At 44.4% G+C, this 72089-nt stretch overlaps 3 protein-coding genes across 3 annotated transcripts; 1 reads left to right on the forward strand and 2 right to left on the reverse strand.

The window, feature by feature from the left end:
* Positions 1-7626: 7626 nt before the first annotated feature.
* Positions 7627-10115, forward strand: LOC121296778 (heart- and neural crest derivatives-expressed protein 1-like). The gene is made up of 2 exons (XM_041222554.1): positions 7627-8212; positions 9532-10115. The coding sequence occupies exons 1-2, from the start codon at positions 7730-7732 to the stop codon at positions 9625-9627; spliced, it is 579 nt and encodes a 192-aa protein (XP_041078488.1). The 5' UTR covers positions 7627-7729; the 3' UTR covers positions 9628-10115.
* Positions 10116-16917: 6802 nt separating this feature from the next.
* LOC121296775 (histone deacetylase complex subunit SAP30L-like) lies at positions 16918-23330 on the reverse strand. The gene is made up of 4 exons (XM_041222551.1): positions 22265-23330; positions 21489-21611; positions 20464-20562; positions 16918-18844 (listed from the first exon to the last, which is right to left on the reverse strand). Exons 1-4 carry the CDS (start codon positions 22448-22450, stop codon positions 18716-18718), a joined length of 537 nt encoding a protein of 178 aa, XP_041078485.1. The 5' UTR covers positions 22451-23330; the 3' UTR covers positions 16918-18715.
* Positions 23331-25065: 1735 nt separating this feature from the next.
* LOC121297375 (polypeptide N-acetylgalactosaminyltransferase 10-like) lies at positions 25066-59068 on the reverse strand. The gene is made up of 12 exons (XM_041223662.1): positions 58836-59068; positions 49306-49411; positions 49063-49201; positions 48260-48426; positions 39188-39373; positions 38633-38816; positions 33931-34048; positions 33381-33488; positions 30986-31199; positions 28550-28701; positions 28037-28186; positions 25066-27843 (listed from the first exon to the last, which is right to left on the reverse strand). Exons 1-12 carry the CDS (start codon positions 58983-58985, stop codon positions 27682-27684), a joined length of 1836 nt encoding a protein of 611 aa, XP_041079596.1. The 5' UTR covers positions 58986-59068; the 3' UTR covers positions 25066-27681.
* Between the last annotated feature and the right edge of the window lie 13021 nt (positions 59069-72089).

Here is a 72089-nt window from a genome sequence, read left to right on the forward strand (position 1 = left end):
TAAGTACACGTAAAAACTGCATTTACAGCGGCAAAGCATCTAATGCGTTACAAGCGAGCAACAGCCTGCTATTTGTAGTAGGATCGTTTTAATAGACTATAGACAGTAGCGGTCTAATGAAATTATCTAAAAAGACGACGGGATTCATTTTGACATCATAGAGACATCAGACCTGCTTTGTTTTTTAGTATTCGCACAGTGTTTATGCCAAATAATAATAATAATAATAATAATAATAATAATAATAATAATAATAATAATAATAATAATAATAATAATAATAATAATAAATCGTATTCCTTAATAAGATTCATATAATGGATAGCAATTTGTTCATTGTAAAGTCGATTTTTCTCTATACATCTTAAGCGTGTAAGACCTATATATTAACCGTTATTTTTGGACACGTCCATTAAAAAACAATGAACATGCCTCAGTGTATTCCCAGTGACAAATATCCGATTGCTTTATTTCATGTTAACCGCAGACATTAACAGAACAGACAGTAAAACATTTTGAAACGTGCAGTAATGTAAGCAGTGGCGGGTAGAACCCTTTTTATGGAATCGCTGTGTAACTGGAATCTGACAGCCGCTGATTTACAGCTATATTTAGATAAGACCTGCAGTAAATGGGTTCTAAATAGACTCCGTGTCATGTAATATGACAGGATGATGTTTCAGGCCGGTACAGATAAGCAGAGACTGTGTATCCAGCGGTGAGGAATGCTGCTTCATTGAGGTGCGTGAGAATTAACAATACACACGGCTTTCGTGAGAAGCGAGGTGATCAAACCACAAACGGCCCTCTCTTCAAATAGTAAAGAAGAGTCTCACACTGGTATAGCCGGCTGCACTCTATCTAACTTCAAATAGTAAAGAAGAGTCTCACACTGGTATAGCCGGCTGCACTCCATCTAACTTCAAATAGTAAAGAAGAGTCTCACACTGGTATAGCCGGCTGCACGCTATCTAACTTCAAATAGTAAAGAAGAGTCTCACACTGGTATAGCCGGCTGCACTCTATCTAACTTCAAATAGTAAAGAAGAGTCTCACACTGGTATAGCCGGCTGCACTCTATCTAACTTCAAATAGTAAAGAAGAGTCTCACACTGGTATAGCCGGCTGCACTCTATCTAACTTCAAATAGTAAAGAAGAGTCTCACACTGGTATAGCCGGCTGCACTCTATCTAACTTCAAATAGTAAAGAAGAGTCTCACACTGGTATAGCCGGCTGCACTCTATCTAACTTCAAATAGTAAAGAAGAGTCTCACACTGGTATAGCCGGCTGCACTCTATCTAACTTCAAATAGTAAAGAAGAGTCTCACACTGGTATAGCCGGCTGCACTCTATCTAACTTCAAATAGTAAAGAAGAGTCTCACACTGGTATAGCCGGCTGCACTCTATCTAACTTCAAATAGTAAAGAAGAGTCTCACACTGGTATAGCCGGCTGCACTCTATCTAACTTCAAATAGTAAAGAAGAGTCTCACACTGGTATAGCCGGCTGCACTCTATCTAACTTCAAATAGTAAAGAAGAGTCTCACACTGGTATAGCCGGCTGCACTCTATCTAACTTCAAATAGTAAAGAAGAGTCTCACACTGGTATAGCCGGCTGCACTCTATCTAACTTCAAATAGTAAAGAAGAGTCTCACACTGGTATAGCCGGCTGCAGCCGGCTGCACTCTATCTAACTTCAAATAGTAAAGAAGAGTCTCACACTGGTATAGCCGGCTGCACTCTATCTAACTTCAAATAGTAAAGAAGAGTCTCACACTGGTATAGCCGGCTGCACTCTATCTAACTTCAAATAGTAAAGAAGAGTCTCACACTGGTATAGCCGGCTGCACTCTATCTAACTTCAAATAGTAAAGAAGAGTCTCACACTGGTATAGCCGGCTGCACTCTATCTAACTTCAAATAGTAAAGAAGAGTCTCACACTGGTATAGCCGGCTGCACTCTATCTAACTTCAAATAGTAAAGAAGAGTCTCACACTGGTATAGCCGGCTGCACTCTATCTAACTTCAAATAGTAAAGAAGAGTCTCACACTGGTATAGCCGGCTGCACTCTATCTAACTTCAAATAGTAAAGAAGAGTCTCACACTGGTATAGCCGGCTGCACTCTATCTAACTTCAAATAGTAAAGAAGAGTCTCACACTGGTATAGCCGGCTGCACTCTATCTAACTTCAAATAGTAAAGAAGAGTCTCACACTGGTATAGCCGGCTGCACTCTATCTAACTTCAAATAGTAAAGAAGAGTCTCACACTGGTATAGCCGGCTGCACTCTATCTAACTTCAAATAGTAAAGAAGAGTCTCACACTGGTATAGCCGGCTGCACTCTATCTAACTTCAAATAGTAAAGAAGAGTCTCACACTGGTATAGCCGGCTGCACTCTATCTAACTTCAAATAGTAAAGAAGAGTCTCACACTGGTATAGCCGGCTGCACTCTATCTAACTTCAAATAGTAAAGAAGAGTCTCACACTGGTATAGCCGGCTGCACTCTATCTAACTTCAAATAGTAAAGAAGAGTCTCACACTGGTATAGCCGGCTGCACTCTATCTAACTTCAAATAGTAAAGAAGAGTCTCACACTGGTATAGCCGGCTGCACTCTATCTAACTTCAAATAGTAAAGAAGAGTCTCACACTGGTATAGCCGGCTGCACTCTATCTAACTTCAAATAGTAAAGAAGAGTCTCACACTGGTATAGCCGGCTGCACTCTATCTAACTTCAAATAGTAAAGAAGAGTCTCACACTGGTATAGCCGGCTGCACTCTATCTAACTTCAAATAGTAAAGAAGAGTCTCACACTGGTATAGCCGGCTGCACTCTATCTAACTTCAAATAGTAAAGAAGAGTCTCACACTGGTATAGCCGGCTGCACTCTATCTAACTTCAAATAGTAAAGAAGAGTCTCACACTGGTATAGCCGGCTGCACTCTATCTAACTTCAAATAGTAAAGAAGAGTCTCACACTGGTATAGCCGGCTGCACGCTATCTAACTTCAAATAGTAAAGAAGAGTCTCACACTGGTATAGCCGGCTGCACTCTATCTAACTTCAAATAGTAAAGAAGAGTCTCACACTGGTATAGCCGGCTGCACGCTATCTAACTTCAAATAGTAAAGAAGAGTCTCACACTGGTATAGCCGGCTGCACTCTATCTAACTTCAACTTCAAATAGTAAAGAAGAGTCTCACACTGGTATAGCCGGCTGCACTCTATCTAACTTCAAATAGTAAAGAAGAGTCTCACACTGGTATAGCCGGCTGCACTCTATCTAACTTCAAATAGTAAAGAAGAGTCTCACACTGGTATAGCCGGCTGCACGCTATCTAACTTCAAATAGTAAAGAAGAGTCTCACACTGGTATAGCCGGCTGCACGCTATCTAACTTCAAATAGTAAAGAAGAGTCTCACACTGGTATAGCCGGCTGCACTCTATCTAACTTCAAATAGTAAAGAAGAGTCTCACACTGGTATAGCCGGCTGCACTCTATCTAACTTCAAATAGTAAAGAAGAGTCTCACACTGGTATAGCCGGCTGCACTCTATCTAACTTCAAATAGTAAAGAAGAGTCTCACACTGGTATAGCCGGCTGCACTCTATCTAACTTCAAATAGTAAAGAAGAGTCTCACACTGGTATAGCCGGCTGCACTCTATCTAACTTCAAATAGTAAAGAAGAGTCTCACACTGGTATAGCCGGCTGCACTCTATCTAACTTCAAATAGTAAAGAAGAGTCTCACACTGGTATAGCCGGCTGCACGCTATCTAACTTCAAATAGTAAAGAAGAGTCTCACACTGGTATAGCCGGCTGCACTCTATCTAACTTCAAATAGTAAAGAAGAGTCTCACACTGGTATAGCCGGCTGCACGCTATCTAACTTCAAATAGTAAAGAAGAGTCTCACACTGGTATAGCCGGCTGCACTCTATCTAACTTCAAATAGTAAAGAAGAGTCTCACACTGGTATAGCCGGCTGCACTCTATCTAACTTCAAATAGTAAAGAAGAGCACGCTATCTAACTCACACTGGTATAGCCGGCTGCACTCTATCTAACTTCAAATAGTAAAGAAGAGTCTCACACTGGTATAGCCGGCTGCACTCTATCTAACTTCAAATAGTAAAGAAGAGTCTCACACTGGTATAGCCGGCTGCACTCTATCTAACTTCAAATAGTAAAGAAGAGTCTCACACTGGTATAGCCGGCTGCACGCTATCTAACTTCAAATAGTAAAGAAGAGTCTCACACTGGTATAGCCGGCTGCACGCTATCTAACTTCAAATAGTAAAGAAGAGTCTCACACTGGTATAGCCGGCTGCACGCTATCTAACTTCAAATAGTAAAGAAGAGTCTCACACTGGTATAGCCGGCTGCACGCTATCTAACTTCAAATAGTAAAGAAGAGTCTCACACTGGTATAGCCGGCTGCACTCTATCTAACTTCAAATACTAGGTCTTTATAAATACTGTGCATTGCACACCGGGCAGCACCGTCATAGTCTTGACTGGAAATATACAGCAATGTGGACACATATAGAGCAGTGATTTATATGCCATGAAAAGCTCTGGGGGGAGAATTTCAACTTTCGCTCACTAATCAGTGGTACAGAAATAATAGGCACTCATGCTGTGAGAAAACGTGAGACCACTTTATGCTTTAATTAGGCATCTTAAATAACTTCTGAAAAGACTCCTGCATTTTATTATGTGCGGCTATGCGTTCCTTTTCTCGTTCCATTTTATATTAATTGCACATGTGTCCTAATAAAATCATCAATTAAATTAGACAATGAATGATTTCTCTGGTTTGAGAATGTTCCACGACGTTCATTTCCAGCAGTTAGAATGTATAGGCGCTGCAAATCAAGCCAACATAAACAATGGGGTGTTCTAATAAATACGCACACTGCCTTTTGCAATGGGGTGTTCTAATAAATACGCACACTGCCTTTTGCAATGGGGTGTTCTAATAAATACGCACACTGCCTTTTGCATTGGGGTGTTCTAATAAATACGCACACTGCCTTTTGCAATGGGGTGTTCTAATAAATACGCACACTGCCTTTTGCATTGGGGTGTTCTAATAAATACGCACACTGCCTTTTGCAATGGGGTGTTCTAATAAATACGCACACTGCCTTTTGCATTGGGGTGTTCTAATAAATACGCACATGGCCTTTTTTTATTTATTCAGGCAACTGTATGAGCCTCCAGTGCTATAGCTATCCTACAATGCCTAATTACCTATATCGACTACGTATAGACCTATAGAGAGTGCACTAGCTGGGTTTAATAGGTCAGATATGCAGGTCGGGTACACGTGGTTTCAGATAGGCGTACTGTCTGTGTTGTAAATACCTTACGAGTTCGAACAGCGGGGGTCAGGCCAGTCAAAGAAGAGGAACGTGTATCTGGGGCTCCATTATTCATTATTCAGAGAATATCGTGTAGGGTGCTGTGCGGTATATGGTCATACCCAATGCTCACATCATTTCCACCTAACACCTGCTTAATGCGTAGCTTATAGCATATATATATATATATATATATATATAATATATATATATATATATATATATATATATATATATATATATATATATATATATATATATATGCAAGCTACCAAAATTAGGAAGTGGTAACCTTTGCCATAACAAACGTTTCTTTTGAAAGAACTCTCAGTTTTTTCCTTGACTTTAATTCTATCTGTTATATTGTCGTTCCTTTCTGGTTGTACGAAAGAGAACGGCATTGCATTGGTATATTTTGGTTATATGCATGTCCAAATTGTATATATATGTATATATATATATATGTAGGTCTTCATTTTTAATGGCCAGATGTTGTTTTGTTTTTTTTAATAAACTCCGACAGACGCTTCAATAGCACACTCAATTAGGGTTCTTCCGGACAAATAATAAAAATTTCATACAATAAAAAATCAATTCGGTGCGCGTGCATATCTGCTATTTTACATCACATTCTCCAATGTGTTATAGAAAATATAACCGTGTGTTTGTGTGTGAATCGTAATCATATCCATTTGAATTAGACAATGAAAATGTAGCCAGCATTTCCACATATTTATACTGAATAGCATTTGTTTGGTTAACAGTGTTTATAAACCTATCAAGGGCGTTCTCCTTGTTCTGTCAAAGTTCAGATGGAATTCTAACTTTTTTTTGTTCAAAGTTTGATGCATTTTTACAACAAGAAAAAAAGTAAATTATTATTATTATTATTATTATTATTATTATTATTATTATTATTATTATTATTATTATTAATTTATTAATAATAATAATAATAATAATAATAATAATAATAATAATAATAATAATAATAATAATAATAATAATAGCAGCTTTATCACACACACAAATGCCGGGAGCAAAAGCTTGATATATTTTTAAATGCTTAATTCTGAAACTTTTAAGTTCATAACTAATGTAAAATGTTAGTTTGCATGGATTTGACATCTTGAATATTTTCCGGACTCGCGGTGCTGCTGTGAAACATCGCTTTACGATGGATGAGATTATCTTAGGCAGAGGTATTGCAGGCTGGTATATGTAAGTTTAATTCTAAAATATGAGTAACAAATAGTTATAAATATACACGCTATAAAACAACAATGTTACTGTACGCTCCCCTATCCGCATCTCTACCACACGCTGTGTTTCCTCCCCTGTGTTACAAAGACAGATTGCAAACTTTCAACCGAGAAGCCTCGGCAGCTGAAGGCAAAGTGGGTTTAATAGAATGAAAACATTGATTAAAAACAAACAAAAAAACAGGAAAGCTTTACTGAGAACAAAACTTTAACCCAATAAATACAACCTGGCAATTATGTATCATGAGATGAGATTTACAACATCTCCAATATAGATATATATTTACACTGTATACTGCAAAACACTATTCACGCACTGACTATAGACACTGCCGTTTAAATGAGCTGGTATATCTACACTGCGCACTGTGCGCAATACTCTATATGAACAGAACGGTAAAGCGACAGGTCCAGCACTTAATATTACACTGGCCTCTCGCATCATGTATTATGTTCCAAAATGTAACCCCCGGTATGGAGTCGATCCGCACAAACAAGCAATGCAGTCATCCCCTAATTAATGACAGTTTTCGGGCAGTTTGTATATTGTGGCGTGCTGTTGGTCCAGTTAAACAACCAAACCATTTAGAAACTCGCACTGCTCCTGTCCCCTGTCTCCGCCCCAAAGCACGACTCTGCTCTCTCCATTGGCTCGCTAGAGTTTGCGCCCAGCCTGTCCGACAGCATAACCCTGTGCCACGGGTCCACAGAAGGGTTAATTCTGCAGCTCAGATGAAGATAAGCTGCGATTGTATTGCTCACAGAAAGGCCTATATATAGAAGGACATTGATTCATTTCATTTTTTAAATGGAAATATACATCTAAGCATATCATTTATTTTTGCGTTTAAATATTATACATTGAAATTATTTCAGCTACAGTTTGGTGATTTTCTTTTTTTTAAATATGCAGCTGAAAAGTTCGTGCCGCTCTATCTGAAGTAAGTTTTAATTTGGCATTTACGAGCGGTCAATGGGAACATTTTAAATATCGAATTCAATTTGAAGCAGATCATTGAATTCGCTGTTTTATTTCGTGTGCCTGGGTGTGTGGGGTGGTTTTGCTGTTTCCACGCATCTTTCGATATGAATTTAATTGGGAGCTGCCAGCACCGCCATTTGATGCACGAATCGTTTCCATTCGTTCAGCGCTGTCGCCAGGAGAACCCCTATTTCCAGAGCTGGGTTCTGAATCACGCAGAGGTGTCCCCGGACTTTCCGATCCAGCCTCCCTACAGCGCGGAGTTCGAGGTTCCGGGTCCTGCGCAGGATCTCAGCCAGTTGGAAGCACTTTCGGGACGGCTGGGGAAGAGGAGAGGAGCCGGTCCCAAGAAGGAAAGGCGGAGGACTGAGAGCATTAACAGCGCGTTTGCAGAATTAAGGGAATGCATTCCAAACGTGCCCGCGGACACCAAACTGTCAAAAATCAAAACCCTAAGACTCGCCACCAGTTATATTGCCTACCTAATGGACGTGCTCGCCAAGGACTCTCACTCCGAGGAAACGGAGGGCTTTAAGGCTGAAATCAAGAAATTCGACAACAGGGACACGAAAAGAAAACGAGAACCGGTAAGATAGCGCATAACATGTATTCATTTGTTTTGGTCTATTTTTTAAAGAATAGATTTCATTTGAATTGCTAATAATAATAATAATAATAATAATAATAATAATAATAATAATAATAATAAATAGGCTATATTAAAATTAAAAAATATTTTAGCCTAAAAAGACAAATGACCAGCAGACCTATTGTTGCATATATGGACAATGACCCGTGTAACAATAAATGTATTACTGAAAATCAAAAGAAAAAGACATCAACGTAGAAAATAAATCCAGTAAATACAATTAAATACAATAATAAAACACATGAATCAATACAAGTTTGCATTTTGTAAGTCTGTTTTGAATAATGTTGTTTTGTGTTCTGGTTATATGCTGACTACACTGACACGCTGAACACTGAAATACAGTCCGTTCACATTGGCTGCTAACAAAACAAACTGGATTATTCAAGAAATATCATTTTTGTTCTGTCCATGTGAATTGTATTTAAACATGTTTTAGCTTGTTATAACATGCACTGTATATTTGGGATTATGATGACAACAAACTGGCTGTAATATCTCAGAACGGAGCGATTCGGTTAAACGTGTTCATATACAGAATTTGCAGCTGTTCATAACATTGTAATGTGGAGATAGCTGGACAAAGAGACCCCTGTTTCACAGCCGAGATTCATCCCCGTGTGCGGAGGTGTGCTAAATATATAACTAGATCATATTATCATACATAGTATTTCAGAATATTAACATTGCTGTAAACGCTAGCAAGTTATTTCCTTTTAGATTAAATAGTATTGTATTTTTTTTTTAATTACATAATTCCAAAAAAAAAAAAAAAAAAAATTGTTCGCAATATATTATAACACGACCTTCAAAATTTACGGAAACATGCCTAAGGGAAAATTTATTATTATGATTATTATAACGATTATGCTTATTATTAATGCTACAATTATTCTTAATAATAATGCAAAAATAATAATAATAATAATAATAATAATAATAATAATAATAATAATAATAATAATAATAATAATAATAATAATGTATTTTGCACCTTTCCCATGCTTTCCCGTGGTTTAGAGGCGTTTTAATTTTTTTTAATTATTATTATTATTTTTTTTACCAAAGCTGACCCCGGTTTGCAATTTTTTTTTTTTATTATTTGTATCGACTTGCTTTCCAGTGCCTCTCTGTGCTTTCCGATGCTTGCCTATGTTTCACCATGGCCCCACTGAGCTTGCTTTACACGTTGCTCTGCTTTGCCCGTGACGGGGCTGTTCTAAGGGAGACTGAGTGCGTTTTTAATGTTTTTTGCAGAGCGAACTCCATCAGGGATCGCTGGTGAACGGAAAGAAGTTGAAAGGCAGGACGGGCTGGCCTCAGCAGGTCTGGGCTCTGGAACTCAACCAGTGACGCGGGAGAGAGAGCTCCAGCCCACATTTCACATGGACTCCGATAGAATCCACCAAGAGAAGCAGGCACTGCACCGGCGGGAATACAACCGCTCCTACACGTGTGAGCACTGATACCGGTGCATAGACATGTCACTCCAAACCAAGCAATACATGAACACAGACAAGTGTGAAGTGTGAAGTATTATTAATATAAAGCTGAAGAAACCAACAAGGAGGAGAACACCTGACATTGACTTTCGCATTCAGTTTCAAAGGCTGCAAATGCACGCTGCGCACTCAATTGGTTTGGGTTTCTTTTTGTTTTTCAAATGGGATTATGCTAAAATGTTGCAAGGACTTAATTGACAATATAATTGTAGCTATTTAAAATGACAGGATGCTGGATTTGCAGAACGGTTGTTCTTCGGATGTATATTCTTCTAACTTTATCATAGACGATGATTATTATTAATATTATTAATATTATGATTATTATTATATTTTATAATTGGGGAGCACTGAAGCTGTGCGGCAGCTCAGCGACGTGTTTGTTGTATTGTATGCTGTTCAGTGTCCAGATCTACCTCCAATGTGTTACTCCAGAATTATTAGAAAATAAAGCAAATAAATATGAGATGCTCTCCGAAACATACAAGACAAAAGAGACGCAATCAAGGCAAAAGAGACGCAAAGCGCGTCCGTCTCCAATCACAACGCGCCGCCATCACACACACACACACACACACACACACACACACACACACACACACTTTCATCAGGGATTCTACTGACGTGCACCAACACGGACGGTGTAGGATTGCGATGGTTTATATGTAATGACTGTAGTCTAACCCTAACATCTATCTGCATTTCATTTCTATATTGTATAGGTACGCGTTTATGTGCCCATAACATTATTATTATGTCTTCTTCTTCTTCCTATAGCAGCAGCAGTAGTATTATGTAACTGTTAGAATGTCCAAACCAATAGATTTTCAGTCCGGATTTTCAATGCTTCTCTGATGCTGTTGAATTGTTGTCATGGTATCATATAAAGTCTACCGAGCCGGTCTTTACTGATGACCTTACTTCAGCCTCTGAAGAGGGAAGGATCGGCTGTTCGTGATTCATTCGAGAAGGGAAGCAAACAGCGCGCTTAGCTGCAGTTCAGGCGCTCTTTCAGTGTGCAATGCTTTATAAATAATAATAATAATAATAATAATAATAATAATAATAATAATAATAATAATAATAATAATAATAACAATAATAATAATGCGCGTGTGCACTAAATTAACAATCTTAATAAGTGCCTCTGCCTGTGTAATCCGCGCTGGAGAAAGTACCTCACACGGATCGGTCTATGCACACGATAGCGGAGAAGTTGCCCTCTCGTTTGTTGTTCTGGCCGGCTCTACGCAGGTTTGTGTTTGTTTTTGGTAATTGCCGCGGTGTGTTTGTTTACTCCCTTGGGAGTCACGTCTTATCTCAGCTCTCTGGAGGATGAAACGGCGAAGGGTTCAACTACAGAGCCCGGCAGACATCATGGAACCACATAAAATACCGAATTGACATCAAAATTAATTTAGGATGAAAGGTACACGAGTGAGATTCCACATGTGGGCTGCTGAGGCGGAGGGTGGAGGGTGGAGGGGAGGAGATCCTAAAAGTCCTAATTGCTCTGCTAACATAATTAGACACATGCGCAGTGCATTAGTTTATCACCGAGTCGTATTTGTGCAGTTAAAGCAGTGTCATGGTTGGATATTATCACATGCTCACATATGCAAAACAAAACGCTGGTATGTATAATATACTGCTGGTTTACATCACTTTAACATATACACGTTGGTTTTGATTAAATGCATTGGCACTGGATGGAAAGTGCAGGGGTTTTGTTTCCATAGCCCTGCAGTCGCCCATGACAGGGACCAGCCTCCCGGGATCCAGCGTGTGTGAGCTGCAATCCAGCATGTTCCTCGTGCAGTTACCAGGGTCCCAGCCTCCCGGGATCCAGCGTGTGTGAGCTGCAATCCAGCATGTTCCTCGTGCAGTTACCAGGGTCCCAGCCTCCCGGGATCCAGCGTGTGTGAGCTGCAATCCAGCATGTTCCTCGTGCAGTTACCAGGGTCCCAGCCTCCTGGGATCCAGCGTGTGTGAGCTGCAATCCAGCATGTTCCTCGTGCAGTTACCAGGGTCCCAGCCTCCCGGGATCCAGCGTGTGTGAGCTGCAATCCAGCATGTTCCTCGTGCAGTTACCAGGGTCCCAGCCTCCCGGGATCCAGCGTGTGTGAGCTGCAATCCAGCATGTTCCTCGTGCAGTTACCAGGGTCCCAGCCTCCCGGGATCCAGCGTGTGTGAGCTGCAATCCAGCATGTTCCTCGTGCAGTTACCAGGGTCCCAGCCTCCCGGGATCCAGCGTGTGTGAGCTGCAATCCAGCATGTTCCTCGTGCAGTTACCAGGGTCCCAGCCTCCCGGGATCCAGCGTGTGTGAGCTGCAATCCAGCATGTTCCTCGTGCAGTTACCAGGGTCCCAGCCTCCCGGGATCCAGCGTGTGTGAGCTGCAATCCAGCATGTTCCTCGTGCAGTTACCAGGGTCCCAGCCTCCCGGGATCCAGCGTGTGTGAGCTGCAATCCAGCATGTTCCTCGTGCAGTTACCAGGGTCCCAGCCTCCCGGGATCCAGCGTGTGTGAGCTGCAATCCAGCATGTTCCTCGTGCAGTTACCAGGGTCCCAGCCTCCCGGGATCCAGCGTGTGTGAGCTGCAATCCAGCATGTTCCTCGTGCAGTTACCAGGGTCCCAGCCTCCCGGGATCCAGCGTGTGTGAGCTGCAATCCAGCATGTTCCTCGTGCAGTTACCAGGGTCCCAGCCTCCCGGGATCCAGCGTGTGTGAGCTGCAATCCAGCATGTTCCTCGTGCAGTTACCAGGGTCCCAGCCTCCCGGGATCCAGCGTGTGTGAGCTGCAATCCAGCATGTTCCTCGTGCAGTTACCAGGGTCCCAGCCTCCCGGGATCCAGCGTGTGTGAGCTGCAATCCTGCATGTTCCTCGTGCAGTTACCAGGGTCCCAGCTTCCAGGGATCAAAACACTCATTCCTTTTTTTAAATAATATTTTTTATATCATAAATTGTAATTTCAGTTATTACTTAAATATGTTTTTATACATTAAATTGACAATGCATTTGCGTATCAAGTAAAGATATTGGTTTAAAATGCATTACTATTATTATTAGCAGTATAATTTGCGACGGACCTGTCAGTAGACTTCTTTATAATAATAATCCTCTTTATATAGCACCTTTCATAGTGGAAACCCACATCATAAAGCGCTTTACAAGATATAAGACAAGGGTGTGTGAAATACATATCAGCTCGAGAGTCACTTAACAACGTCTCACCCGAAAGACGCAGCACAAGGAGATTAGGATGGTAAGGTGGGATTTGAACTAGATTCCTGCTAGTTACAAGACTGAACAACACAGTCTCCTCCTTATGCATTGGCAGTTCGGTTGGCAATTCAGCTGTTGCTGTTGCATTATTCTTATTCCCTGTCTTGACCTTAACCTATGGCAGATTGTGCAGCTGCGGATTTTTCACGTGGTTGCATATTCACTAGCATTACGAATGTGGTCGCGGTATGCTTATTTATAGAAACACTTCACAAGCCCTGTCGCCCCTCTCTGTCGCCCCCAGTGGATATCATATTCACTGCATCGATTTCACGGTCATTTAAATGCGTGTGTATGAGGTGCAATATTAATGTCCAATCCATATGAAAAACGGCTCCTTTTGATAAAGGACCTCACTGGCCCTTCTCAGAAGTGTGTTTGTTGTGTGAAGATGATTTATACGTAACGCTCAGTGCGATACACTTCTGCTAAAATCATTTTCATTTGTCACTACATTGTGGTTTGCTTTCCCATCACAAATATTTTATATTATATATATATATATATATATATATATATATATATATATATATATATATATATATAATATATATATATATATATATATATTTATCATACAACACCGCCCTCAAGTGGAAGAACTGGGACCACCATGCGTTTAAAAATAGAGAAGATACAGTATACAGGGCATAGAACTGCTATGCAACAAAATCAAACGAACATATTGTTACATGTTCAATTGTTCAAATGCAAAAATCTGTCTTTTGATATTTTTTTTTCTTCTCTAAATTCTATATCAACCCAATATTGATGTAACTGAACACACACCCCATGCAACAGATTTCACCAGCATGTGTCAAGACTCTGTTCATTGTGCATTATGCGTCTTGTAAAACGCTTTGTGATAGTGGTCCACTATAAAGGCACTATATAAAATAAAGATTTATTGACCCAGTACTGCTTTTATTCAATAAACAGGTGGCTGTTACACTGGTAATTACCTCATGCTGTGCAGCTCACACACGCTGAATCCCGGGAGGCTGGGACCCTGCTAACTGCACGAGGAACATGCTGGATTGCAGCTCACACACGCTGATCCCAGGCTGGGACCCTGGTAACTGCACGAGGAACACGCTGGATTGCAGCTCACACACGCTGAATCCCGGGAGGCTGGGACCCTGGTAACTGCACGAGGAACATGCTGGATTGCAGCTCACACACGCTGGATCCCAGGAGGCTGGGACCCTGGTAACTGCACGAGGAACATGCTGGATTGCAGCTCACACACGCTGGATCCCGGGAGGCTGGGACCCTGGTAACTGCACGAGGAACATGCTGGATTGCAGCTCACACACGCTGGATCCCGGGAGGCTGGGACCCTGGTAACTGCACGAGGAACATGCTGGATTGCAGCTCACACACGCTGGATCCCGGGAGGCTGGGACCCTGGTAACTGCACGAGGAACATGCTGGATTGCAGCAGGTCACACACGCTGGATCCCAGGAGGCTGGGACCCTGGTAACTGCACGAGGAACATGCTGGATTGCAGCTCACACACGCTGGATCCCGGGAGGCTGGGACCCTGGTAACTGCACGAGGAACATGCTGGATTGCAGCTCACACACGCTGGATCCCGGGAGGCTGGGACCCTGGTAACTGCACGAGGAACATGCTGGATTGCAGCTCACACACGCTGGATCCCGGGAGGCTGGGACCCTGGTAACTGCACGAGGAACATGCTGGATTGCAGCTCACACACGCTGGATCCCAGGAGGCTGGGACCCTGGTAACTGCACGAGGAACATGCTGGATTGCAGCTCACACACGCTGGATCCCGGGAGGCTGGGACCCTGGTAACTGCACGAGGAACATGCTGGATTGCAGCTCACACACGCTGGATCCCGGGAGGCTGGGACCCTGGTAACTGCACGAGGAACATGCTGGATTGCAGCTCACACACGCTGGATCCCAGGAGGCTGGGACCCTGGTAACTGCACGAGGAACATGCTGGATTGCAGCTCACACACGCTGGATCCCAGGAGGCTGGGACCCTGGTAACTGCACGAGGAACATGCTGGATTGCAGCTCACACACGCTGGATCCCGGGAGGCTGGGACCCTGGTAACTGCACGAGGAACATGCTGGATTGCAGCTCACACACGCTGGATCCCGGGAGGCTGGGACCCTGGTAACTGCACGAGGAACATGCTGGATTGCAGCTCACACACGCTGGATCCCGGGAGGCTGGGACCCTGGTAACTGCACGAGGAACATGCTGGATTGCAGCTCACACACGCTGGATCCCGGGAGGCTGGGACCCTGGTAACTGCACGAGGAACATGCTGGATTGCAGCTCACACACGCTGGATCCCGGGAGGCTGGGACCCTGGTAACTGCACGAGGAACATGCTGGATTGCAGCTCACACACGCTGGATCCCGGGAGGCTGGGACCCTGGTAACTGCACGAGGAACATGCTGGATTGCAGCTCACACACGCTGGATCCCGGGAGGCTGGGACCCTGGTAACTGCACGAGGAACATGCTGGATTGCAGCTCACACACGCTGGATCCCGGGAGGCTGGGACCCTGGTAACTGCACGAGGAACATGCTGGATTGCAGCTCACACACGCTGGATCCCGGGAGGCTGGGACCCTGGTAACTGCACGAGGAACATGCTGGATTGCAGCTCACACACGCTGGATCCCGGGAGGCTGGGACCCTGGTAACTGCACGAGGAACATGCTGGATTGCAGCTCACACACGCTGGATCCCGGGAGGCTGGGACCCTGGTAACTGCACGAGGAACATGCTGGATTGCAGCTCACACACGCTGGATCCCGGGAGGCTGGGACCCTGGTAACTGCACGAGGAACATGCTGGATTGCAGCTCACACACGCTGGATCCCGGGAGGCTGGGACCCTGGTAACTGCACGAGGAACATGCTGGATTGCAGCTCACACACGCTGGATCCCGGGAGGCTGGGACCCTGGTAACTGCACGAGGAACATGCTGGATTGCAGCTCACACACGCTGGATCCCGGGAGGCTGGGACCCTGGTAACTGCACGAGGAACATGCTGGATTGCAGCTCACACACGCTGGATCCCGGGAGGCTGGGACCCTGGTAACTGCACGAGGAACATGCTGGATTGCAGCTCACACACGCTGGATCCCGGGAGGCTGGGACCCTGGTAACTGCACGAGGAACATGCTGGATTGCAGATCACACATACACAGAGCTTACACACACACACCCAGCCCTCAGTAAACCTTGCAGTCAGCCTTTAAATACTTTCTAAAATAAAGAGCACAAATTTGTTTCTACTGTACAAAGAATTTTTATTAGAAACAGGAAGCAACCATTTGTATATATTTCTATGGAAGAACATACAGCATAGCAATCATATCTCAAGACAGTACATACAGGGGGTGTTGTAACATCTTACAAAAACCCTGAAAGAAAAACACATTTTCTGGGATTGCTGTAAAATAATACAGGATCCTATCAAAATAAAGCTAATCTGGCATGTACTGGACGGCATAGGAAATTCCTGATTCCACTCCTGCAGAGTTAGAGATTGAATCATCTTTAACAGCAGTATTTACATACAGGTTTGTGCCAAGTGTTACTGCTGCAGTTCTTTCTTAATACTTGAATGCAAAATGTTCTCTACATGATTTTGGTTGAATGGATTTCTGTATAAAGATAAAATCAAGAGGACATAATGAAACATCAGGGTGGCAATGCAGTAACAATGTATATACATGGATTCTGCATGGGTACAGGTGCAATGCAGGTAGCAACACAAGCTTGAGGGGGGGGGGGGGGGGGGGGGGCTTACTTGGGTGGGAACTCGCCCCGCCCCCCCCGCCGAACCTTCATTTCAAAAAAAAACAAAACGTGAAGTCTCTACTTTCAAAGTGAAAAGTCCCTATACAGAATATGTGCAAGTGTACATGAAGCACAGTTCACTTGAAGCAGTTGTTTTTTTTTTTTTTTTTTTTTTAACACAAGTGTGTATTTGAGGTGAATGTGCTTCAGTAAACAGTGGAGGGGGATCCAGCACAGGAAACAGTGTGCCACTTCATTCTCTTCCTAGCACAGGCTCAGAGATGCTTAGCAGCTTCCCACTGCAGGTTTTAGTGCTACGAGCTCAATTAGCCCCAGTGGACAGGGAACACGTGCAGATCTGTCTTATTAGTTGTAGTGAAACCAGGAACGGATCACACTGCTACACAATGGGAGTATTTACTTGCATCCCTGCCTGTTGCTGTGTTGGTCTCAGTGCCCTTGTCATTCACATCTTGATACAGCGCTTCCCTGTTCAATGTAGCTCCCCCAGTGCTTTACTTCAGACAAAACGTAGCACACGCAGATTATTAACCAAGAGCCCAGCCCCCCCTCCACTGCCTGGTAACAAGCACAGCCCCCCCCCTCCACTGCCTGGTAGCAAGCACCAGCCCCCCTCCACTGCCTGGTAACATGCTTTACCATGGAAACAAGCGAGACCCAAGCGCACCCTCCTCACAAACCTGAAGCTTAAAGTCCTTTTTTAGTTGGAAGGCGTAGTATTTTCAAAACAGGCAGGGTTAAGATTTTCACACTGTAATAAATCAGAACAGGCTGGCATCCGTTCCCCTGCTTTCATATTGATGTTCTGAAACTTTTAGAAAGATGCACAAAATACAGTATTAAAAAAAAACACAATACCAACGTCACTAAAATAAAAATTATATAAAGACACAAATAGTAGCGCAAACAGCTTAGCTTTAAGGGACACAAGAACGACGCATTCACGAATCTGAAAATGTACACACGTGTCAATACATCAAATCAAACACCTGCATGGGCTTCCATGCCAGCCCGCTGTGTAGAAAACAAGCAGAAGTATCGAGATATTCAATATGTCAAACAACCCCCCACTTCCACAAAGCACTGCGTCTGCAGCGAGTCTCAGGAACATGCCATCCTACACTGGGACAGTAACAGATCTATCTACAGCGTGCAAAGCACACGCTTCCCTAATTCTGTAACACACTTCTAACGGCTGCACGTCCCCGAATCAATCTCAGTCTGGTTTTCACGCCAGTCTTGTATCGTTTGGCTTTGTTCTCATACTTTACAAGAACAGATTTCATTTTCTTTGTGTTTTGGCACACAATCTTATCACTCGCGTGAAATATTTTCAAAATAACAGTTAGCTCCAAAAAAATGTTTTCTTTCCCCACTGTGTAGGGATACGACATTTTCCTAACTAAATGCTTTTGCACCATTCAGAATTTGATATATAGTATCTACAACCATGTCCAAAAGTTTTGCATCACCCTACAGAATTAACTCATTTTGCTTCATAAAGCTGAATTAAACCTTCTGAATAACGTTAGTCTATACATACAGCTTCGTCTTCAGTATACTTAACGAAAAACTGACAAATTTAAATACTGTACTATTATGGCTTCCGGTAGACTTCTATAGTTTCTGTCTCAATCCTAAAGCTCAACGTAATGCAACACTTTTGTCCCAAGCTGTAAGTATGGCTGTGTGATATACATCGTAGCTACGGTTTTGAATGGATACGCAGTCTTGAGGAGGGAGGTGTGGCTGCCTGCAATGCAATCTTTCTCTCCATCATGCTTGGTTTGTATCCCAGCAGTTATTCAAAGCTGTAAAGAAAGAGAAAGGCGCACACTTATTCCAGTGCTTTGCTGCTTTCTGATTTGTGCTCCAGCCGGCTCTTGTTGCTTTTCACCATGTAGATGAAGTAGGTCAGGGTCTCCTTCTCGTTCACGGGGATATTCCTGAAGTGGCGACTGACAGTCTAAAGAAACACACAGTGAATAATGAGCCTTCAACATCATGCCCTCCAGAGCAGACTGCAAACACACTCATTTAAAGACAACAAAAAACTCCCATCACCACACAACCCTTTCTGACTCCCCTCCACCAATCACACACACACACAAACGCACAGAGTACTACTTGAAAATGTGGGCTTCATAATAATAATAATGATAATAAACAATAACAACACCTGCGAAGCTGCGTATTTTACTTTGCCACTGACAAAGAACTACAGCACAATCATATCTGAACGCGCCACTAATTGAATAAACTGTTGACTTCCACTCTTAAATGGTGTGCAGATCAAATTACAACATGTCTGGCACTCTGAAATCCTTGGGAGCGCTCCGCGACTGCAGAATCGGTCCGATTGTTCAGCAAACCCCCTAACGACTCAAACAGGCTGGAAACACTGAAACATCAGAAATAACTGGAACCACATGGCTGACCGCGAGTGCTCCACCTGCTAGCTGACAACTGAAAACTACTAGGATTAGGGTTACGGTTATCACTATTTAACATTTCACTCAAAATAGCAAGCAGCAGCTGAAGCGCAAGGTTTTTTTTTTTTTTTTTTTTTATCTAATTTGATATATTACTGTGCAACAGAGACAGAGTTCTGTGTTGGTGTTCAGACACATAAGAGAAGTCCACTGCCTATTCCACATCTTGCCTTTTCTTTTCTAGTGCAGCAGGGTCTGGACTGGAAACTGAGAGCGAGGCTGGAACCTTTCTAGTGCCAGCACAGTTCAGAGCAGCAGGACACAATGCACAGGAACAGGGTGAACAAGACGAGACAAGTGCTCAGTGGCTTTGAGAGTCAGCTAAAAACACATGAAGCTGTACTTGGACACTTCAGAACAATTGCAATGCAAACAGTAAAAAAAACAAAGATGATCAATAAAACAGCATGCAGGCATGATGTCACAAGGTCTCTGCTGGCTACAGTGTGTTAATGTGTCGACTCACAGCTGAATCCTGCAATCCTCAACCAACTGCACCTCCAGTCTCAGTAACTTAGTCCAGCAACTGCTTGGTAGGAGTCAGTTACGAAATGAAGGAAACAAGCATGCAGTCAGAAAGGGGATTTGAAAAGCCTTCGATTGTATATTTACGCAGAGTCTGTATTTCATGATTCCGCCCCGCTGCTTCTTTCTCTTTCCTTTATTGGAAACGTCACGACTTGACTGTGTTTGGACGCAGTGCCACTGAACAATGCACACTGAGCTTATCGATTTTCAGAAGAAACAAGCCTGCACCAATAGGAACTCTGAGCGCTGAGCTGGCTTGGGGTTCATTTAGCTCACAGCAGCCTGTTACCTTTGGGGAGTGGGGAAACTCATGTTTTCAGAGGCAGTTTCAAATACATTCATATAGTCCTGACGTCCCAAAGTGACTTTCTGCAGAACACACTGGAAATCAAAAGGAAGCCTGAGAGCTCAGAGAAGTGCTCTTCACCACAGCACTGCACGCTGCTATCTAGCTATCATTACTAGAACGCGCTTACAAGAAATATATTAGCTAGTCCCTAGGACAATGAAAACGTGCTCCTTTCTTTAAATCAAACTGCGCATGATTTAAATCACTGAATCGTACCTCTGCCAGCTGAGCTTTGTTGAGGCCAGGTCTGGTCTGTAGCTTGTAATGCCTTTTGTAACGGCGCAGCGTGTTCACCTGCAGCTGAAACAAATCAACCTGGAAAACAGACAATAAAACCCATTGGATTATCCAGTGCAATGCTGCATTCATACAGAGCAACACAGGGCTGCCAAAAAGACTGCTTCAGATCCATTCATGTGCATCCTGCTGTGAAGCTTTGAGAAGAAAATACCCAGAAAACTGACTCAAAATTATTTAAAAATACATACAATTCAGGAGCCCGTTTCACAAAGCACTGCCAGCACTTAGCAGGCTGCTAGCTAGCAAGCTGTCTTATTTTTAGCGGTTTGGAAAAACAGTATTTGAAGCTAGAATGAGAAAGTCGAGTAGAAATCAGCTCAGCGAGTCTGTATGATTAAAGGAGAAACGTGTTATTTATGGAAGTGAACTGAGCAGACTGCTTTGTGAAACATGACCTGGGTGTTGCTGCTGAAAACAGCTACTCGCTGAATGAAGAGGCAGTGGTGCTGGACCTGCTGCTCACTGACTGGTTCAGTGGCTGCTGTGTTACCTCTGGCTGCTCAATGATTGGTTCAGTGGCTGCTGCGTTACCTCTGACTGCTCATTGATTGGTTCAGTGGCTACTGCGTTACCTCTGACTGCTCATTGATTGGTTCAGTGGCTGCTGCGTTACCTCTGACTGCTCATTGATTGGTTCAGTGGCTGCTGTGTTACCTCTGACTCCTCATTGATTGGTTCAGTGGCTGCTGCGTTACCTCTGACTGCTCATTGACTGGTTCAGTGGCTGCTGCGTTACCTCTGACTGCTCATTGACTGGTTCAGTGGCTACTGCGTTACCTCTGGCTGCTCACTGATTGGTTCAGTGGCTACTGCGTTACCTCTGACTGCTCATTGACTGGTTCAGTGGCTGCTGCGTTACCTCTGGCTGCTCACTGATTGGTTCAGTGGCTACTGCGTTACCTCTGACTGCTCACTGATTGGTTTAATGGCTGCTGTGTTACCTCTGGCACTTCTGCATCGTGGTCTGGAGAGTCCCCCCCGTCATCGCTGGTCTTTCTCTTCCTCTTGTTGCGAATACTCTGGATGAAGTTCTTGTGGAAATCACAGATATACAGATGCCTGACCTGGAACACACACAAACCAACAATTACACTCCGACTCGGAATCTCATCCCAGTGAAACCAGGAACGGCTCAAACCACCATGCAACGGGAGTCTTAATGCCATTGCTGATAGCTCATCTATCACAGGAAAGCTATGAAGACATTGGTTATATTTGAACAGCTTTAAGATCATCACGAAAAAGAAATACAATCAATAATCAATATTAGCACACGAGGCTATGGGGAAAATACTTATTTTTTAAACAAACGATTTGCTATAAAATACCAAGGATGTTGCGTTATCTAATGACAGCGTGTGGACCACCACGTAGAGAAAGCATCAAGTTTTACATTCTAAACAAGGTCATTTTTTATTTATCTTTTAAAAGGGATGTGAATTTGCATGCAGAAGGCGATTGCCGCGGTGTAACGGGTCCAGCGAGGTCAGCAGCAGGACGCTCCAGTCTATTTCAATGCAGGCTATTATTCTTTTCAACGCTCAGATCAGCATTCCTGCACCTTACACCAAATGGAGCTTCCTTAGCAACCGCCCTTAAGAGGCGTGGCGACCGGGATGACTTCCCAGCGCATTCTGATACACAAGACAGTCAGCATCCTGCAGTCGTACCGGTACTTCGCTTGGATTTGATTTTCACACACATTAAAGATACTCACGCTTTTGTCGATATCCAGTTTAAGTTTCTTTTGGGAGATGCTCTTCTGGATCCGCTTGCTAAAGGAGGCGTTCCCAGCTGATCGGCCGCAGCGCTCCCCGTCCTCGATCAGGCAGCAGCTCTGGCCGTAAAACGGGGCAACAGGAGGGCCGTCGTGGCTGTCCTCCTCGGTACTGAACCCATTCATCGCTTCTTCTCAATCTTAAACGCCACGAATCGGTTTTAAAATGCGCGCTCTAAGAATCTTTAAAGGCGACTTTATATTGTTTTTAAAAAGCAAATACACTCGGTGTATGTTGTATTACGGTCTGTAGTGGCATTAAGCAAACAGAAAATATATATTCAAGATCTGTAGTCGAGAAACCAAACAACACTGCACACAACGTTAACCAAACAGCGAGTTTATAGATAAAAAAAAAAAAAAAAAAAAAAAGTATATCCTCGCCCCCAACTAAAAATAACACTATACAACGTGCGACACAAAGTTACAAAAAATACAGCAGGCGAGCTGAGAACAAGATACGCTATGAGAGGAAACCCGAGGCCTGTCGCTCAGCACGTCATTATAACGATGTGCCGGCAGTCACCCAGCACGATGCCAAACCACTCAGCTGTTAGCAGCTTTCGCGAAATAACCTGCTCCAGCACTAACCACGATGCACAGTCCTAATTAACACGTTTCTGCAAATGAACCACCGCAAGCAGCGTGCAACTGAAATGCAATGGTGTACACAAAATAAGACCCTAATCTGAAATGCACTTTTTCTTTGCCACTCCGCCACCGGTTAGAGAACGAGAAAGCGACAGTGTGCAATTCAGTGCCCAGGAGGACTTGACATACAAATGATACCACGATCGCCCGGGTCCTTCGGAGATTAAACAGCGAGGATAAACCGCCGGTGTGCTCAAAATCCTCCGGTGAAAGAATAAATAACCAAACCTTTAATTTAGTTTTAAAAAACCCAGTACAGTTATTGCAGTTAACTACATGCAACTGCGATACACTTCACAGAAAACGAGCTTCCACAATGTACAGGTCCTGGTTGCGGAAGTGCCTCCCCGCCAGCTCCGATTGGGTAGTTTGTTAAATGGCAGGGCGGTAACGTCCGAAGTGGTTTTTGCTATTGGAGGAATGCGCCTGTCACTCTCACGGGCTGCTTTACTTCCTCGATTAGCGCTAGTGTTTGTGTTTTAGGTAAGGATGTGCAGGCGGGCTGCACGATTCCAGTTTCATTGCGCACAGTCCCATAGCCGTTCCCCCCTCTCGGTTTTTAAAAAGAACACCCCTTTACCTCCACTAATTGCTTAGTCTTCAAAAGGAAACATACACACACGCGTTTTAAACGAAATCAGACAATGTACACGCTGCATGCTACACGTCTCAGTAAAGACAACACGTGTGTCGTATGTTGTGTCGTTGGCGTGCAGTTATGACTCGTACGGTACAGTGCTGGGATTCAAATAGGGCTCATAGTAAGGTAATCATGCTTTAGTTAGCAGGGCTATGTGTAGGAGATACTACCCATACTGAAACTATACAGTGCTATACAGCAAGCACCCTTTACCCATACTGGAACTATACAGTGCTATACAGGAAGCACCCTTTACCCATACTGGAACTATACAGTGCTATACAGCAAGCACCCTTTACCCATACTGGAACTATACAGTGCTATACAGGAAGCACCCTTTACCCATACTGGAACTATACAGTGCTATACAGCAAGCACCCTTTACCCATACTGGAACTATACAGTGCTATACCAAGCACCCTTTACCCATACTGGAACTATACAGTGCTATACAGGAAGCACCCTTTACCCATACTGGAACTATACAGTGCTATACAGCAAGCACCCTTTACCCATACTGGAACTATACAGTGCTATACAGCAAGCACCCTTTACCCATACTGGAACTATACAGTGCTATACAGCAAGCACCCTTTACCCATACTGGAACTATACAGTGCTATACAGCAAGCACCCTTTACCCATACTGGAACTATACAGTGCTATACAGGAAGCACCCTTTACCCATTCTGGAACTATACAGTGCTATACAGGAAGCACCCTTTACCCATACTGGAACTATACAGTGCTATACAGGAAGCACCCTTTACCCATACTGGAACTATACAGTGCTATACAGGAAGCACCCTTTACCCATACTGGAACTATACAGTGCTATACAGTGCTATACAGGAAGAACCCTGTGTGCCTTGTTTTTTAACACTGGGAAAAAAAGTTACATAGAGTGAGATGGACCCGTCCCATCACAGCACGCAGAATAGTGAGTATTCTCAGAAGTGGATTCCACTGACCAATAAGAACCCTTCACAGCACCTGCCATCACCCCAGCGCTGCAGCAGAGGGCTGAGCTGTCCCTGTGCTCCCTGGATCATGCTGGTCGTGAGGAAGGCGTCCCAGGGCACTAAATATCCTGTTTATAATCTTATGCTTCAACATGCATGTAAATTACTAGAGCAACACCAGTCCAGTGAAAATGTAGATACATCCGGACCAAATAAGACTGCGATAGACGCGCTATATGAATGGGCTGTCAGTACGACAATAGCAGTACTATCAATGCTACCTATACCATACAGCATCTCACTGCCTATACAGCACTGACTATACAGCACCTGACCGGATCTCCAAGTGAACCCTATTCCTCATTGCACGAGTGTCACCGGACCCTTCCTCTTCACGGTCACACTTGCTTTGTCAAAACTATTTTAATGCAGTTGTAAGGTACAATCATTTCAGAATTCAAATCCATTCAAAACAAAAGACACGTCAATATATAAAAGACACTTTATTTTACAAGCTCAGAAAAAATATTATACAATTCTCATTTAGTTTTACAGTTTGTTAAATATCGAAGTACGATTTTACAGTTATCTAAAAGTCAGTTAAAAAAAAAAAAAGAAAAAAGGAAACTCTGGAGTTACAAAATGTCCATTTGGGTTTGACCAGCCTTGTACCTCACAACTTTAGGGTTACAATGAGCTCTTCCCTCACATGGACAATAATGTTTTAAATTGTAAAAAATATTGTCAATTCTTCCCCAGCAGCAACATTTATTTTTGTATTGGTCCAGAAACAAAATGATCCAATATGAAGGTTATTTACCAAGTCTCACTCTTCCACGCCAAGCCCCTTTAATCCCATAATAATTCATTCAAAGCGTTTCTTTTCCAATCCCTCTGTCAAGTGAAATGCGTTTGCAAGGCAGCTGTGAGGCGGTGCAGAATGAAATAATGAGATCTTCCCCCAGAGCGTTAATGCTGAAAACACTGTGTGGTGCTGATTAATGATACGGCTGCATTTTAAACAGGAATACCCAGGTGCCTGAGAGGAATCAACACAGTTCACAATTCCACAGCTGCATGTTAGAATCACCATAGCAACGCCACAGTTTACAATTACACCCAGTTACAGCCTTCATTTAGTAAACACCCAAAGCCTTTTAATAAGAATAATAAAACCACATATCTATCAACAAAGAAATGCATGTGTGTAGCGGTTATACTATTGATAACAAGGGGCAGAATCAACCCAGAATACACAACAAAATCCATGCACTGTCAATAACAACATGTTACAACTGTCCCTTCCAGCATGGAAAAAAATTACAGACAGGGTGCAAGAACACTGAGACACATTTCATTATTCCATGAAAAAAAAACTGGGGCAATGAAAGATTAAAATTAGAAAGTAAAATAATGCAAAATACGATGAAACATTTCAGATATATAACAATAACGCGGGGATTCTCAGCAGAGAGGCAGACAGACAGGCAGGCAGACAGGAGAAGACACAGACAGTGTATTTGTGTAAATTAGAAACTGAACACAAGCATCTTTGGTATTTCAATTTCTTTCAACCTGGCTCATATGAAATTATCATGCATGTGTGTCTTCCACATGTCCCCATACACACACTAGAAGAGTTTGCTATATATCTGCCCCCACTATATGAGGTGGCCAGGCTGGACATGGTTAAATAACCCCTAGCTTTGCGATAGCCCTGGTCAATGTGAAGCAGCTGCAGCAGATGAGAGAGGTGGAGAGAATGCTATGACTGTACAGTAAAGCTGGGGAGCTGACGCCACTAGCAAGAGTCATTCGGTGACTTCTACAAAGCATTATTTGTTCGTGATCCTTTTGGTTTAGTGGAGCTTTCTCTTCGCTGTGTGATATTTCACACGGCACAGCCTGACTTATTGCAACAATTCTCAAATGCTAAAGAAGCCAACTCTTTTCAATAAATCCCTTTATTAATTAAACTGTAGTTCTAAAGCTACAATATATTACTCTAAACCTAACAAACAGGCCTTTTGAAAACAGTTGTCCCTTTTGCCCCGCTGCAATTTAGAAACAATATGTTATTTATTTCCTCAATGAAAACACACACAATACAGGTTTGCACTTTCAAACACACGGCTAACTATCTCAGGACTGCAGCTTTACCACCAGAGCAGGACAATCTGCACCAAAATCACAAACAAGAATGTTTTCAGCAGCAAACCCACGAGCAGAGCCTCAAAGAGCTTGTGCAGGAAGGGAACATCGATGATGGGAACAATCCCTCCAGGAACGCGTGTCTGAAAGAAATTCCATTCAAGTTTAACATTGCAAGAGCTCCTGCATTAAAAACATCTCCCTTTAACATTTACACCAGTGCGTTTCAATCAAAAAAATAAAGTAAGAACTGGACAAGCCACAGAAGAAGAATTGCACAAGACATCCTTTTGTTTTTGTGCAGAACGTTCCCTCCAAGTTCACTGTAATGCATTCAATACAAGAACATCATAAAATGATGTGAAATTAAATTTCAATTCTTTAGTGAAGTGTGCCATTTCATAAATCTGTCTGCTCTTTGATTGCTCGAGTGCCTTCATGGTTTCTTTGCAAAGAGATCCCTGGTATTAAGTGTTTAACGGGCTGTAGAAAATTGACTTGCCTGATGTCTTAATGGCATTTAAGCTTTTAGATCGAATTTCAATTTTGCTTTCAGTAATTACAGTGCTTGTGCAATCTGGCAAAGTATCGAATGCGTCTGTCTTTGTTTGGTACCAGTTTGTCTCTGTCATTGTCCTGCATGAAGGAGTATCTATTCTGCATGAAGGAGACACAATTCCATCTCACCAAGTTTACAACATTATCCCAACCATTCAGATTTCAATACTGGACAGCAGTGAGGTGTTTCACACAACTTTTCAGTTTTCTTTGTACATTCAAGACAATGTATATCTAGCCTGGCTTGCCCATTGCACCAATAAAATCACTCCTGAGAAATATCCCTTCTAACGATTTTTCTTCTTATAAAACCTTAAAAAAAAATACCCAAGTAAACCTGCGGCACCCCACGCGACCCCTGTGATAAACTCTCTATTGGTAAGAAGTGCGAGCGTTTAAGTGTCTCTGTTGAACTCTTCCAGGACTGTGGAGTTTGTTTTCTGAAAGAGCCAGTGCTGTGTCTGTGATGTAGAGTCACAGCCACTCATGAAGACTTGTCTCTCTGGCACACGGCAGTCCAGGCAGCTGTTTGTGATCGGGTGATAAATACTTCTGTCCTGGAGAGAAAGTTCAACATTGATTAGGTTCAGGTAGACGGTATATCCCCTTCAGTCCTGTATGAAGTACCACATCTATAAAGGACTGTGCTAACGCTAGATATGCCTGTGTAGAAATGGACCTTTACTGTACTAAGCTGTTCTCAACATGCTGCTGTGAAGGTGCAGCTCTGAAGTTCTTTCAGAGTCCTACCTTCCTGTATCTCCACTGCTGGTTGCCCTTCATCCCGTGGCAGTCGTACAGCGTGACGGGGCTGTTGTGCGAAACCGCGTCGAGGCAAACCTTCTTCACATGCAACGGGTCCCCCAGCCGAATATCTTCATGCCAGCCAAACGTGAACACCTTCAAAACAGAGGAGGAGGCTTGTTACCTCTCTTCATCTGTCACTGTGCATGGCACTAATCACTGTGTGACATGTGGAGACACTGTGGTGATATTTAGAAAACTTCCAACATGTGCTGAAAAGCCATCACAAGACTGCATGTGTGCAGCACTTCACTGTTAATGAAACAGACTGAAGAAAGATTGAATATGAAATACAAGGGCCTGCACTATACACTTACTATGTAAACACCAAGGCCAGCGCCTAGATTTGTCCTGAATTATTTTCTTCAACAGTTCTAAACGGTCAGGCACAATTGGAAACGTTTCCCACTAGGCGAAGACTCCTATTGCATAGCCGTATTTCAATAGAAGCCTGATTACCTGTGCGTGATTCCATCCACCCTCCCCTCTTCCTTTGAGGCAGGTCGCCAGTCTGATGGGGGAGCCCGAGGCGCTGTGCTTGCTCTCCACACACAGGCCTGTGCCTATGTTGCGGATCTGGACAGGAGCAGCAAATACATTAAATTCAGCTACTTAAATACATGACTTTGCCCCGCTGAGCCATTTCCATGTGGTCAAGGACCAGCGGCTGGGCTCCGAAACCAGTTCAAATGAGAACAGAAATATCATAGTAAAACTGGAACGAAACTGTCGAGCTGCTGGAAGGAGTAGCAGAAAAATTGTTCTAAGCATTTAAAAAAGACAAAATATCCCTCAGAGAATTAGTCTTTGCATTTGCACTTTCTACAGTATATCATGTGTGTATTTCAGCATCTCTCACTTTAATATTGTGCTTTTAAAAGGTGGCAACAATCTTCTGATTTTTCTCACTTGATTATTTTAACAGTACACACACACACACGCATGCGTGCACGCGCACACACACACACGCACACGCACACACCATTTTGCAAACCAGTCGAACTACCTCACTATGCTGCTCCAGAACACAGCGTGGGTTCTGACATATAAAAAGTGCACGTAACTGAAGTGTGAAACTGTTTCCCATGCTCCTCTGTTCTGTACCGTGTGTGAATGCGTTTCCCATGCTCCTCTGTTCTGCACTGTGTGTGAATGCGTTTCCCATGCTCCTCTGTTCTGCACTGTGTGTGAATGCGTTTCCCATGCTCCTCTGTTCTGCACTGTGTGTGAATGCGTTTCCCATGCTCCTCTGTTCTGCACTGTGTGTGAATGCGTTTCCCATGCTCCTCTGTTCTGCACTGTGTGTGAATGCGTTTCCCATGCTCCTCTGTTCTGCACTGTGTGTGAATGCGTTTCCCATGCTCCTCTGTTCTGCACTGTGTGTGAATGCGTTTCCCATGCTCCTCTGTTCTGCACTGTGTGTGAATGCGTTTCCCATGCTCCTCTGTTCTGCACTGTGTGTGAATGCGTTTCCCTTGCTCCTCTGTTCTGCACTGTGTGTGAATGCGTTTCCCATGCTCCTCTGTTCTGCACTGTGTGTGAATGCGTTTCCCATGCTCCTCTGTTCTGCACTGTGTGTGAATGCGTTTCCCACGCTCCTCTGTTCTGCACTGTGTGTGAATGCGTTTCCATTGCTCCTCTGTTCTGCACTGTGTGTGAATGCGTTTCCCATGCTCCTCTGTTCTGCACTGTGTGTGAATGCGTTTCCCATGCTCCTCTGTTCTGCACTGTGTGTGAATGCGTTTCCCATGCTCCTCTGTTCTGCACTGTGTGTGAATGCGTTTCCCATGCTCCTCTGTTCTGCACTGTGTGTGAATGCGTTTCCCATGCTCCTCTGTTCTGCACTGTGTGTGAATGCGTTTCTGCTGCTCCTCTGTTCTGCACTGTGTGTGAATGCGTTTCCCACGCTCCTCTGTTCTGCACTGTGTGTGAATGCGTTTCCCACGCTCCTCTGTTCTGCACTGTGTGTGAATGCGTTTCCCACGCTCCTCTGTTCTGCACTGTGTGTGAATGCGTTTCCCATGCTCCTCTGTTCTGCACTGTGTGTGAATGCGTTTCCCATGCTCCTCTGTTCTGCACTGTGTGTGAATGCGTTTCCCATGCTCCTCTGTTCTGCACTGTGTGTATTGCGTGTGCTCCTCTGTTCTGCATTGGTGTGTGAATGCGTTTCCCACTGCTCCTCTGTTCTGCACTGTGTGCTCAGGCGTTTGAATGCTCCTCTGTTCTGCACTGTGTGTGAATGCGTTTCCCATGCTCCTCTGTTCTGAGCTGTGTGTGAACAGCGTTTCCCACAGCTCCTCTGTTCTGCACTGTGTGTGACATGCGTTTCCCATGCTCCTCTGTTCTGCATTGTGTGTGAATGCGTTTCCCATCAGCACCTCTGCATTCATAAGAACGGTCTGCTTTGAAATGCGTTTCCCATGCTCCTCTGTTCTGTCCTGTGTGTGAATGCGTTTCCCTGCTCCTCTGTTCTGCACTGTGTGTGAATGCGTTTCCCATTTTCCTTGTTCTGCAGCTGTGTGCAATGCGTTTCCCAGGCTGCTCTGTTCTGCATTGTGTGTGAATGGCACTATTCCCAGAGCTCCTCTGTTTAATAGAACTGCTGTGAGCGTTCTCAACATGCTCCTCTGCTTCATTATTCTGTGTGTAGAAGTTTCCCAGCTCCTCTGTCAAGCTAAGGTGTGTGGGTGCGTTTCTTTGCTCCTCTGTTCTGCTCCTTGTGTGAACACAAGTTTCCCAAGCTCCTCTTGCTGCTGATGCTGCGACAGTGCCAGGCATGAATGCAAAGAAAAAGAACTGCTTCAAGAGAAATGCTTGCATAATACAGGAGAAACAAGGAGCGGATTTACTTGCAACTGACCTCCTGACAATCCCTGCCCATCTCTGACTGCAAACATGCCGCTGCTGGAGGCTCCACGGGTGGGTAGTGCTTGGGCAGATCCCAAGCCACCTCCGTCATGAACCACTTGAAGCTTTTACATTTCAGGGCGCTCCTGAGCTGCTTCTGCATGCTCGTGTCCCCAGCAGAGAGGTGTCTGTACTCGGGCCTGCGCTGGTAAATGTACTCTGCATACTCGTCCATCCACACCTCGGCCACGCGCTTCAGGTTCTGTGAAACGCATGAAAACATTGCGTGTGATTAACAGCCGAGCCTCCCCGGCTCTCACAGCATCCTGGACTCGCCTGGCCTATCTCCAGACAGCACAAGCTGCTTCTGCTGCTTCAGAAATGCAACCAGGACTGAAGCGTGTCTGTAGGGTTCCTAGCACAGGCTATTTTTCATAGAGCTTTTATCTGCAGGGGTTTATCAACAGGATGCACCACTAACAGAAGCAGTCCAGCAGAGGGCACCATTGTCTGGGGACATGACCTTATTTTGCATGCAAACTGAAGGAACTTCAGCCACTTAGTTTTAACAGCGGTGTTTAATTCCTTTCTATGCACGGTCTCATATCCCTCTCTATTGCTGTGTGTGTTCCTGGATTGGATATCTGCATAACAGTGCAACACTAAACAGGAGTTTCAGCTAACCTGTGCTCAGGGGAGTGAAAGCAGCAGCACACAACAGGGAGTGCAGACGCACTGACATTACCTGCAGAGCAAGCCTGCAAACAGCACCAGACACAGCCTGTCAGTGTGGTAACAGGTGCAACATGGGAAGCCAGCATCACTGGTCCCATTCACACTGCATCCCTGACACATCAGCACCCTGCATTCATAAGAACGGTCTGCTTTGAAATGAATTAAACACACTGCAATACAGTCCTGTCTGTTTCAATCTGAACTTGTCTAGTTCAATCTCAACTCTGCCCAGCTTCGTCTAGGAGTTCAACCTCCACTCTGCCCAGTTCGTCTAGGAGTTCAATCTCAACTCTGCCCAGCTTCGTCTAGGAGTTCAATCTCAACTCTGCCCAGCTTCGTCTAGGAGTTCAATCTCAACTCTGCCCAGCTTCGTCTAGGAGTTCAACCTCAACTCTGCCCAGCTTCGTCTAGGAGTTCAACCTCAACTCTGCCCAGCTTCGTCTAGGAGTTCAATCTCAACTCTGCACAGCTTCGTCTAGGAGTTCAATCTCAACTCTGCACAGCTTCGTCTAGGAGTTCAATCTCAACTCTGCACAGCTTCGTCTAGGAGTTCAATCTCAACTCTGCACAGCTTCGTCTAGGAGTTCAATCTCAACTCTGCACAGCTTCGTCTAGGAGTTCAATCTCAACTCTGCCCAGCTTCGTCTAGGAGTTCAATCTCAACTCTGCACAGCTTCGTCTAGGAGTTCAATCTCAACTCTGCACAGCTTCATCTAGGAGTTCAATCTCAACTCTGCACAGCTTCGTCTAGGAGTTCAATCTCAACTCTGCACAGCTTCGTCTAGGAGTTCAATCTCAACTCTGCACAGCTTCGTCTAGGAGTTCAATCTCAACTCTGCACAGCTTCGTCTAGGAGTTCAATCTCAACTCTGCACAGCTTCGTCTAGGAGTTCAATCTCAACTCTGCACAGCTTCGTCTAGGAGTTCAATCTCAACTCTGCACAGCTTCGTCTAGGAGTTCAATCTCAACTCTGCACAGCTTCGTCTAGGAGTTCAATCTCAACTCTGCACAGCTTCGTCTAGGAGTTCAATCTCAACTCTGCACAGCTTCGTCTAGGAGTTCAATCTCAACTCTGCACAGCTTCGTCTAGGAGTTCAATCTCAACTCTGCACAGCTTCGTCTAGGAGTTCAATCTCAACTCTGCACAGCTTCGTCTAGGAGTTCAATCTCAACTCTGCACAGCTTCGTCTAGGAGTTCAATCTCAACTCTGCACAGCTTCATCTAGGAGTTCAATCTCAACTCTGCACAGCTTCGTCTAGGAGTTCAATCTCAACTCTGCACAGCTTCGTCTAGGAGTTCAATCTCAACTCTGCCCAGCTTCGTCTAGGAGTTCAACCTCAACTCTGCCCAGCTTCGTCTAGGAGTTCAATCTCAACTCTGCACAGCTTCGTCTAGGAGTTCAATCTCAACTCTGCACAGCTTCATCTAGGAGCTCAATCTCAACTCTGCACAGCTTTGTCTAGGAGTTCAATCTCAACTCTGCACGGTTTCTTTACAATGTGTGTCTAATGAAACAGGAACTTTTCATCTCGACATGAAATCTGTGCAGCTCCTAATCAGGCGGCGCTTATTTAGCAGAGAAGCGCACGTACAAACTTCACCATCGTGGTTTTGTGTTTGTCCGACTCTTTGTACTTAAAACGATCAGGAGGTCACGCTAAAGAACAGACTGATTGAAAACATTCGACTGATAAATGCTGGCTTACCCTGGCCAGGCTGACACCCCCAGGAACCTTGTAGGGGACATACTTCCTGTAGATGTGCCCCACCCTGGAGCAGGGGATATCCTCCATGCGGCCACCACACATCCACACCTGCAGAGAGCACAGCAACAGGACAAGTGTAATTAGTGCAGCCCTGTCCCTTCGTCTATGTGTTAGGAATGGAAAAGCAGCAACTCTATCGAACCCCAGGAAACACCTTCTAAATAAAGACAGGGAGTCAATCTCTGCATGTCTGGAAGAGGATTAAAGAGCTCTTATTAGACTCTTGTCTTCCACTCCCATTACTATCCCTACAGGAGAAAGGACTTTGTTAAGAGACAAATTCCTGGGACAACTCTGCACAGCATGACTCAACGTCATGCTGCCGATCACAGCCATTTATCGTGCTGTACAAAAACGAGGAAAACACTCCATTTGAATTAAGAGAATAAAACAGAGCCAAATAAGTGCAAGTCCACAAAACTGCCCGTTTCAGCTGGGCACGTCTGAGCCCGATGAACACGACGCCTTCACTTTGAGGATGCAGACCTACCTTGAATGAGATCTCATACTGCTCTCCTCCCCAGATCTCGAGACCAGTGTCATATCCCCCGAGTTCCCAGAACCACTTTCTATCAACAGCAAACAATCCCCCGGCCATGACAGGGGACCTGTGAAAACAGAGAGGAGAGCTCTTTACTGAGAGACCCAGTGAAAACACACAGAGAGGAGAGCTCTTTACCGAGAAACCCAGTGAAAACACACAGAGAGGAGAGCTCTTTACCGAGAGACCCAGTGAAAACACACAGAGAGGAGAGCTCTTTACCGAGAGACCCAGTGAAAACACACAGAGAGGAGAGCTCTTTACAGAGAAACCCAGTGAAAACACACAGAGAGGAGAGCTCTTTACCGAGAGACCCAGTGAAAACACACAGAGAGGAGAGCTCTTTACCGAGAGACCCAGTGAAAACACAGAGAGGAGAGCTCTTTACCGAGAGACCCAGTGAAAACACACAGAGAGGAGAGCTCTTTACAGAGAGACCCAGTGAAAACACACAGAGAGGAGAGCTCTTTACCGAGAGACCCAGTGAAAACACACAGAGAGGAGAGCTCTTTACCGAGAGACCCAGTGAAAACACACAGAGAGGAGAGCTCTTTACCGAGAGACCCAGTGAAAACACACAGAGAGGAGAGCTCTTTACCGAGAGACCCAGTGAAAACACACAGAGAGGAGAGCTCTTTACCGAGAGACCCAGTGAAAACACACAGAGAGGAGAGCTCTTTACCGAGAGACCCAGTGAAAACACACAGAGAGGAGAGCTCTTTACTGAGAGACCCAGTGAAAACACACAGAGAGGAGAGCTCTTTACCGAGAGACCCAGTGAAAACACACAGAGAGGAGAGCTCTTTACCGAGAGACCCAGTGAAAACACACAGAGAGGAGAGCTCTTTACCGAGAGACCCAGTGAAAACACACAGAGAGGAGAGCTCTTTACCGAGAGACCCAGTGAAAACACACAGAGAGGAGAGCTCTTTACTGAGAGACCCAGTGAAAACACACAGAGAGGAGAGCTCTTTACCGAGAGACCCAGTGAAAACACACAGAGAGGAGAGCTCTTTACCGAGAGACCCAGTGAAAACACACAGAGAGGAGAGCTCTTTACCGAGAGACCCAGTGAAAACACACAGAGAGGAGAGCTCTTTACCGAGAGACCCAGTGAAAACACACAGAGAGGAGAGCTCTTTACCGAGAGACCCAGTGAAAACACACAGAGAGGAGAGCTCTTTACCGAGAGACCCAGTGAAAACACACAGAGAGGAGAGCTCTTTACTGAGAGACCCAGTGAAAACACACAGAGAGGAGAGCTCTTTACCGAGAGACCCAGTGAAAACACACAGAGAGGAGAGCTCTTTACCGAGAGACCCAGTGAAAACACACAGAGAGGAGAGCTCTTTACCGAGAGACCCAGTGAAAACACACAGAGAGGAGAGCTCTTTACTGAGAGACCCAGTGAAAACACACAGAGAGGAGAGCTCTTTACCGAGAGACCCAGTGAAAACACACAGAGAGGAGAGCTCTTTACTGAGAGACCCAGTGAAAACACACAGAGAGGAGAGCTCTTTACTGAGAGACCCAGTGAAAACACACAGAGAGGAGAGCTCTTTACCGAGAGACCCAGTGAAAACACACAGAGAGGAGAGCTCTTTACCGAGAGACCCAGTGAAAACACACAGAGAGGAGAGCTCTTTACTGAGAGACCCAGTGAAAACACACAGAGAGGAGAGCTCTTTACCGAGAGACCCAGTGAAAACACACAGAGAGGAGAGCTCTTTACCGAGAGACCCAGTGAAAACACACAGAGAGGAGAGCTCTTTACCGAGAGACCCAGTGAAAACACACAGAGAGGAGAGCTCTTTACCGAGAGACCCAGTGAAAACACACAGAGAGGAGAGCTCTTTACCGAGAGACCCAGTGAAAACACACAGAGAGGAGAGCTCTTTAACCCAGTGAAAACACACAGAGAGGAGAGCTCTTTACCGAGAGACCCAGTGAAAACACACAGAGAGGAGAGCTCTTTACTGAGAGACCCAGTGAAAACACACAGAGAAAGCGAGAGGATGACACAGAGAGCATAGCTCTTTACTGAGAGACCCATTGAAAACACACAAGAGGAGAGCTCTTTACTGAGAGACCCAGTGAAAACACACAGAGAGGAGAGCTCTTTATGAGAGACCCAGTGAAAACACACAGAGAGGAGAGCTCTTTCAAAATAGATTCTTCATGACCCAGTGAAAACACACAGAGAGGAGAGCTCTTTACCGAGAGACCCAGTGAAAACACACAGAGAGGAGAGCTCTTTACTGATGAGACCCAGTGAAAACACACAAAGAGGAGAGCTCTTTACCGAGAGACCCAGAGAAAACCCAGTTTAGAAATTAATGAGAGGAGAGCTCTTTACCTGACCCAGTGAAAACACACAGAGAGGAGAGCTCTTTACTGAGAGACCCAGTGAAAACACACAGAGAGGAGAGCTCTTTACCGAGAGACCCAGTGAAAACACAGAGAGGAGAGCTCTTTACTGAGAGACCCAGGAGGAGAGCTCTTTACAGAGAAACCCAGTGAAAACACACAGAGAGGAGAGCTCTTTACCGAGAGACCCAGTAAACACACAGAGAGGAGAGCTCTTTACAGAGACTGACCCAGTGAAAACACATTAAGAGGAGCTGTCTTTACCCAGAGACCCAGTGAAAACACACAGAGAGGAGAGCTCTTTAAGAGAGACCCAGTAGAAAACACACAGAGAGGAGAGCTCTTTACCGAGAGACCCAGTGAAAACCACACAGAGAGGAGAGCTCTTTACAGAGACCCAGTGAAAACACACAAAGAGGAGAGCTCTTTACCGAGAGACCCAATGAAAACACACAGAGAGGAGAGCTCTTTTTGACCCAGTGAAAACACATTAGAGGAGAGCTCTTTACTGAGAGACCCAGTGAAAACCACACACAGAGGAGAGCTCTTTACCGAGAGACCCAGTAAACACACAGAGAGGAGAGCTCATTACACACAATGCTGTCTCTCCCAGGTCTGTTTGCACTGTGCTATTAGAGCAGTCATTAACACAATGCTGTCTCTCCCAGGTCTGTTTGACTGTGTATTAGAGCAGTCATTAACACAATGCTGTCTCTCCGAGTCTGTTTGCACTGTGCCATTAGAGCAGTCATTAACACAATGCTGTCTCTCCCAGGATGTTTGCACTGTGCCATAGCCAGTCATTAACACAATGCTGTCTCTCCCAGGTCTGTTTAACTGTGCCATTAGAGCAGTCATTAACAAATGCTGTCTCTCCCAGGTCTGTTTGTGCAAATATGCCTTCCTAGTTAGAGATGCTGAGCTTTGAACTGATCAAAATAATTCTTCATGATCATCAACAACAACAACTAGCAGCCCAAGCATAATGTTGCAATTAGAAGCAATTACATGAATCAAAGTGTAAAAAAGACTGCGTTTTACAATTTTCAAGAGCCCTGTAAAAAATGTTTAGAAATTAATGAGAATGAGCTCCTGGTAAAACAATGCTGTCTCTCCCAGGTCTGTTTGCACTGTGCTATTAGAGCAGTCATTAACACAATGCTGTCTCTCCCAGGTCTGTTTGCACTGTGCCATTAGAGCAGTCATTAACACAATGCTGTCTCTCCCAGGTCTGTTTGCACTGTGCCATTAGAGCAGTCATTAACACAATGCTGTCTCTCCCAGGTCTGTTTGCACTGTGCCATTAGAGCAGTCATTAACACAATGCTGTCTCTCCCAGGTCTGTTTGCACTGTGCCATTAGAGCAGTCATTAACACAATGCTGTCTCTCCCAGGTCTGTTTGCACTGTGCTATTAGAGCAGTCATTAACACAATGCTGTCTCTCCCAGGTCTGTTTGCACTGTGCTATTAGAGCAGTCATTAACACAATGCTGTCTCTCCCAGGTCTGTTTGCACTGTGCCATTAGAGCAGTCATTAACACAATGCTGTCTCTCCCAGGTCTGTTTGCACTGTGCTATTAGAGCAGTCATTAACACAATGCTGTCTCTCCCAGGTCTGTTTGCACTGTGCCATTAGAGCACTCATTAACACAATGCTGTCTCTCCCAGGTCTGTTTGCACTGTGCCATTAGAGCAGTCATTAACACAATGCTGTCTCTCCCAGGTCTGTTTGCACTGTGCCATTAGAGCACTCATTAACACAATGCTGTCTCTCCCAGGTCTGTTTGCACTGTGCCATTAGAGCAGTCATTAACACAATGCTGTCTCTCCCAGGTCTGTTTGCACTGTGCTATTAGAGCACTCATTAACACACTAAAAGTGGCACTAAAACCACTTCCAATACGAATGGAAAAATGCTTTGAACTCATATGAGGTCATCATGCATTTGCGTCTTCTGAATGTCCTGATATAAAAGTCAAGAAGAGTTTAATAGCCCAGTGATGAAGAAGAATGGAAGAGCATCACACAATAACCAAGGAGGAATAATGGACACATATTCTGACTGTGTAAATTTCCATTTACAATTAATGCAGTTCTGAAACACCCAGTAAAACTTGTCTTTTGTTGAATTGTCTATTAATTAAATTGGTATTGTAAATTGTGTGTGCCTCTCCCAATACTTTGACCTCTGAAGATCAACAATAATAATAATAATAATAATAATAATAATAACAACAACAACAACAGGACATGAGCGCAGAGCGCGCGTCTCTCTCCACTCACTCGAAAGGCTCGCTGGGGTCACTGTTCTGGATCTCCGAGGGAATAGGGATGCGTTTGTAGTACATCTCCCAGTCGAAGGCTCCTCGCATGGCGTCTCCTGCCTGGGTTTCATAGCCGAAGTTGTCGTGGTCGATCACATCGATCATGGGGCACACTATCGTCTTCCGGTTCTGGGCTATCCTGTCTGCAGTCAAGAGAACGGGATGGGGAAGGTAAATGCTGAAGTTTTCAGAAGTGATCTTGGTAGAACAGGATTATACGTGCAAGCACACAAACTAGATTGAACTGGGCTACTCTGTAATGCAGATGTTACTGCAGGATACAGACATGTGGGTCTGTATTCACAAACCATGAGCGTGTAGTTAAATGGCGAAACTGAATTTACTGACACATCAGTGGTTTGAGTACGGCACACAGAAACAAGAAAAGTTTCATGATTATATCATGGTATCAATGTAATGTAACAGGATGTTTATACAGCGGTCAAATCTGAAGTCTGCATCTCAAATGGTTTCTTTGAAATTGGCGGCCGAGGGGAGCACTCGGGGTGCGTACCAAGGAGAGGGGGCAGCCAGTTGACATTGGCCTCGCAGTGCGAGTCCAGGAAGGTGATCACTCCCCCGATGGCCACAGAGGCCCCGAGCAGCCGCGTCCGGATCAAGCCCTCCCTCTTCTTGGTGCGGACGATCCTCACCTTGGGCAGGCGGACCATGTAGTCCTCCAGAGCAGCCTTCAAGTGTTCTGGTCATGGGAGAGGAAGAGCGACAATAATGAAATGCATGAATCCATCCATCTATACACACACATAAATTAATACATACCTACATACATAAATCAATAAATCCATAAAATCAATAAATACAGAAATAGTGCCTTTGCAGGGTGCTCCAGTCCTGCTCTGCTCTGTATTGTTAAAGCTATCAGAACCAGAATCATGGCCACCCAGAATAAGAAATACAGCTGTTAGTTTTAGAACAAGAACAAGAGCACAGACCCAGCTGAGTTTCATTGCATTACTGGGAATAAATAAATACAAAAAACTGTCTTTGTGCTACATCTGAGATTTGACAGCTTTCCAAACTCTCTGACCTATCCACTGCAGTAAATTCAAGTGCATTTACCCTAACTGAGTCTTGAAATCTTCTTGCGACAGAATCCTGACAAATCAATAAACAAACATGTTAAACTCCTGCATAGAAAACAAATCAATTGTACAATCAGGCACATTCTGCAAAAGCATCTGGTGGCAGCCTCGTATCAGAGCTGTTGAGCAGGCCAGCATCTCAAATGAATCAATATCTTCCTTCTGACTGCAAATGGAGTTCAGGACAGGGCTGCGGGTAAGAACAGGACAGAGCTGGGGGGGGGCGGGGCAGTGGGACACACACACGCACGTGTCCATGCCCTGCTGCCATATTCACCAAAATATTCTGCTTTTGTTTAAGAAACACGTTTCATTACTCTTAGTCAGACTCCTCTGGAGCCTTTTTAAAGCCTGTTGGAAAACATGGATTGAGAATTGATTAGGGGTTTGCTACGCATGTGGACTAGCAGAGCTATACTGGTGTTCTTTTCTGAAAAGAGACTAATATTGCAGATAGCAGACTGTTTGGTTCAAATTGCATGTACTGCTAACCACTGATAGAGACGATGCGTCTACAAACTGCCCAACAATGACTGCAAGCTAATGAGATAACAATGCTGTGGACTAGAAGGGAACAGGCTCTAGACTTCAGAGAGATCAAAAGAGATAATCCCACTGGCATCAATGGGGGTCGCAAGGAGATAACAAAAGGCAGATGTATGGACCTTTTGTCTCCAGGAGTGTGAAGAATGCACTGAGTTCAGAGGTTGTCACACTAGACCACACACACAGACACACACACATTAACACTCACACAATAAATTAAATTACCTTGACCATTGGTTAATGTCAGAGAAAGGGGAGGTGGACCATCTATACAGAAGGGTATTTAATGTCACGCAAGCATTGTAATTTTGAGTTCTGTATGTCCTGTACCTGGGACCAGACTCCCTGCATATTTCAATAAACCTGGCAACTGATTGAAGAAAAGGACTCTGTGCATTTTCTTGAATCTACTTACTCACCATCTATTTTTTAAGTACTTCAAAGCCAAATGTGAAACAGATTAATGAAATTGCGAAATAACAATGAATTTCTGAATTTCTGTTTTTATTGTCAAGATGCCATTTGTACAGCCTAACTTGTCTCCCAGAGCGCTGCCAGCATGCCTACAACTCACTGTCGGAGAAGGAAAGGATCTAGAGTGAGAAGCACGTCTTTATTGTGTCTCTTTCTTTTCTGTCACAGTGGCACAAAGTCCCTGGGTGTTAATTAATGTTCCTTTCCAAGCCCCCCCCCCCTCCTGGTTTTATTTCTGTCTCCCGTTCAGACTCCGAACATTCAAAGCTGCGCATGGATTCTCTGAAAGCACCCGACTCAATGATCAGCCACAGAAAAAAGAAAAATCAAGGTCATGGAAAATGTTGACGACAATGTAGTTTAGAAATTGCAGTTTGGTTAAAAAGTAAAAAGATGACTTTTGTCCACAGTACAGGCACGTGGATTCACATAACGTACCATCCACTACAGTATTAGAAAGTCAATGCATTTCCTGCGCCAGAGCAGGGTGCGATTAGGCAGCAGTCAGCTGACTAAGCAGTGTTCTCTGTTTTGGTGACATTAAAAATGCCTGTGGACAAGGTGAAACAAAAGATAGCGCAGGTTACATCATGTAGCGAATAACACTGCGAGAGGCGAATCACAAGTGTGGAATTCTTTTGGAATGAAAATAATGAACATTTGATGGGATTCCTTGCTTGTAAAACCGGTCATGTTTTTGTGAACAAAACTGGCACATCGTCTCTGCGCAAGCACAGGTGTAGCTCCCTTTCAACTGCTGATAGACGGGTGTTTTATTGTAAAGTAAGTAGAGCTAGTTAATGTAACAATGTTAAAATATATCCTGACCACTAGAGAAAGCTACCACGCTGTACAGCCTATTGTATAAACTCAATCTGTGGAGAATGGTAGAGATATCAGTGTGTGATTGTGAGCGCGTGAGAGAGTCAGTCGACACAGGCAGTAGGTAAAGGACATACACACTTTTTAAATCTTCTCTTTTTTTTTTTTTAAAGCTATTGCCACATCTGTGACAGTTGGTGAGGTTATTATTTTTTACATAAAAACGAAAAGAAATTGAAAAAACAAGGTGCAGTTTTTTTCAAGACGGCGGTTGCTTTTGTATTACGAGGGGTCATTTTTGTGGATAATCCTGGGATTTAAACAATCAGGTTTTGGATACTCAAGTGCCAGCTGTTTCATTATTAGTGTCATTTTCTAAAAAGCTGATCACCAAATGGCGAGACTCAGCATACCACAGGCAGGGTGAACAAGACTTCAGTTAGTGTAAGATTATTTTATTATCTTCGTATCCCTGCACAATATATTTAGATTTGCAAACCTATGAGAGTGGAGGATTTTCACATCAATTCCTTGTCTCTTCTTACTCTTGTCTGTCAGGATTGAGTGCAGTTTTGCCTATTCTGAGTTACTGTCAGGGGGCATGAGATAGGCAGAGACAGAATTCCACCTAATCTCACAGCACCGGAGAAAACTTATCATGGAAAATGAAAACAAAAGGAGTCATGCCATCCTGTCTTCCATTCTCACACTATATTACCTGCTTGTTATCTGCTTAATAATAACACATTTGCGCGAGCTACACATGTAGAAATTAATTAAACTACTGCGTAACCACATATGGAACAGAAATCTCTGCGCTGCAGCACGGTCGCGAATATCAACACAATCTGAGCAGATTCAACATTCAATTATTGCCTCTGAAGAGCCAGACGCTCCCCTGCGAGCCAAGGAGCTGATAATGAGCTGAGCTCAGAGATCTCCCGAATGAGAAGATTCAAAACCAGAGCCGCAATCTTCAGCCATCTCTGCAGGAGACGGGGTTTTCATTAAATCAAGCCAGGCCTGATGGAGAGATCAAAAACATGGAAATAGACTAACAACGTGTTCAAATGTGGGAGTGCAAAACAGGGTCGCTTTCTTCTCGGTTTGACACATTTTAAAAACTTTTCCTGCAAATAATAAAGCTATCCGCTAGAAAAAATATTAAATCTGCCTCCAGTGGATTGTGTTGATAAGCCTGCAGCAATTCCCAGTACTAGCCTCTGTGGACTGTAATTAACCATCAACACCAGATTCGTGTGAAATCTGCACCACCCCCAGAAGGGCACGCAGTACAGCAGGCAGATTCACCGCCTACGGGACCAGTCAATGAAGGACTGGATGCTGCCCAGGCTACTGTCGGGGCTGCATGGAGGAGATGGGAAAGTTTATAGTCCAGAAAGCACATCAAGGAGAAAAATAAACAAAGGCAGGAATTCCATACTTTTGATAAGATGCTGAGCCGCACTGAGCTCAAACTAGAGGCAGAGCCAGGTGCTGTGTCTAATAGCTTCTTAGAAATCACTTTTAAAAAGGCCACTCTGTCACTTTAGAACAAAAAACACCATGAGGCACCAAGCCCTGGCAAGCACCTAGACCCGGGAAGCACCGAGCCCTGGCAAGCACCCAGACTGGCACCCAGAGATGGAAAGAACGTACCTAAGGAATAATGCTATGGACATTTTACCAAACCAATTTAACCCACAGAAATCAGAGTAACATCTTTAAATATGTCTGTATATTCAAGATCATTGGTGGCCATTCAGCTATCCAGAGACCAACTCTATACAAAAGACGTCAGGTTTCAACCCGATTAGAACATTCTCGTCTGGTGACGGGTCAGACGTACTGTTACAAGATCCTTTGCTTCCGAGACTAAAGCACTCTGCAGCACAGACCCAGGGACAGCTCCTAGCCCTCCTCTTATTAGAATAGCTAATATAAAACAGACTGGACTGCCCTGCTCCACTATTCATAGGCTCAGCTTGTGGAAGTGCAGAAGTTGAAATACTGAAATACTATCAGTGTAGCAGGTTTGAAAAGTGAAGAGTCTGCAGAGGGAGGTTAAAGGCTCAAGAGAAGAGCAAAGCCAGATATACAGAGCATGATGACACTGGCTCACCTGCTCCTCAGTATCGGATCTATAGAATGGAGGAAGTAACCAATGGGATCAAAGTCTCACATGAGAGCGCTATTTAGACAACCTTGCTCGACAGAAGCCAGGATAACACAGTGAAGACAATGCCAACTGCAGTATTAACCCAGTGATGCCCGAGCACATTTGAAATGAGAAAAGACGCTTTATTTATTCATGGAATTATGGAACACTGTGGTATCCTGCAACAAGAAGGGAACGTTCTAGAACAGAAAACTGGCATCCTGCAACAAGAAGGGAACGTTCTAGAACAGAACACTGGCATCCTGCAACAAGAAGGGAACGTTCCAGAACAGAACAGAACACTGTCAATCAGTTGAAAACTAGACGACACATACAATATAAATATCAAGGGCTCCTGACTTCATTATCAAATCATGACTTGCAACAGCAGAGACAGCAAACAGTAAATTATTGAGCGGCATCAATGTGAAGAACAAGACAAGCAGAAGAGCAGAAGGAGTTCGAAGAGCTACAAACTCAGAGAAAGAAAGGAAGTTTAACAGCACAGTCCATCTAGAGTAAAAAAAAATATTATATTTCAGGCAGTGTGCAAATGCATCAGAACACCAAGACATGCCATTTATATCCTTTTATACCTACCTGAATGAATTTGAGAATTTGAAATTTCGCTCAGTAAATCAGTAATATAGAAACACTAGTTGTGTGAAAATGTTAGACCACTTTGTGCTTTAATTAATATCTTAAAAACAACTTCTAAAAAGTCTCCTGAACTTTACCAGTGTGGCTGCATGTTCCTTTTCTCTTACTGTTTTAAGTGAATCGCATGTGTGGCCGAATCTCTCATTTGCCCATGTGATGAGCAGGTCCTGTAGCGTTCTCTCCCCGTGTGATGAGCTGTTCCTGTAGCGTTCTCTCCCCGTGTGATGAGCTGTTCCTGTAGCGTTCTCTCCCCGTGTGATGAGCTGTTCCTGTAGCGTTCTCTCCCCGTGTGATGAGCTGTTCCTGTAGCGTTCTCTCCCCGTGTGATGAGCTGTTCCTGTAGCGTTCTCTCCCCGTGTGATGAGCTGTTCCTGTAGCGTTCTCTCCCCGTGTGATGAGCTGTTCCTGTAGCGTTCTCTCCCCGTGTGATGAGCTGTTCCTGTAGCGTTCTCTCCCCGTGTGATGAGCTGTTCCTGTAGCGTTCTCTCCCCGTGTGATGAGCTGTTCCTGTAGCGTTCTCTCCCCGTGTGATGAGCTGTTCCTGTAGCGTTCTCTCCCCGTGTGATGAGCTGTTCCTGTAGCGTTCTCTCCCCGTGTGATGAGCTGTTCCTGTAGCGTTCTCTCCCCGTGTGATGAGCTGTTCCTGTAGCGTTCTCTCCCCGTGTGATGAGCTGTTCCTGTAGCGTTCTCTCCCCGTGTGATGAGCTGTTCCTGTAGCGTTCTCTCCCCGTGTGATGAGCTGTTCCTGTAGCGTTCTCTCCCCGTGTGATGAGCTGTTCCTGTAGCGTTCTCTCCCCGTGTGATGAGCTGTTCCTGTAGCGTTCTCTCCCCGTGTGATGAGCTGTTCCTGTAGCGTTCTCTCCCCGTGTGATGAGCTGTTCCTGTAGCGTTCTCTCCCCGTGTGATGAGCTGTTCCTGTAGCGTTCTCTCCCCGTGTGATGAGCTGTTCCTGTAGCGTTCTCTCCCCGTGTGATGAGCTGTTCCTGTAGCGTTCTCTCCCCGTGTGATGAGCTGTTCCTGTAGCGTTCTCTCCCCGTGTGATGAGCTGTTCCTGTAGCGTTCTCTCCCCGTGTGATGAGCTGTTCCTGTAGCGTTCTCTCCCCGTGTGATGAGCTGTTCCTGTAGCGTTCTCTCCCCGTGTGATGAGCTGTTCCTGTAGCGTTCTCTCCCCGTGTGATGAGCTGTTCCTGTAGCGTTCTCTCCCCGTGTGATGAGCTGTTCCTGTAGCGTTCTCTCCCCGTGTGATGAGCTGTTCCTGTAGCGTTCTCTCCCCGTGTGATGAGCTGTTCCTGTAGCGTTCTCTCCCCGTGTGATGAGCTGTTCCTGTAGCGTTCTCTCCCCGTGTGATGAGCTGTTCCTGTAGCGTTCTCTCCCCGTGTGATGAGCTGTTCCTGTAGCGTTCTCTCCCCGTGTGATGAGCTGTTCCTGTAGCGTTCTCTCCCCGTGTGATGAGCTGTTCCTGTAGCGTTCTCTCCCCGTGTGATGAGCTGTTCCTGTAGCGTTCTCTCCCCGTGTGATGAGCTGTTCCTGTAGCGTTCTCTCCCCGTGTGATGAGCTGTTCCTGTAGCGTTCTCTCCCCGTGTGATGAGCTGTTCCTGTAGCGTTCTCTCCCCGTGTGATGAGCTGTTCCTGTAGCGTTCTCTCCCCGTGTGATGAGCTGTTCCTGTAGCGTTCTCTCCCCGTGTGATGAGCTGTTCCTGTAGCGTTCTCTCCCCGTGTGATGAGCTGTTCCTGTAGCGTTCTCTCCCCGTGTGATGAGCTGTTCCTGTAGCGTTCTCTCCCCGTGTGATGAGCTGTTCCTGTAGCGTTCTCTCCCCGTGTGATGAGCTGTTCCTGTAGCGTTCTCTCCCAGTGTGATGAGCTGTTCCTGTAGCGTTCTCTCCCTGTGTGATGAGCTGTTCCTGTAGCGTTCTCTCCCCGTGTGATGAGCTGTTCCTGTAGCGTTCTCTCCCCGTGTGATGAGCTGTTCCTGTAGCGTTCTCTCCCCGTGTGATGAGCTGTTCCTGTAGCGTTCTCTCCCCGTGTGATGAGCTGTTCCTGTAGCGTTCTCTCCCCGTGTGATGAGCTGTTCCTGTAGCGTTCTCTCCCCGTGTGATGAGCTGGTCCTGTAGCGTTCTCTCCCCGTGTGATGAGCTGTTCCTGTAGCGTTCTCTCCCTGTGTGATGAGCTGTTCCTGTAGCGTTCTCTCCCAGTGTGATGAGCTGGTCCTGTAGCGTTCTCTCCCTATGTAATGAGCAGGTCCTGTAGCGTTTCAGGTAACAGATTTCTCCTCCCGTTCATGTGCACATGAAGCATGTGATTGCTGTGCAAAACAAACACACCTGTTTGTTTTACAGCAGCCTGGCCCCAGGATCCTGTTCTTTCTTCTTTGTTTGATCTGAAGTCAGACCTGCAGGCTACTGGCCTGGGTGCTAATCGTGAGGATTTGCTGCCTGAGGATTCAGAGCTGAATGAAGGGAGGCTGGCTGGCAAGTACGGCAGTCCAAGCCTAGAAGGGGCTGCTTGATTTAATCGATTACATCACGCACACACACACACACACACACACCAAAATACCATTAACTGATACTTTCACCTTTCTTATAGCATTTTACCTTCACTTCAACATGAAAACACACTCAATTGATTTGCAAGCTCCTAAATAAACTTCCTGCTAATAAACAAGAAACATGTTTTCCTATGATTAAGGTAGTTCAAATGTAATTAAATGTTTATTTTTTGGCATCATTGATATTTCAGAATGACTTCAACACAACCATCTTTTTCTTTTAAAACAACAGAAGTGATTGAGCTACTCTGACACACTCCTCCTCACACAGCACCTAAATAATACTCCAATCACTGCAGTACATGTCTACCACGTGACTGGGGAGGACAAGCAAGTTCGTTCCCAACGCTTTCACTGCCTAGGTTACAGAGGCAGTGTTAACAGGGTGATCGACACATGCATGGCAACATGAAACACTAACATGCATTGATCAAAAAGACACAGAGCACACGCAAACACATCCTTCATCAGTGGACCACCCCATGTTAAGAGACCATTATTTTATTAATACAAAAGAAATTAAGTAGATTCTCATTAGCAACAAAGGTTATGACTCTTCAGAGACAGACCTTCTGTATATTAACGTTATATAAAAACTACATCAAATCAATATAATTGAACCCAGAAACAAAGCAAACAATGCTCCACAGAAGCCATGAGAAGGATAACAGGATCAAAGTGGCTTCTGTAGTACATGTGATTCGGGACAGGCAGTCTTAAACAAAGCAGCACTCTTCACTAAAGATAAAAATCAATTCACCGTAAAAAATATTGTCTGCACTACATCTCAATATCGACCGACTCGCATAGATAAAATCTCAAATGCCATTAACAGCTCTCTCCTCTGACCAGAGTGTTAATAGACACTATAACTGAATTAAAAGCTCAAACCTAATCATTTCACTCCATACGATTGAAGGATCTGCTTCTAAAGCGCCTAGGAACGCGTTGTAAACGGCTTTGACGTTGATTACACAGAGGACGTGTCACAGAACACCACGGCCTGCGCTACTTATGTCACGAGCGGACGCAGCAATAACAAACGATGCAAGTAAAAAAGATGGGAGACTTCCATCTTTAAAATATCTGGGATTCTGGGAACAGAGCTTTGCAAGCAGTTCAATGAGAAGAAGCAGTGTGCTTTAGCAATGCAAGTCCTATCGCTGCCATGTGTCACAATGCAATAACGATTATCAGCTCACTAACTGTTCACGAGAAGTGTTGGAGATGTAGTCACATGACTGGTCGAATAAGGGATGCAGGTCTGCCTCTCACCTTTGTCGCTGAAGTCGTCCACTAGTATGATCTCAGCGAGGAGCTGCGGGGGAGAGCGGTGCAGCACACTGTGCACTGTGCGCAGCAGGGACGACCAGCCCTCGTTGTGAAACGGGATTATGATGCTTGTATTGGGCAGCTTTTCCAAGTACAGCTTCGTTCTGCAGCTGCAACAATATATAGTAAGTATGAATTGAACTGCAGGGATGGAAATAAAACTCCTATTGCACAGCACTCTCACCCATTCCAGGTTTTACTACAAGCTTGATTAGCCCCAGTGTGTGAAGTTAACAAGGTCAGGGGTGTCTTATTAAACACAAAGTAAAACCAGCAGTGGATCAAATCGCTATGCAATTGGAGTTTTATTACAATCCCTGAACTACTTCTTCATAGTACCAACCCCCCCCCTCCATGCATTACTGAAGCAAAGCCTGACTACAGACAATCAATATCTCGACAGACAACAGGGCCAGCACCTACATCACAGCTCTCAAACCATTATCTGAAAGATTCTGTTAGAGCCGCTGGAATGCTGTCAAGAAGAAAAAGAAAAGTGATCTGGTGAAATACTGTCGATGGACTCTTTGGCATTCCCCTCATTCGGGATTTCATTCACTAAAAGCTCTAGCTTACACCTGGAATAATTCTCTATCTCTTTACACCCTTGGAAAAGGATTAGCACGGTATTTTTGCCCCATGCTTTTACTATGTATTTACCATGTCTATTAATATGCTTCACCTTACCACACTATTCTTTAAAATTCTTACCTGTGCATCAGGACATGTCTCCAACTCAGACTTACTTTGGGTGTCTGATGTCCGGTATGGAGCGGTTCACGGAGATCCGGTCGCTCACGTAGATATTGAATCCATTCTCCCTGTAGGCCTGGTCCTCTCGATCTGCATCAGTCAAGGGGAAAGGCTTTCCTTGCTCTCCATCTCCTACAATGCAAACACAACCCACCTACTGTTACACACTTTGTACTTGAGCAGCACTGGCTTCTTCATATTATACAACAGCAAATGAAAAACTCCCGCCAGGCTACCTGAGCGAGCTGCGTCTCTCCTGATGGCTTCCTGATCATGCCAGTCCCTCCTTTGATCCCCATCCAAGCCCAGTCTCACCTCCTTCTTTGGTCTGACGTGGAGTCCCTTCAAAAGAGTTAGACAACATCAATGAATAAGACTGTCATCACCACCATCGTCATCATCATTACCACAGTCATCCTCCTCATCATCGCCACCATCATCATCACCACTACCACCATCGCCACCATCGTCACCATAGTCATCACCATCATCACCACCATCGTCATCATCACCACTACCACCATCATCACTTTTTATATCACTACAGCCATGGAACATCCAGGCCAGCCGAGGAAGCAGAAAGGAAAACAAGGGACCGGGAGGAGGCCACAGAGTCAAGTGAGATGGCTTACCAGAGGTTGTTCTTTCTGGAAATATATTAATACAAAAAATGGACCAGCAATATGATGATTCATTACTATACAGTACTTTGTTGCTGTCACTGTGTTGACTGGGTGAGCGACTCAGGGCATGGCTAGGCTGGAATATTCCATTGGAGATGACTGGGTGAGTGGCTCAGGGCATGATTAGGCTGGAATATTCCATTGGAGATGACTGGGTGGGTGGCCCGGCATTCAGGTCCCTCTGGATCCAGCAAACCTGAGATGAAATCAAAAACACAATGGAACCAGGGAAATTGGATTCCTTCATTATATCAGAACAGTCCTGAATATCTTTATCTTTCGTGGCAAATGTCAGGATCACACTCATGTTCTTAAAATGTCTGTACTGGGTAAGGGACCGTTTCTCCAAGGCAGAAGGCTGAAACACCCCCCACGGCAGTCCTCGCTAAGAGGCAGTGAGATTGGGTTGTCCCTCTTCTCTTTGACTGCAATGTCACACGGCTGCGTTGCTCCAGCTCCTGTCAGCTCTGGAAACTCACAGTGAGGTGGTAGTCCATGACGGCTGAGGGTGTTCGACAAGCGACTTGGCAGAAAGCAACATGCAATAGAAAACGTGCAGCTGCACTTGGACTTCCTTTGCTGTCAGATTTTACTGCCTGTTGATGTTAGAGAGATAATTAGGCACTTTTAATTAAATCGGTTTACTGGTAGTTATCGAATTACATTTTTATTTGCGTCCACTATACCACCACTCCAACACAACGTCTCTGTTTAACAAGCTGTTTTCTCTGTTCTGATACTGAGAACTACAATCAAACACGTTGTTTGAAAGGGTATCCCCTCTGCCTGATGCCCTCATGGCTAAGACAGGGTCCTATGGAGAGGGTAGCATTTGGTGTCTGCTGACCGTTCAGGAGTCTGGAATTCAGAAGCAACATCAAAAAGGAAACATAGGAAATGTTCGACTTTTTTTGCTGTGTGTGCCACTGTTGGCGTCTCAGATGTTGTTATTATGGAGGGCTTCTTGCCTTCCCAGAGATCTAATCCTTCACACTTAAATTGCAACAGAATGATTTATTTAGCAGACCCCCCCAACCCAGACTGCCAGTATCTTGGTGGAGTGGGGGGGCAGCATTCCAGCAGAGTCAGGTTTTCAACTGATATCTTCAGTCCTGGCTTCTACATTCCCTGGTCTAACTAGAGCAGCTCTGGCACAAAGCAATCATTCGACTCATCTCAGATCTGGGCTTGAGATTGAATAACTTCTATTGTAAAAACGTTTGGGTGATAAACACCCACAAGCTGCTGGGGATAAACACCCACAATCCAGCCTGCAGAGCTTCTGGATAGAAGGCAAGCAGCTAAACGCAGTACAGCTTGAACTGTGAAGAAAAATAAATAGTCATTTACATAATGACACAGATCCATTTAGCAACAAGCTGCCGAAGTCTGCATCATCAGCATTCAAGCTGTGTATAAACATTATAAAAACAGTGCAATTGCACGAAGGCACTCTCTCACACATCACACATTTCACAGTCTGTTAATGGCATCCTGGAACGCATCGACATTCAAGCTTAAATAGAACTGAAAGAAATGAATAACGAAAGAAACTGTCGATGGTAGCTGCCTGAATGGTTCAGAATTCACTTTAATGTCTTCCTGAAATGGTCTATTCTTCTGCTGTCCGTTGGTAACACAATGTGGCTGATTGCACTGTAGCTGTATTTGTTATTGTGCTGAGGGAATGGCAGTGTCTGCAGTGCTGCTTCTAATAAAACATGTGAAAGTTTGATATATTTGCCAAAGAGATTCGTAGCTAGATTCATCATCATCATCAGGGTGCCATGTCCTTGACTATCGTTTTCTGCCACCTTGTCCTGCCTGGTGGAGTAGCTGACATGCTTACCCTCTCTCTCCTAGGTCCACCAGTATTTTTGCCTCTGTCTCACTAGATTAGGCACAGTTATTTGAAAATGATTTGGCTCTTCACACGCCACACTGTCTTATTGCACTTCACTTGTGTTTACCGAAGAGATGAACAGAGACATACCGTTCACTCACTTGGGTTCTAATAAGACAGAGATATGTTATCGTGTTTTCACATGTGACTCTGTCCTGGTTCAGGATGCTGAAGGCTGGGGTATTTGCATGTGACTCTGTCCTGGCAGGATGCTGAAGGTGATTTGCATGTGACTCTGTCCTGGTTCAGGATGCTGAAGGCTGGGGTATTTGCATGTGACTCTGTCCTGGTTTAGGATGCTGAAGGCTGGGGTATTTGCATGTGACTCTGTCCTGGTTTAGGATGCTGAAGGCTGGGGTATTTGCATGTGACTCTGTCCTGGTTCAGGATGCTGAAGGCTGGGGTATTTGCATGTGACTCTGTCCTGGTTTAGGATGCTGAAGGCTGGGGTATTTGCATGTGACTCTGTCCTGGTTTATGATGCTGAAGGCTGGGGTATTTGCATGTGACTCTGTCCTGGTTTATGATGCTGAAGGCTGGGGTATTTGCATGTGACTCTGTCCTGGTTTATGATGCTGAAGGCTGGGGTATTTGCATGTGACTCTGTCCTGGTTTAGGATGCTGAAGGCTGGGGTATTTGCATGTGACTCTGTCCTGGTTTAGGATGCTGAAGGCTGGGGTATTTGCATGTGACTGTCCTGGTTTAGGATGCTGAAGGCTGGGGTATTTGCATGTGACTGTCCTGATGCTGAAGGCTGGTATTTGCATGTGACTCTGTCCTGGTTTAGGATGCTGAAGGCTGGGGTATTTGCATGTGACTCTGTCCTGGTTTAGGATGCTGAAGGCTGGGGTATTTGCATGTGACTCTGTCCTGGTTTAGGATGCTGAAGGCTGGGGTATTTGCATGTGACTCTGTCCTGGTTTAGGATGCTGAAGGCTGGGGTATTTGCATGTGACTCTGTCCTGGTTCAGGATGCTGAAGGCTGGGGTATTTGCATGTGACTGTCCTGTCCTGGTTCAGGATGCTGAAGGCTGGGGTATTTGCATGTGACTCTGTCCTGGTTTAGGATGCTGAAGGCTGGGGTATTTGCATGTGACTCTGTCCTGGTTTAGGATGCTGAAGGCTGGGGTATTTGCATGTGACTGTCCTGATGCTGAAGGCTGGGGTATTTGCATGTGACTCTGTCCTGGTTCAGGATGCTGAAGGCTGGGGTATTTGCATGTGACTCTGTCCTGGTTTAGGATGCTGAAGGCTGGGGTATTTGCATGTGACTCTGTCCTGGCAGGATGCTGAAGGCTGGGGTATTTGCATGTGACTCTGTCCTGGTTCAGGATGCTGAAGGCTGGGGTATTTGCATGTGACTCTGTCCTGGTTCAGGATGCTGAAGGCTGGGGTATTTGCATGTGACTCTCAGGATCCTGGTTGTGACTCTGTCCTGGGATGCTGAAGGCTGGGGTATTTGCATGTGACTGTCCTGGTTCAGGATGCTGAAGGCTGGGGTATTTGCATGTGACTCTGTCCTGGTTTAGGATGCTGAAGGCTGGGGTATTTGCATGTGACTGTCCTGGTTCAGGATGCTGAAGGCTGGGGTATTTGCATGTGACTCTGTCCTGGTTTAGGATGCTGAAGGCTGGGGTATTTGCATGTGACTCTGTCCTGGTTCAGGATGCTGAAGGCTGGGGTATTTGCATGTGACTCAATCTGTCAGACAAGCTGCTTTTATAAACCTGCACGCTCTGCTGGAATCAAAACCACATGGGGGGGGGGGGGGGGGGGGCACAGTACAGTGCAGCATTACAGGATGATCTCAAATACCAATCAAAGGATGGATTACAATAGAAATGGTGTTGGACCGAGGGTCTGAGAATGTACAGTACGATGTCAGTCACTCCCTTTTCAGGTTAAATATGATTGCATATTTCAGTGAGTTTGTATAGTAAGGTTGCTGCATGGCTTCTGTGCAAAAACAGCATTTTCAAACGCTTGTGTATCTCAGAAAACCGTACGCATTAGAAATGTGTCTTCTGGTACTACACACGGTCATTGGCAGCGATTTCCAATTTGTACATTTTATTTGAATATGTATATATTAGATACCCACCCATCCCGCAGGTCCAGTACAGTCTGTGGAGAGAATCTCAGATAAGGAACACACTGCAATAAGGACACACTGTAGTCAGACCCCACTTGCTGTAGTACAGGTAGAACGGAGCTCTACATTCACGACTCTCACGGCATGCATGCAGATGATGCTGTCAGATCTCCCACTTGCAGTCATTATATAATCAATGCTGCTGTGCCGAGCCTGTACCATTGCCAGGAGAGTTCAGTGGAGCTGCGTTTCCAGGGTAGAGTTCTGCAGGCATTTCTGTTTGAAGCAGGAATGAGGGAGGTGGACTTCTCAATTCTCTTTTAACGTCTTAGAGAACTCACAATTCAAAAGCATTACAGTGCAGATGGGGAGGGAGAAGGAGAGAGACGGCTCAGTGCTTACAGTATGATCGAATTCATTTTCATGTCATTACACCAGTGTCATTGTTTCTGAAACATTTCTATGCAGGAGGGAAACTCAACAGGCTGTAGCACTGCACACTGCGAGGCTTGTGTATTACCCTGCTCCACCAGTCAAGAAAATACAAACCATAAATCAACGACCAGGCACAGTAGCAATCTCAAACTTTCCACTTTCAAATCACACAACGTTGAGATCATGCTGTTGGAACAGAAGGTCGGAACGACCCTAAACAAGCAGACAATAACAAAGCCTTGGCTGGATTTATTATGCCTGTTGCAGATTGCTGAACATCCAGCTGTTGATTCAATGCAAACCCTACACTGCCTGGCCACTTTATTAGGAACCAAACATCACATTGAGCCACTGTTCATGCTGACAGCAAGCAGCAGGCAGTTCCTATGTTTCTAGGTCTGGTTTATCCATGTGTGTTCGGGCAGTCTGTAACTGAACCCAAGTCATAGAGACACTGTGCTAACATGTCAACTTGTTCATGCTCACTTTTGCAGGTACCGGATTTTCTATAATGATGTATCATGTAGGTCAAGTTGGTGAATTGGAAAATCCTACCACTACATGTTTAATAAGCATCTACAAAGAAATGAAATGTGCAGGACGTGCGAGTTAAGAGATGAACGCAGAGTCCTGGCAATGACACTGCTGAGGACTCAGAGCTGGGGAGACAGACAGAGAGAGACAGACATCGAACCATTGCAGAGACCACGCCGCTTTCACCTAACAGGCAAGTCAAACTAACGGGCAAGACTGACAGCAAGATTTAACATGACTACACACTCCAGAACACCAAACAATCACTGCATGACAGGAGTACAGCAAACAGAAACAAAACTACAAGCTGTCTTTCTGAAGAGCAATGAAGGCATGCTTCTAGAAGCATGCTGCTAATTGTACAGAGTCTGCCATCATCAGAGCTCCTTCATCCTGCGTGATACGAGCTCTTACTGCTTTACAATGACTTACTAAAACTCAGAGCTCCTTCATCCTGCTTTACAATGACTTACTAAAACTCAGAGCTCCTTCATCCTGCTTTACAATGACTTACTAAAACTCAGAGCTCCTTCATCCTGCTTTACAATGACTTACTAAAACTCAGAGCTCCTGCTTTCACTTACCTGCTCCTTCATCCTTTACAATGACTTACTAAAACTCAGAGCTCCTTCATCCTGCTTTACAATGACTTACTAAAACTCAGAGCTCCTTCAACCTGCTTTACAACGACTTACTAAAACTCAGAGCTCCTTCAACCTGCTTTACAATGACTTACTAAAACTCAGAGCTCCTTCATCCTGCTTTACAATAACTTTCTAAAACTAAAAACGATTCATCTTAAAAACATCACAAGAATAAAAACCAGACCAACCATTACGCCTCCTGTTTCATTTGTTTGTTCTGTGCATTTTCCGAACAGCAAATCCTCTGTATTTGTAAAACAAACATAAGAATGCTTGGAACACCTGCTGCTTCCAATTGAATTGCAAGCTTCTTCATGATTAGCATACAGAATAGCTGCAGTACAAGCCTGTGCTTTTAGAAACACAAACGCAGACAGCCTGGCATCAGATACATTGGTACATTTACCTCCAGGACTGCAGCCTACATGAATCCAATAAGAAACCCCCTGTTTTAGAATAGCAGTCTGCTGTGAGTGTCACCATGCACCTGGCAGCCCAGCACCCAGCACCCAGCCCGGCACCCAGCACAGAGACCAGCACCCAGCACAGAGACCAGCACCCAGCCAGGCACCCAGCACAGAGACCAGCATGCAGCGCGGCACCCAGCACAGAGACCAGCATGCAGCCCGGCACCCAGCACAGCACAGCTCACAGCACCCAGCCCGGCACCAAGCAATCAGCACAGCGCCCAGCATCCAGCACACAACCCAGCACAGAGACCAGCACCCAACCTGGCACCCAGCACAGCGCCCAGCATCCAGCACACAACCCAGCACAGAGACCAGCACCCAGCCCAGCACCCAGCACAAAGACCAGCAACCAGCCCGGCACCCAGCACAGCACAGCGCACAGAACCCAGCCCAGCACCCAGTATAGCGCCCAGCACCCAGCCCGGCACCCAGCACAGAGACCAGCAACCAGCCCGGCACCCAGCACAGCACAGCGCACAGCACCCTGCCCAGCACCCAGCATAGCGCCCAGCATCCAGCCCGGCACCCAGCACAGAGACCAGCATCCAGCCCGGCACCCAGCACAGAGACCAGCATGCAGTCCGGCACCCAGCACAGCATAGCGCACAGCACCCAGCCCAGCACCCAGCATCCAGCACAGCGCCCAGCATCCAGCTCGGCACCCAGCACAGAGACAAGCACCCAGCCCGGCACCCAGCACAGAGACCAGCATGCAGCCCGGCACCCAGCACAGCACCCAGCATCCAGCACAGCGCCCAGCATCCAGCACACAACCCAGCACAGCACCATCTACCGAACGACAGCTCATTCCCAAAACATGAACGAAAACAAAGGTGATGTTTGTGGTTTAATTCCTGCAAACCTCTGCTCAGCTTGAATGAACCCAGCAGTGCCAAAAGCCACGCACATGACTTGTGTCCATGTTGCATGGGGTCCTTCATTACTGAGAGATTGCAAAACAATGAGGCTCAATCACTCAGTCTTTATACACAGCAGCAAATTTCCGTTCATTCGTTCAGAACAAAAACTACACACAGGGAGTTTGAAAGAATTTAATGAAGCTTAAAATAGTTATTTGTTTTGCATATTAAGGCCATCCAAATGGGAAGGCTGGTCTATTCAATTCTATAAAACAAACTGACTTAATAACAGCAATGCTTTTGCACCTGTTCTAAACGAAGCCACAGCTGGAGTTGTTCTGCAGTACAGCTCTTTGGAGTGTGTGAGCCAAGCCACGCACTGGAGCAGAGAAGCAGGCAGCTCTCCCCCAGCCCTTCACCCGGGCATGCCGTCTCTCATGCAGGTTAATACAGGCTCAACTATCTGCAAACACATTCTGCAAATAATACAAACGACTTGCAGCGCTGAACCCTAACACTGGCATGTTTAAAACCAGAACTCCGGTGTGTTTAAATGCTTTGCATTGTCCACGTGTCTCTACGTAATTAGAGAACAGTGAACCACGCCAACTTTGAATTCACCCCCCTTAATGGATTTGACTAAATCACCCATTTCAGCGGCCATGCAACATTTACCGCCCACCCTACTGTAGAAACAGAAAATGAAGCAACACTACTACTACTATTAATAAGAAGAATAAATCTATTGTCCTGTATGTACTTCAATTTGAAGGACCCAGCACTCCGAGCACAGCGTCCCAATAGCAGGATGAGTTGTTCTGCTGTTTGTGACTGACAATGGCATGTCATTGGAATGATATTTGGAGATAACGGCGAGGCTGTGTCCAGGTGCAAGCCCCCAGTGCTACTGTACAGTACCTGGAGCTCTGTGTGCAGGACCCAGCTGCATATCAAACAGGATTGAATTATCATGACAAGGCAGGCTGAAAGGTCAGTTAGCACAGATAGGCTGTGCTTTACTAGAAATACAACTTTCTGGTTTTATTTATTTATTTTCTATTATCATTAGAGTTTTAAAGCAGGCATTGTGTTAGCATTGAGACAGCCGCTGCCATGAGAACACACGGGGAGATGAGTCCGAGATCTGCCGAGTACCGGCACATTCACATAGGTGTCAAAAGAAGTGAAAATCGACAGCCACAGCCTCCTAGCATGTGAGCCCTGAATCTGGTGTTGTTGTTTGCACTTAATTATGGAATCGGCAAGTGGGCATGCCGAAACAAATACATACTTACAGGATATAAAAATTCTACAGTAACAGAATATAAATGATCAGATAGATGACAACTGGTAAAGCTGAAACCGAGAGTACGCTTCATGCCATATGCTGGATTTCCTTTTTCCCCACCTCATCATATTTAAAAGCTTGCAGGAATGCGAATCGAAATGAAATGGCATTACCCCATTATACGGTATTTCAAATTGCGGACTCCATAATCCGCGGCAAAGCAATCCATCAACTGGGTTAACACATGTTTCAATAAATGCATGTAGCCACATTACACGGGAGTGTATCTTCAGACAGCACTGTGGAAAAGACCTGGCCGCTGTTACACAATACCGACACCGAATAGCGCACACTGCCCAAAGCAAACACTATCCCGTTGACGCCACCCGGCTGGGCTGGACCGTTTCAATACTTCAACCGTCTAAAAGCACACACTTTCATTTCAATTCAGTTAAAACGAGTTTAACGTTTTGCTTTGTTCTATGCTACTGAACAATCAGCCCTTTTTTTGCGTGGGCGTTGCAATAATGCATTTTACTAGTCCATCGCAAACATTGAAGATTCCACGTCTCCCTAACTATGTAACTAGGTGTGTCACACTGCCAACAAATCGCTAAGTTCTGCTTTTCCGATCACCGTCAGATCAAGGCTATAACACCAACACGATACACAAAGTCAAGTCGCTAGTTACTTGAGATATAACAGATTTATCAAAGCCAGTCAGCTGAACAAATGCATTGTTATATAAGGCGCGCCAGCACAGCCTCATCTAGAGAAAGATGTGCAAAAATAGAGGTCTCCCAAGCAGGAAAACGATCCAGCTGAACTAATGCGATAGGTGTGCGTACTTTCTTACCTGTGCCGCGCCACTGCCCCCCTCTCTCTCCGGCGAGCTATCCAGCACCTTGTCTCGGTACAGGGACCACAAGCCCACGTTTGGCAAGAAAAGTATCGCCGCGATCAGCAGCCCTGCGATCTGGAGCAACCTCTTTTGTTTCCGTCTCATGTCTACTTGTGACAGCCGAAGATCGATCACTCCTCTACCGTGTAAACTCGCCCGAGCTTCAGGTGAAAATAACTTTCTCAGAGAAAAACTACAGATAGCGCAACTAACTAGGGAACTTCCGCTGAGAGGAGCGAACCACTGCCGGGGATAGGGGGGTGCCTGGGCAAATTAAAGACTTCTGTTTCGGATTTTTATAGATAATTTGAACGAATATAAAACTGGTTGTGCTACGAAATTGGTTTTATTGGTGTAAAAACATGATGCTTCTCATTAAATTATCTTAAACTCGCTGAAACGAAAAACGCGGTGCTGCAATAACCCCTCGTCGGTATGCAAATCCTCTATAGCAACTCCTAGTGTACAAGTTACTCTGCAAACAGTAACTAATTGACTGGAGAGTCGCTCAAGGAAGCGGGCAGTTGGGGTGCTGTTTTATTATTTTTTATAGCGAGACCAGAAAAGCGAAATGGCCATTTTAAATGCACCTTTTGACTTGCTCACGTATGATAATGCTTTAAGCACAAGGCAGATTTTACAAGGCTATTTTAAAGCAGATACCGCTACTACCACTCGTAATAATATAGCATGCTAACACAGTAATTGCCCTAATACAGTAAGACTTTTCAAACCTGCACTGTTCTCTGTCCTCAGTAAATGCGCACATGGTCTGCTAGGGGTATAGGATCCTCTGCTGATCTCTGCCCTCAGTAAATGCGCACATGGTCTGCTAGGGGTATAGGATCCTCTGCTGATCTCTGCCCTCAGTAAATGCGCACATGGTCTGCTAGGGGTATAGGATCCTCTGCTGATCTCTGCCCTCAGTAAATGCGCAAATGGTCTGCTAGGGGTATAGGATCCTCTGCTGATCTCTGTCCTCAGTAAATGCGCACATGGTCTGCTAGGGGTATAGGATCCTCTGCTGATCTATGCTTTCCACACGGTTGAACGGAGCAGCAGTTTTAAGTGGTGATTTCCCGTGGGCTCTGAAGCAGCTGGAGCCATTCAGCGACTTGCTCTCAGTTTAACCTCTGACCCCAGAGCCAGCTCTAAAGCCAACAAGCTAATAGACTCCCCAGCGGTGTCGGTGTGACCCGGAGAGACAGCCACGGACTGCTCTGCGTGAGGTCTGCGCTTACCAGCTGGGAAAGCAACACACAAGAAAATAATGTGCAGAGACGGGGGGAAGCCACGACGCGTGCCCTTTCCACATCCTCTCTCTAGTTACAATGTTTGTTTTTTTTGTAGGTATGTACGCTTATTAAGAAAGTGTGGTTTGATTTTTATTTTTGCGATCTAGCCGAGTAACAGATATTTAGGGATTTTACACTGTGATGCTTGTACCAAAGACCACGACTAAATATAGGTACAATGCCTTTAATCTACAGGAGACGAGTCGTGTTGTACCTTCTGCGTCCACAAGGTGGCAGTAGCCTAGAGTGTCGGTATCAATACGCCATGTCAATAACATCATGCACTTGAAATTGTGATATATGGTAATCTTTAAGCGCTGAAAAGTACTCTACTTGTTTTTTACCAGCAGTAATTCAAAGGATTATAAAGGCATTATGCTCCCCATAAGCATATCTAACCCTAGCTCCCATAGTCCGTAAATGAGCTGCATGATTTACTTCACTACGCAAACAGGTGGTGTGAGCAGATAATGCCACGATCTGTGTTGTCAGCTCAAACGTTTAATAATCAAAGCCATTGGGCATCGAATGTGCTTTACCATGATGTCACTGTTATACAGTGCATGGTGTGGATACAACTGGGCATGCGCGACAGTTAAAAACGGAGTCTTTGATAATCAATCGGCATGCATGCCGATTAAATGCAGCTGCCCGTTACCGCAGTACACCAGCTGAACTACAAGAGCGCGGTATGAACAGACAGCGTCTTGTCCTTATGCAGCTCGTTTGTATTTGAAGAGTGCTTTAACTCGAATCCTCCTCTAATGCAAGCGACACGCGGCTGTAACCCACATTGCGGAGGCGCGCGGTCCTTCACAACGAGAGCGCGAGCGAGACTGGCAGGGTTTAGAAGAGATACACAAAGAACGCACGTGACAATTAGGAGTTTATAATCCGCTAGAGCTGCTTGCATTCACAGTTATTGTGGTAATGGCCAGGATTAGTGCATTGTGCAAAGCGGGGTGCTCGGATTTGTACAGGAGTGTGGTGGTCTGGTATATTGTGCTTGTGTAAGTTTATTAATGGATTTCACAATTTCAAACAATTTCAAACTGCATCATCCTGATGCATAAACAAAAAATCCGCTTAGCGGGCATTTTCATCTGATCCACGTTATTAATGATATGGAGCATTATTATTATTATTATTATTATTTATTATTATTATTATTATTATTATTATTATTATTAACACACCTGTCTTATTAATCCTATTGACGGGGTTACAGCAGAATATAGACACACAACAGGAGCTGGCAAGCACTCTGTATGCAGAATTGTAAATGGGGATTTCATGGGAACAGAAACTAACAAAGATGAACACATTCTCACTGCTAACAACACCAGTAGATGTGTCTGGTAAATTACTGCAATAATTAAATTTACATGCAAGTATTGTTCACTTGGTTGTTACCAAGCCTGTAACGTTAATAGCAGTTTTTTTATATAACCACATTCCCACTGCATGCTTTTATCCATGCAGATTAGAAGATGGCACGGGCTGGATGATGACATCACATATCGCCAGAGTTCTAGAACAGCAGCTGTCAAGTGAGATTCATCCCATTGAAAAATAGAAGTGTTAAAACACTGCATTCATTTCCATACCCTGTGAGGCACAAGGACCTCAGACACCCAGCACCTTCAAATAGGTGCGAATGCAACAAAGGCTGCTGGCAGAGTAAAAATAAAACCAAACACTGCTTGAATCTGAAGAGGGAAAGCAATCTGACATGATTGAGTGGTAATAGCAATATATACAGATCTATAGCGAAGTACAGAATATAGAGATGCACAGATACAATATATACAGATCTATAGAGATGTACAGTATATAGAGATGCACAGATACAATATATACAGATCTATAGAGATGTACAGAATATAGAGATGCACAGATATATACAGATCTATAGAGCTGTACAGAGATGCAAAGACACAATATATACAGATCTATAGAGATGTACAGAATATAGAGATGCACAGATACAATATATACAGATCTATAGAGATGTACAGAATATAGAGATGCACAGATATATACAGATCTATAGAGATGTACAGAGATGCAAAGACACAATATATACAGATCTATAGAGATGTACAGAATATAGAGATGCACAGATACAATATATACAGATCTATAGAGATGTACAGAATATAGAGATGCACAGATACAATATATACAGATCTATAGAGATGTACAGTATATAGAGATGATACAATATATACAGATCTATAGAGATGTACAGTATATAGAGATGCACAGATATATACAGATCTATAGAGATGTACAGAGATGCAAAGACACAATATATACAGATCTATAGAGATGTACAGAATATAGAGATGCACAGATACAATATATACAGATCTATAGAGATGTACAGTATATAGAGATGCACAGATATATACAGATCTATAGAGATGTACAGAGATGCAAAGACACAATATATACAGATCTATAGAGATGTACAGAATATAGAGATGCACAGATACAATATATACAGATCTATAGAGATGTACAGTATATAGAGATGCACAGATATATACAGATCTATAGAGATGTACAGAGATGCAAAGACACAATATATACAGATCTATAGAGATGTACAGAATATAGAGATGCACAGATACAATATATACAGATCTATAGAGATGTACAGTATATAGAGATGCACAGATATATACAGATCTATAGAGATGTACAGAGATGCAAAGACACAATATATACAGATCTATAGAGATGTACAGAATATAGAGATGCACAGATACAATATATACAGATCTATAGAGATGTACAGTATATAGAGATGCACAGATATATACAGATCTATAGAGATGTACAGAGATGCACAGATACAATATATACAGATCTATAGAGATGTACAGAGATGCACAGATACAATATATACAGATCTATAGAGATGTACTGTATATACAGATACTATAGAGAGGCTTTTAAATGAGTCTTCAATTCCTCAAGATCAATCACAGGTGGCAATGACTGTGATGGGGAGGGTCATTTGTTCAGTAGAATGTTTCTCTGGTGCTTTTATTCTGGGTCTTTCTTCTCTGCTGGGCGGCTGCTTGTCTATCGATCCCTGCCGTGTTTTTTTTATTTTTTTTCCACAGTGTTTTTTACATACATCTCTAAAATCTAGAAACACAGATCAATCTAAAAATAAAATGCATACTTTATGTAAAAGAAAGCGGCTTGCACTTCTTGCATTGTAGAGGATAGAATAGCCCCACTCAGGGCTTTGTGAATTACACTAGATCTAATGAGCCCTCCAGCACGCATACAAATAGAAATCCCTTTTAGATTTAATTGCTGGTTATATTTGATGGTTTTTATGAGATTTAAATGCCTTTTCATTGGGATGTGGAACAGATTCCTGGGTGAGCTCTGGATCCGGTATAGGATTTGTTAATAATTTGTTAATAATCTCAAATCATTACCAGAGTGCATCCTATTTAGTTATATCATGTTGGTTTATGTTTTTAAACAGCCATCTAGGGCAGGAAAATATGAGATCATCCTGAAAGGACTTCAGTGATTTCAGTACAGCTGTATGTGAAAGTACAGAACCCCTCCTCTGGTGTTTAGTATTGTGGGTTATATGAAGAAATGCAACAGCTGAGTAGCAGTGACAATACAGCCATACCTGCTGCTCTCTACACGTACACCCTGTACATAAGAATTCTGCACAGGCTAATGAGGCATCACTTCCACTGCTTTGAAAAGGAGCTGGTGGTTCTGTATTGATATCATGTACTGCATGGTGCTTGGGAACAGACCAGAGGTCTTAAGTACACCAGTACAGAGAGTTTAAGGTTCACAATAATATTGTAAGATGAAGGGTATTACAACTCTAACTGTTCTAATACGATAATCCTCATGCAACTTTATGGCAAGCATTGCAGATCGTTTTCATAGAGCAACAGCTGCTGCTTTTCAAAGTGGATCTTCTGTATGATGCTCCCAGTGTCCATTGCAGCTAACTGAGCTTCATTTGTTCCGGCTCTTTAGACACGATGAACTAGTCTAGAACTGACCTGCACCCAGGAGGGCAGAGAGGATATCAAACAGCATGGGTCTCCAGTAAAGAAGTGCTGAGCAAGAAGAGGCAGGCTAGCAAACTAGCAGTGGAAGTAATGTTCTACTGCTCCTCAGACAATGAAAACCTAACCCTAACCCAAACCCTAACCCTAACCCTAACCCTAACCCTAACCCTAACCCTAACCATAACCCTAACCCTAACCCTAACCCTAACCCTAACCCTAACCCTAACCCTAACCCTAACCCTAACCCTAACCCTAACCCTAACCCTAACCCTAACCCTAACCCTAACCCTAACCCTAACCCTTAACCTAACCCTAACCCTAAAACCCTAACCCTAACCCTAACCCTAACCCTAACCCTAACCCTAACCCAAACCCTAACCCTAACCCTAACCCTAACCCTAACCTAACCCTAACCCAAACCCAAACCCTAACCCTAACCCTAACCCTAACCCTAACTAACCCTAACCCTAACCCTAACCCTAACCCTAACCCTAACCATAACCCTAACCCAAACCCTAACCCTAACCCTAACCCTAACCCAAAACCTAACCCAAACCCAAACCCTAACCCTAACCCTTTTCTAATACAATTAAATAAATATATCGTGCAAAAATATTTTCACATTAAGTACATTGTAACTATGCATAATAACATTGTAATTGTTTGCAAGTACACATGTATTTACCAAGCAACTACTGTATAAGTACACAGTAATTAAAGGCACTTCATGTAAAGTATTACCAGAGATTGTTTGGTGAGGCTATATAAAGAAACTGGGGCTGAAGCTGACTTCATTGTCACTCGAACTTGATGCTGACAGTCAAAGCAATCATCCGCTCCATGCTACTGGAAGTGACCGAGACAGTCCCAAGCTGGGCTCCTGGGAGAGATAACATTGGAAGATGAAATGCCTGGAAATGCTTCTGATACTTGGCATCCTTGCAGTTTAACCCATCCCATTGTCTTGTTTGTTAGCTGTAATGGGTGATAATTCCTCTGTATTATACAGACATGGATTGAGAGCTCTTCTGAGCACACTGCACAGGCACTGCTTGTCATGTTCCGTGACTGCACTCGACCTTGGAGTGATGAGGTCACAGGCTGCTCTGAATGTCAGACACATCATACCAAAGGCACTGCCACAGCTTGAAGGGAGAGCTAATTGCTAGTCAACAAAAAGTCCTCAATTGAGCAGAGTGGCTTCAGCCAAACGCTTTTCAAAATTGCCCACTGAAGTGATGTAATTCTGAGCACATTAGTCCCATACATTAATTTAATTAATGCTGTGCACGGTGCGTGCGTGTGTGTGTGTCATGAGTGTCATCTGTTTGAGTGGCAGTTCAAACCCAGGGCTTAAAAACACCAACAGCAAGTTAATAAAGAAAACCTAACTACTAATAACAGATATTGAAATGTGTTCATTTCCCAGAGCCTTTTTTTCATGTCTAGAATGGAAGTGTGCACTGGTAATTATTATATGGGAGTATAATATAATATACTATACAATGGGAGTATATAACCCTCTATGGCCTTGAGCTCTCTAGTTCCTCTCATGCTGGCATTTCTTCTGCCACATTGCCATCACAGCCCGTCGTTCAGAACCTATGAGCCGCTTCGCACACTTCCTTCTTTTCAAATCACTCTCTAAACAAATACAAGCTAATAGATTTCCATGACTCTGCCGATGCATCTTTAAACAGATAGTAATGGAGATTAAGCCCATCGCCTGCAAAAAGAGAGCGGCTGCTACAGGAGAATGGCACGCGGGGAGCTATTTAAAGACACGCAGAATCAACACTCAGCATTGTGAAGGGCAGGCATGGAAACGAATGTGATGCTGGAAAATTGTGAAATGCTGTTCACACACACACACAGTGATCAGTGAACACGCACACACACACACACAGTGATCAGTGAACACGCACACACACACACACACACACACACACACACACAGTGATCAGCGAACATGCACACACACACAGTGATCAGCGAACATGCACACACACACAGTGATGCAAAGACGACCCTACAGTACCTGCAGACAGATATTCTCAGATTGACATGTGCTGTTTATATTGAACTTCCAGCTTCTGACATTTGTTCTGATTACACCAATTCCTTCATAACCCTGATATTTCTCAAGTTCATATATTGAGCACAGATATCTCTGCTATCTAAATTCAATAATAGAGAGGGGAGGGGGGGGCTGCAGTTTGAGCCAGGAATCTCATTATTCATTCTGATAAATGTAAACTGGCTTTCTTCTGTTTGCATTCATCACTGCTGCTATCCATGCAAGATAATTCTTTTAGTGTTCTGAAGCCATTCTCCTGCCATTCCTGCAGAGCCCATGAAGACGTTGCCTCTGGCTGGCTGCTCTGTTTTGCATGGCCTTGTGCAGGTTCCACTCCGCTGTGCTCTTCTCCAGCGTGGGGTCAGCTTGGGAGCAGCCCTCTGGGGTCTTCTGCGTTGCCTCTTTGAATATCAGCTTTCTCTTCTTAATGATTTTATGAGCATGCTGTGTGGAACATACCCACATGTGGGCATGCTAAGAGTGCCTGGATAATGGCTGTGGGTTAGGAGCTGCCTGGACCAATATTAATACCAGGTAGCATCACCAAAGCTGGTTGGGGTTAGGGTGCTGTGATGTCAAGACACCCTGCTTTGCATCAATGCATTTCAGTTCTCCACAGTGATGGTTCAGTAGCAAGCGTTCTTCATGACATGAAACGGAATGGACAATAATGAAAATCAATCCCTGCGATCCTCGAATGCTGCTGTTGGAAGTGCTGAAGCTGGGTATATGCTGTGCAATGCACATTTAGTCTTCACTGCATTTCATTGAAGAGCAAGCACTAAGTCTGCCAAGCATTTTATGTCATTTCAGTTTCTAATCCTGCTCGGAAACACAATTCTCACTTTGCTTTGAAGCTCAAGTTGCACTAAAAGCAATTACTGGCAGACATCAGCTGAGAATAATTGGTATAAAATGGCTTTGAAAAACACACGCTGCCACTCAGCTTGGAGCTGCATCTGAATACACTCTCCCTACCTGTCCATCTATTCTGGAAGGATGGTAAATAATTGAAATAAAAGGAAAGTATTTTTAAACTGAGAGCCGCTGTATTATTGACCAAAGATGAGCCAGACAATCTTCTAATACTGTTCCTCATCCCTGCCAAAAGGTGTGGATGATAAACAGTATTAAAGACAACCAACATTGCGTCACTTTAGAGAACACAAAGCAATGGCCCCCTGCTGATATTCCTCATGTCTCATTCCTTATAAAACTTGCACCGAGCCATCAACAGAAGCTGTTCCTTTTTATCTCAATCTGCAACACTGGAGCTGTCAGCTGGCGCGTTGAGCAGCGTGAGTAGAGAAACAGAGTAAACACATGTTCCATTGTGTGTGATTTCAAGGTGCAGAAAACACTGCCTCTCTGTTTTACAGACGCATGAGTTGCTCTGCTCCCAGCTGTATCTGTCATACGCGTGTTTCCTTGACTTGTCTGTCTGTCATTTCCACTGCTGAGTGGCAACAGAAGAGCCCAATGGAGAAGCTCTGAGCACGTACTCTAACAAGTTACATCATCTTACTGTTTTAATGGATTGATTAATATGATTGTCTTGAATGAAAATTCATTATGAGACTTTAAATAAATAAACACTTAAAGAAAGAAGTAACACATCAAGCTGGAAAATGAATCTGGAGTCAGGTATCATGCATAGGGGTTGAATCACTGTTTCTTTGCAAATTATTTCCTTCCAGCAGAATTTTTAGTTTTTTTTTAAAGAGCAGTAACTTGGAAACCCAATTTAGCATATTTATTTATAGTGCAATTTGTGCTGCACATAACTGTAGAGGTTATTGAACTATTTAATCTTCTGCTGGGAACACGTAGACACTTCATTGGGAGTGGAACTGAATATGGAAAGTAATGTTTTCCCAGGGCTATAATAAGAGCTGGTTACAATGGAAAGTATACCCCCATAGTGCTGGTATACCACTGGGACCTTCACATGCTTCTCATACCCTCCTCTGTGTGTCACTGCATCCAGACTTCAGGGCGCACGGACCTCCTCATGCATACTGGAGCACTATTAACTCCCACGACTGAGTCCGCAGGACCTGCTGAGATACTCATCCAGTGTGTGGAGGCACCTCCAGAGGGAGCTGGAAACAGTTTGAGTGTGGAGTGAATTCGCACTGTTTGCTAACAGGGTACTCAAATGCACATGGTCCCCTTCTTTGGAAAGAGAAATGACAGTGCATTAAAATGGATTTCACAGAGCCTTGAGGTAAAATAATACATTTCTAGAGGTGTGGCCTCTCAGCACTGAATTCTTCACAAGGGTTTAGCTCACTTTAGAAGGGTTGCATCTGATTGTTTAAAGAGCGATTGTCTGAGTCATTTGCAATGCTGTATATTTTGTGAATAGACTTGTGATGAGCGCTTGCTGGATCATGTTCACTGAGGTTCTCGTTCTTCTGGTTTGTGAGTGTATTCAGTGTCCATTATTGAGACCCATCTCTCTTGTTTTAATGTGAAGATGATTTAGCGCACTGTACAGAATGGACATTCATCTGGTGTTCACTGGAGACAAGTGATCCAAGCAGCTAGTCTTCACCTACTTTAAAAACATATTTTGAAATAAAAAAAAACTAAATGTCCAGCCCTTTAAAGTTGACTCTGTTTTTAAATATTTTCTAGAGATGTTTGATGTGGAACAAACCAGTGAGTGTGTGTGAACAGGAGTGAAGTTTCCTTCTGCTTTTACATCAGAGATAAGTAACACTTAACCACACCCCAGTTCTCTCAACGTCATTTCACAGATCTTTCGCACTTCATTTATTTTTGACACAACATGCGGTTTTATACATTGATGGAGTTCAATTTTGTCACTAAAATCCGGCAGATGTGTGGACTGGAATTCTCAAATCATCCTGCCTGATCTGGAGCATCATCATTGATCTCTCTGGTAATCTCCACATCCCTGCATGGTTGAGTAAACCTTATCTGGTAACGCTGTGATCTGTCACCTGTTCTTTCTCATCATCACAGAGTGACAGATACGAGGCTGGGATTTGAGTGCTGTAACGGGTGGATGGAACAGTGTTGTAAAAGCAGACACACCCAGAAGCACCACAGCAGCTTCGTGCTTGAGTTCTTGGCTGCAGGTGCCAGACCAGGGTCAGGTTTTTAACTGCTCCAGGTCTTATATATGCACAGCTGATCACCTGCATCATCGCACCTTGCAGCCAGCAACTAAACAAAGCAAAATAATAAAAGCATGCACACATATTTCTGTGCATTCACGTATGAGATCATGTGGGAGAGCAATGCTGGGAAATGGATTAATAAAGCATTAATTACAGACGCAGCGCTGGAAGAAATCTGGACCTGGAGAAGTTGATTTCAAAAGGAGTAGGATGCAGAGGTTATATAGCAATCCTTTTAGAACCAGAACAGATGGTCCTAGGTGGTGATTCAAAGCTGTTTATCCAGAGCAGAAGAATGACAGTCGCTGCTAGCTCTCACCATGTGAGATTACTACCCCCCCATGCACAAACAAATAAACATGACACCCACTAGCTTTTACCTTGCTGCAGGACGGGAATTAAAATAAAATGAAAAATAGGTTTTAATTTATATGGCACATGTCAATGTTGGGAGCAAGCAAGCGTCTTAACCACCATGCCATAGAGCCGGGCTCGTCTGCACCGGCTGCAGAGTGTCGAACCTCATCTCGCTGCTCGTCTGCACTGGCTATAGAGGGAGGGGCAGCAAGGGTTCAAAAGCGCTCACTCCAGAGAGCTGGACGTGTTTGTTCTCGGCATAAACAGTTTTGCAGATGCTGCTGCTAAAAGCCCAGCTTTATTAACAAATCAATAACTCAATTAATCAAGAAAACTAATTGAGCACCCCTGATGCATCCACTTTAGTTCCCTTCGGCGCGGCATGCTGATTGAATCGGTCGTGTTTTATAGTTTTATTACTAGACTTCATATTAGAGAAGCGCGGTCTGCACCTCAGCATGAATTAACAGGTTCTGCTCCCTGTGGAGTTCGGTTTCACAGAGCCGGTGAACAGGCATGACCTGAATCCAAAACGAGAACAAAATCATATTAACTAACCCGGCCACGGCTGGAACAAGTGGTGCAGTCGTAGCTGAAACCTCACACACACACAGAAATAATTGGGTTCAGCACTCTGAGGGGATATAACTCACTGTGATGCTTTGAAAAAAGTTCCTCTTGTTCCACAGATTCTTCTTTTTATTAAGAAAGCCTTTTACATGCGTCTCCAGTGGAGAATTTCACTTACGCACTCTGCAGCAACAGTAAGTACGTTCAAAGAAAAGTCTAGTGGAAGTTGACTGGAAAGAGCAGAGGACTGGGCTCAAGCCAGGCACAAGAACGATATTGGGTTTAAATTGCAGTGAAGCTACACCCTGACCCTTCACTCTGAGGAAGAGCATCTGCTCTAGACTTAATGCCTTTCGTTTAGAAACTGCTCGTCGACTCGCAGTGCCAAGCAAAGTGAGTTTCCTTTTACCTGTTGCAACTGAAAAAAAAACAGGAAAATGATTCCTTATACATATGAGCATTTATCTTCAAACCCTATTTATATCTATCTATCTGTGATGCAGTGACGCACACTGGGTTACAATCTCAAAGCTCTTCACTCCAATGTCAGACGTGTGATATTTCATGACAACCTACAGTAAGTGAAGACGGTAAATGAGGACTGTTTTATGGCTGGCTGTGTATGATGCCTGTGTTACATTTAAAATAAAGAAAGCATTTTTCATGAAGGCTGTACAGAGCAAAATCAATAATTCTGCATAAGTCAAGGCTGCATCTCTGCCATGTGAAATGTATGTTTTCCTTTAGACAGATATGACCTGTTCCATCACTGACATTGTAAAAGACACACAATAAGAGAGAAACACCAAAAAAAAAAAAAACAGAATGTAAAAGGAAGCCTTTAAGAAAGAAAAAAAATCCTGTAATCTTTTTAAAAATTCACAGGAATAAGCATCTATCAGGAAGGAGCTGCATAAGAAGTGGCAGGTGTCTAAACACAGAGCCTGTCTGCTGGCAGCTGCAGAGTAATGAAGAATGTCTGTGCCTCATGAGCTCTAGAGCTACGCTGTGCATCTCCTTCTCTTACAGATGAATGCAATCATGGCTTAAACTCAGACTCTCTGACTGAACTCTGCATGCTCCATCAGTGAGGATTGTTTTCAGCACACTGCTGTGATGAGGAGACTGCAAAGAACAAACAAAGGGCTCTGCATTGCTGCCTTCATCTGGGGTCTTTATCACACAGGACACTTTAAACACTCACCCAGGACTCTTACCATGAACCACGAGAGAGACAGAGAGAGAGAGAGAGAGAGAGAGAGACAGAGAGGAAGAGAAAGAGTGAGAGAGACAGCAAGAGACAGAGATGGAGAGAGAGAGCAAGAGAGACAGAGAGACAGAGACAGAGAGACAGAGAGAGACGACACAGAGAGGAGAGAGACAGAAAGACAGAGATAGACAGCAAGAGACAGAGAGACAGAGACAGAGGGAGAGAGAGAGAGACAGTGAGAGAGCTACCTGTGGAGGATCGAGGCTTTGAACTCGTTTAACTAGAGCAGCACAGTGAAGCTGCGAGTTCTGATTCCCAGGAAGAAAATGCTGCATTTCTACCCAATTTCACAATCTCCCCGTCTCTCCACAGGCAAACCATGCAACCTGAAATCATAAGCAATCTTCAAATTCCTCTCAGAGTCGATGGCAGGGCTTCTTCTGTGTGGGTTATTGTGTTCTGAATGACTCACTTAGCTGTCTCA

This window comes from Polyodon spathula, chromosome 22 (genome assembly GCF_017654505.1).
Source record: "Polyodon spathula isolate WHYD16114869_AA chromosome 22, ASM1765450v1, whole genome shotgun sequence".
Lineage (NCBI taxonomy): Eukaryota > Metazoa > Chordata > Actinopteri > Acipenseriformes > Polyodontidae > Polyodon > Polyodon spathula.

Bases quoted from the DNA above. Each gene is read 5' to 3' on its own strand.
- LOC121297375 (XM_041223662.1), bottom strand. From the start codon at position 58,985: ATGAGACGGAAACAAAAGAGGTTGCTCCAGATCGCAGGGCTGCTGATC. The intron at 38,817-39,187 runs GTACGCACCCCG...TCTTGACTGCAG, and splicing joins CTGGCTGCCCCCTCTCCTTG to ACAGGATAGCCCAGAACCGG. The intron at 28,187-28,549 runs GTAATCAGGCTT...TCTGTTTTGAAG, and splicing joins GTGGATGGAATCACGCACAG to GTGTTCACGTTTGGCTGGCA.
- LOC121296775 (XM_041222551.1), bottom strand. From the start codon at position 22,450: ATGAATGGGTTCAGTACCGAGGAGGACAGCCACGACGGCCCTCCTGTT. The intron at 20,563-21,488 runs GTAACACAGCAG...TCTGTTTTCCAG, and splicing joins ACGATGCAGAAGTGCCAGAG to GTTGATTTGTTTCAGCTGCA. The intron at 18,845-20,463 runs GTACGATTCAGT...GTGTTTCTTTAG, and splicing joins ACAAAGCTCAGCTGGCAGAG to ACTGTCAGTCGCCACTTCAG.
- LOC121296778 (XM_041222554.1), top strand. From the start codon at position 7,730: ATGAATTTAATTGGGAGCTGCCAGCACCGCCATTTGATGCACGAATCG. The intron at 8,213-9,531 runs GTAAGATAGCGC...TGTTTTTTGCAG, and splicing joins CGAAAAGAAAACGAGAACCG to AGCGAACTCCATCAGGGATC.